General features: G+C 36.7%; 5 protein-coding genes across 6 annotated transcripts; 3 read left to right on the top strand and 2 right to left on the bottom strand.

The window, feature by feature from the left end:
- Nucleotides 1–24,149: 24,149 nt before the first annotated feature.
- On the top strand, nt 24,150–27,019 carry LOC111895365 (uncharacterized). The gene is made up of 4 exons (XM_023891449.1): nt 24,150–24,646; nt 24,753–25,478; nt 25,739–25,968; nt 26,076–27,019. Exons 1-4 carry the CDS (start codon nt 24,150–24,152, stop codon nt 27,017–27,019), a joined length of 2,397 nt encoding a protein of 798 aa, XP_023747217.1.
- A 2,845-nt stretch (nt 27,020–29,864) lies between these two features.
- On the top strand, nt 29,865–31,538 carry LOC111895340 (UDP-arabinopyranose mutase 1). Its single transcript, XM_023891419.3, has 2 exons — nt 29,865–30,473; nt 30,560–31,538. The coding sequence occupies exons 1-2, from the start codon at nt 30,150–30,152 to the stop codon at nt 31,334–31,336; spliced, it is 1,101 nt and encodes a 366-aa protein (XP_023747187.1). The 5' UTR covers nt 29,865–30,149; the 3' UTR covers nt 31,337–31,538.
- Nucleotides 31,511–34,270, bottom strand: LOC111895341 (SUMO-activating enzyme subunit 1B-1). The gene is made up of 10 exons (XM_023891421.3): nt 34,009–34,270; nt 33,846–33,897; nt 33,185–33,380; nt 33,000–33,079; nt 32,788–32,904; nt 32,621–32,671; nt 32,201–32,267; nt 31,990–32,093; nt 31,805–31,909; nt 31,511–31,709 (listed from the first exon to the last, which is right to left on the bottom strand). Exons 1-10 carry the CDS (start codon nt 34,089–34,091, stop codon nt 31,599–31,601), a joined length of 966 nt encoding a protein of 321 aa, XP_023747189.1. The 5' UTR covers nt 34,092–34,270; the 3' UTR covers nt 31,511–31,598.
- Nucleotides 34,271–39,892: 5,622 nt separating this feature from the next.
- LOC111895392 (squamosa promoter-binding-like protein 13A) lies at nt 39,893–41,181 on the top strand. 2 transcript variants are annotated; one of them, XM_023891473.3, is made up of 3 exons: nt 39,893–40,217; nt 40,308–40,559; nt 40,641–41,181. In XM_023891473.3, the coding sequence occupies exons 2-3, from the start codon at nt 40,348–40,350 to the stop codon at nt 41,029–41,031; spliced, it is 603 nt and encodes a 200-aa protein (XP_023747241.1). In that variant the 5' UTR covers nt 39,893–40,217; nt 40,308–40,347; the 3' UTR covers nt 41,032–41,181. The 2 variants fall into 2 exon arrangements, with proteins under 2 accessions (XP_023747241.1, XP_023747243.1); XM_023891475.2 differs by having other exon boundaries at nt 39,893–40,559.
- A 25,881-nt stretch (nt 41,182–67,062) lies between these two features.
- LOC111895344 (gamma carbonic anhydrase-like 2, mitochondrial) lies at nt 67,063–68,591 on the bottom strand. Its single transcript, XM_023891424.2, has 2 exons — nt 67,998–68,591; nt 67,063–67,634 (listed from the first exon to the last, which is right to left on the bottom strand). The coding sequence occupies exons 1-2, from the start codon at nt 68,392–68,394 to the stop codon at nt 67,258–67,260; spliced, it is 774 nt and encodes a 257-aa protein (XP_023747192.2). The 5' UTR covers nt 68,395–68,591; the 3' UTR covers nt 67,063–67,257.
- Nucleotides 68,592–72,089: the final 3,498 nt, after the last annotated feature.

The raw sequence follows: 72,089 nt of genomic DNA, 5'->3' as shown, positions 1-72,089 counted from the left end.
GTATGAACTCACTTGTGGTGAGTCGTTTGAATTGCAGTGTCGGCTACCGTGCTAGGTGGCAAACGGAGACCGGTTTACACGCACGAGCCTAGTTATCATATAATAAACATATATATAACTAATTAGGCATATAATAACTTAAATAAATAAGTTAAGACACTTAGAAAACATTTAAACACTTTTATGAGTGTTTAAGGTTCAAATGGTTGCATCTAAGTTGCTATGGGACAAGGCAAAAGGGTTTGAAACATCAAATAGCCTTGTATAGGAGTTCACCATCCAACAAACCCCACACCTTGGAGTTTACGGCCGTAAACTCATAGGTTTATGGCCGTGAACTCCTCAAATGGTGTTTTTGGGTGTTTTGTGGTGCTATCTTGATCCTAGAACACTCCTAGCTTTGTTGGAATAATGCATGAAGTAGTTTTAAGGCTCTAGAACACTCCATATGGGAGTTTACGGCCTAAGGTCCTTCACCTTAGAGTTTACGGCCGTAAACTCTAGGAATTTAATTGATTTGAGGCACTTAAACATCAAGAATGGCATCCATGAATTTATCTAAGGCTAATGGGGACAAGAGGCACACTTTGGTGCCTTCACTTGGAGTTTACGGCCCAAGTCATGTTCCTTGGCCGTAAACTCCTTTCAAGGAGTGATTTCTATGTGTTCTACTCTCCATTCTAGTCCCAAAGGTGCAAGGTAAATTGTCTAAAGGCTTAAGGGTTGCTTGGAATGATTTTTGTCCCACAAAAAGGGGTTTACGGCCCAAGGGAGTTCCTTGGCCGTAAACTCCTAGAAACTTATGGTTTTTATGGGCTTTTGATGTTCTAAACAAGCACAAGCACTAGTGGTTAAGTTCCTTAAGCATTTGGGGAAAGTTTTAGGGCATTTAAGCCCTTGAAAAGGGGTTTACGGCCCAAGGGAGTTCCTTGGCCGTAAACTCCTAGAACTTATGTTTCTTGGTTGCTTTTTGATCCATAAATGTCATACCCTATCTCCTAAACAAGTCTTCTAGCAAGGAATTGGGACTAGGAAGCCATAATGTTCTATTTTGGAGTTTACTCCCCAAGAGCGTTCTTGGGCGGTAAACTCCCGGATCTTGACATCTAGACATGTAATTGTTGTTAACAAGCATTAAACAAGTATTGAATCACATATAGAAAAGTAGACTCACAATCTGGGATGAAAACCCGAAGATCCGTCAGAGGGAATATGGCTTTTCTCTATTTGGAATTGTGAATAATGAATTAATTTAATTCAGAAAACTATTTATAGTCCTGGAATATTTTGGCAGAAAATCTTTTTATTCCTGATGTTGGACTTTAACAGTATGAAACTTGAAATGCCCAAGTTTCACAAAACCAGGAGTATCCACTCTCCTGATATCATCTAAAACATAATCCTAATGTACACAAACTTGTTCGGAAAAGCTTGAAAATCACTGAAACTGAACTAGTTTCTATTGAATAGATGAGGTTCGTACAATGGAAATTTCGGGTTGTCACATAAAGTTGGAAACTTTACGTGAAACCAAGGAGATAAAGGCCCAAAACACACTAGGGCTTGGGTTTTAGACAAAGGGGCTTCACCAACAACTCAATGACTGAAACTTTATGACATTATGGACCATCACAAGCCTAGATCTGGAGTATCAACCTCAGATCTAAACTCCAAACCCGAAATAGATCTCAGACAAGCTAAGGAACTCCCAAAACAACCACCAAGGATGAACCAAAAAGGAAATTAGCTTAAGATTATGGCTTCTTACCTCTGAAATGTTCCTAAACAGATGTAGATCCCAGATCTACACAACCCCTTAATGCTAGCCTCAAATTCCTCAAGCTCTTTCCACCAAATTCCTCTTCCAAGCTCTAATCTCCTCAATAATGAAGTCTCACACGAAATTAGGGTTTTCTGGAACTCTCTGGCGGATTAGGAGGCTGGGAGAAGGACATAAAGTCCTTTAAATAGGGTGCAAAACCTAAGATTAGGGTTTTCTCATTCCAGCACCAACTCAGCCACACCTGCTGACCCCTCCTCATGGGTAACGTCCTCCCACCAGTCTCGAGCTTGGTCCCTCAACATACAAGTTGCAAATCCCACCTTTTCCGCCTCAAGGAAAAAACTTGTGTGCTGGTCATTCTCCATGTCTACCACCCAACGTTGAATCGTTATAGGGTCCCTAACCCCAAAGAAGTCAGGCCCACCACACGCCTTAAACTCCTAGAACGAGGGAGCTCAGGCTCCAATCTGGCCTGCAGCAATCTCAACTCGAAAAGACCTGAGTCGTTCCTCCCGCATCTCCATAATACCCTCCTTGACGGTCCCGAAAATCATCGGGGTTGCATCAAGAATGCCACGTGCAACCTCGACTGTGCTAAGATCGTGCAGCCTCTCATCAATTGGCTCTGCAACGGAGCCCGACTTAGATCCCGATCCTGATCCTAAACCTCGAGTGATCATCAACATCCTCAACTGAAAATACCACAAAACAAAATGATAAAGATATTCTAAAAGGTAATCCCTCGTCTTCATCGGTCTCCTTAGAGCTTCTAGGTCTAACATTGGTTTGGGTACAGGTCATGTGCTTTCAGTAGTTTGGCCCCAATACGACCTTCCACACCTAGTTGTACCTTCCTTAAGGCTCTACCTAAAAACTCTAATTCTCCCTAAAACAATAACATGACCCACAGAATACCGCATAACTCGGATCCTAGGCTTCCCTAAGATCAAACCAGAACTCAAATCAGTCATAATGGGTTGCCTTATGCATGCAAGTTATACACAAATAGAATCACATAGACTTTCAAATAACCTTCTTCCCTAGACCACAATCCAGACAAGGAACAGTAATCAGGCAGAATTCATCATTCTAGGATTATGAAATCCTAAACGTATACAACTTTGAAAACATACACATAGAAAAATCCATCCAATTATCAATTTCCAAATACAACTATAACATGGCTAACACATTAGGGAAACACTTACTTGATATCGGCCGATTACACACATTGCACTCTCCCTTTTTCTTACAAAGAATCGGTTCCAAAGAGTTTTTTACTTTTGGTTTCTGAAAAAACAATTTTACCATTCCCTCAATTTGAGTTCTAACACACCTGAGAGTGTGCCTGAATCCCTCAAACCAAGGCTCTAATACCAATTTGTAACAGCCCAATTTTTCAAATAAAAATTTTCATTTAAAAAGAAGTCTATGTTCCTTAATTGTAAGTTCCAACCATGAAGTTTCTCCTAAAATCCATTACATCAATTAAATTATTCAAAAGATCAGAGTGTCCATAACAAATTGTTGGAGAGTGCGTACTGCGCCATCATGTCGGGCCCTTGCCCTTAGATTCCAAAGTACTTGAAAGAACCAACAAACTATAAGGTAATTCTTAGTGAGTTTTCCCCAAAATACCCAGCACATATATTCACATGAAACCAAACAACAAATATGCAAACATAAATTGCCATGGACTCCCTCCATGGTCTTTACTTGGAATGCCATGTGCTCCTCCCATGGTCTAATAACCAAGTGAAATGGGCTCCGCCCATGGTCTTTACCTGGAATGCCATAGGCTCCCCCAAAAGTCTGATAACCATGTGTCATGGGCTCCCCCTATGGTCTTCACACAAATCAATCAATAAAACTAAGCATCCAATGCATATCAACTACTCGCTACACACTAGGTGATGGGTCGGCATTGGTGCCTTCGACCCATTGGTATCATGAGAAGACTCACCTCAGTACGCTGAACACGATACAACTTGACTAGTAGCCCAAATCTCTAACTGTATAAATATACAAATTAACCTAATTGGATATTTGACACGAATTCAGCTAACGGTCCAGCATCATAAACTTTGGCCCACCCTTCAAGCCCAAAAGCCTACTTACAACAATGGGCCCAAAATCCAACTCCAAACAATAATGGGCCTCATGCCCCAAAGAGTCCTAATCCAAACACCAAAAACCCATTGTTGGAACCTGAAAGTGAACCTCTAGCAATCTCTAACCTTTTTGGAGTTCCAAAGTCAATCAGAGTTCCGAAATGGAAGATGTTATGGAATCAGTTTTGTGCCCAGACTTGAAGCCTTGCTCCGGATGAGAAGATCAGTTGAAGGCATTCTGGAATGAATAATGTGTCCAAAATGTTAACCTGTCCGAATCAGTACTTTATCCAGTTGTATTAATTGTATTTGTCACTTAGCTTGATTTAACTTGCCATAGGACTTAGTCTCTTTTTTCAAACACGGGTAATCAAAGTGTCAGAAGTAACTCTATTATCCAGTCCTATGTATGTAATCAGTCAGTACGATGTATCTTGTTCTCCTATTTATAAGAGCATTCAATGTTGATTCATGTGATGGATTAGTAAAACATATTTAGCAATATTTCAGTTGACTTCACTCTCTAAACCATTCTCTCAAATATTCTTCTTGTTCTTCATTTATTGTCTGTACTTTTGATCATTATCTTCACTTTTCATTTATATCTTGAATACTTTGTTGATTGTATTATCTCATACTTGACTGGTCTTGCCAGACTTGACTGGAACATTCCTTAGGAAGCAGACATTAATCTTAAGCATTAACTCAAGGTTTGAGTTCTCAAACCTTGTCCCTGCGCATCAGATTGTTTGTTCTCACAATTGGTATCAGAGCTTGAGTGGTTTTCCTTTGAATCCATAAGATAAGATTATAGTTGGTTTGAAATTACCTTGGTATTTCAACGATTTCTGTGTTCAGGATAAAAGTTCTTCTATATACCACTTTTGCTTGAAGATATCTTAACTTGAATGGCTGCTTCTAATCCTCAACAAATGTACTCAATGCAAATAGCAAATAGTGTGGGTTGCCCTACTCGTGCCCCGCTGCTAGTTGTTGAAGAATATGATCATTGAAAATTCAGAATGGAAAGATTTTTACTGCCTAAAGAGAAAGGTGAAGCTATCTGGAGATCCGTCAAAAAAGGTCCTCATGTTCCAGTTAGAACAATAGTTAGAGATGCTGCTGCTCAACTTATAGGTCAAGATGAACAACGCCCAACTCCTCTCACTGCTAACGATATTGAGAAGTTGTATGTTGATCAAGTGGCATTCTCTGAAATGGTGTTTGGTGCTCCACCATCTCTCTTTGAACACATCAAGTTGTGTAAATTTGTCAAAGAGATTTTGGACACACTTCAAGATTTGATTGAAGGTTTTTAAAATATGAAAGACAAGCGTCTGACATCTGTTGTAAACGACTTTGACACCTTTACAACAACTCCTGGTGTGTCAGTTGCCTCAGCCTCCAACCTATACCGAATCGTAGTCAACAATATGACTGTTCATGGGATCATCCGAAATGCTTTAGAGTACAATCTCAATTTCATAAATAGCCTTGGTAAAGGATGGGGAAACGTGAAGTCTTGTCTTCAAAGCAATGGATCTCTGAAGAAGTTGAAGCTTTATCAATTATTTGATGAACTACAAGGTCATGAATAGGGGTGTTCGTTTGGATGGATCGGTTTGATCCGATCCAATCAGGTGAATCTAAATCGATTTCGATTTTCAAACCATGGATCCGAATAGTCCAAACTAAATTCAAATCCGATCCGATCCAATCCAATTGCAATTCGAAACATTTTAAAACGACATATAATAATAATGTTACCCAACTTTACACAAGAACCGAAAACAAATTAGTTAGTTGTGATTTGAAATTTATAAACAATTACTAAGAAGATATATTATAGTTAAATATTTTATAAATAGAAAACTTTTGAGAGAAAATGAATATTAATGTTTTTTTATCGGGTGAAACGTTTTGAACCTATTTGAAAAAATAAATTACAAAATTAATAAATAACTATGGATATATATTATAAATAAATAAATAATAAATGTTTATTTTGTTTTTTTGGAAAATTCGGTTCTTATTTAATAAACCAAAACCAATCCGAAATCCAAAATAATAATTCGGTTTTCTTGAAAACCAATCCAAAAATCCGAATATCCGAACCAAATAGTCTAATCCAAATTGTCCAATTGGACAATTTGGTTTTATCCAAATAGTGAAAATCCCTAGTCATGAATCAAACGTTGCTCAGCCATTAAGAGAACTCTTTGGAGGTCCTCTTGCTCTTGTCAGTTCCTTTGAACCATCTATTCCAAACCCATCCATCCCAGACCCTCTCAAATCCGTTGTTCCACCTATTCAACCTTCCTTACCTATCCTATCCTCTCAAAGCTATCCTATTGATGGTACTCTTGATTCTGAAGCCATGGACTCTAAACTCCGTTTTCAGCAAGAGTTCGCACTACTCTCCATGAAATACAAACGTCCATTCAATCTATCACATAAACCTTATTACAATCATTTTCATGCTCCTCGTCAAAACAATCCTCAACCTTAATCCACCCCACAACAACAAACCACTCCAAAAAACCCACCAGCCTACAAACCCAACATCTCTAAACCAACTCTACTCCGGAACCTCAGCAAATTCTGAAATCAGACAAAACTAAAATTATGTGTCATAAGTGTGGACATGCAAACCATTTTGCAAAATATTGTCTGGCTGATATTCTACAAAAGCCAAAAATCAAGGATTCTGCTTACTACGCCCGAAAAGCATAAGAGATGGCTGAAAGTGAGAAGGCATTTGTCACAACTGTGTCTAGAGATGTGGAAGGATATTGGTCATTAGGAGATGATGATGATATGACTACTAGAAGAAACATGTGTTTGATGGCTAGAGAAACCATTGAGTGTGATGTAGGCTATTGGTCTTCAGGGTCAGAAGATGAAGATGATGAAAATGTTGCTGAACCAAACTATTGCTACATGGCCACCAACGATCCACCAGGTCGGAGCATCGTTCAGCAGGTAACATCTATGATTAAGTATAATAATTTTGATATGACTCTTTGTGAATCTTACCTGACCCAGGTCTAAGCATATATGAACACCATCTATAGAGCCTATGAGTCAGCCATAGAAGCCAATGATAAGGACTGTGAATTGAGTCGTCTTAGGTTACATTTCAAGGATAAGAAATTAAAAATAGAGTCTTTAGAGCGAGAACTTGTAATGTCACAAGATGAATGTATCATTATTAAAGACAAATGTGAAATCACTTATTCTAAAAGAAATGTTTTGATTTCGGATAACAAATGTCTTAATGCCAAAATTGATGCTTTGCATAATTCCATTGACTTGCTCAAAGCAAATCAAAGGATGACACATAATTTTCTTCATCCTTAGTCTAAAGCTCCTGGTCTCGGAAGCGAGTTTCCGAAACCAATAGTTAGTCCCTTGAAGGAGTTACAAAACCTGACTTTTATGGGAGATGTTACGAACCATAAACATTTGGATACTCCTGTTTCTCCCTTATCACCCCTTCCTGAGACTTCTGACCATTTTGTATCTTTGATTCCTGAGTTTAAACCTATAGTTGTCAAGTGTCCTAATTCCACGCCACTTCCGCCTCTGACAAACCTGGACCTGAATCGGACCACAGAATTCCACCATAGTGTTTCAAATTGTATAGATCATGTTCCAAAACACAATCCTCCTAACAACTTTGTTGTTGAGGAAATTCCTCTAGTGACAACTGAACCTGCTACTTCTGAGTTTGCATGGGCATTCTTAGATGATAACTTTGAAACAACAAGCAATGTCTCCACTGATTCTTATAAATCAAATTCCTTGGTAACCTCTAAAACAACCTTGGTGCCCATCAAGCCCAAGTTTGGCAATCCTTCAAATGGTCAGACTTCCAAGTCAAAATCTGACCAAAGAAAGAAACCCTACTTGAACCGAAAAGATGTCATTAGTCCTAAAAAAGAAGCCAAAAATGTTCTCAAAAAAGAAGTATATCAAGACAAAATTCTAGATTCCTTGAGAACTCCAAAAAGAGTATATCTCGGAATTGTCGTTCTACAACTCCCAGTCAAAACTCCTTCACACCCACTAAGATTCTCAAGAACCCTTCCAATACTCCCAGTCCTATAGAACAAAAGAAGGTGATCAGTCCCATTCCAAAAAGGTCAAGTGTGACCACCAAATTTGTCCAAAACAACTCACCTTGAACTTTTTCACCCGTTTTCATTACTAAAGCTGATGGCACAATTTTTAAACCTAAATCTACAAACCCAAACATGCCATCAATCAAAGCTAAAAGTGTTAAGAAAACAATTTTTCCAAAATCTTCAAAACAAAACCTTATTTGGAAAGTTAAAACGCACAATGTTGTGACAACTCCGAAAGATACAGTAGTTACCACTACTCCGAAAGTTCAAAGTCTGAAGAAAGTTGTTCCGAACTCTCATGTCATTGAGTATGACTACTGGATAGATGAAAGGACCATGACCTTCTATTTGTTTCCTAAGGAATCTAGGAACAAACCTTCCAAACCATCTGTTGCTTAAAAGTCGCTACCAAAACCCAAGACCCGTGCCTTTGTCCCTAAACCTAACTTGGAGCCTAAAAACTCTACTTCTCACTAATTTTTGTAGGCACTCTATGCTTCGGAGCAAGAGACAATATGGTATATTGATAGTGTTTTCTCCATGCACATGACAGGGTAGAAAGACTTTCTGCGAGATCTCAAACTTTCTCCAAATGTTGGTTACGTGATATATGGCAACAACTCAAATTCTCAAATTCGTGGTTATGGAATCCTCACCAATGGAAACTTCTCTATTTCAAATGTAGCCTACGTAGCTAATCTGAAGCACAACCTGATAAGTGTAGCTCAACTTACTGACTCAAATCGGCGTGTTGAGTTTTGCAAGAAACATAGCTACGTCATGACCGAAGACATAAAAGAATGCTTGATTAAGTCAAATCGCACCAAGAACATATATCCGCTTGACATAAACATGATCGTTGGCAAACCTCAACTGTGCCTTCTTTCCAAAGCTATTCCTGACGTCAGCTGGTTATCGAACCGAAGGCTTGCTCATCTGAACTTTTACTACATGAATGATCTTGTATCTGGTGAAATGGTAAGAGGACTAACGCTTCTCAAGTTCAAAAATGAACACTAGTGTGCTGCATGTGAGTGTGGTAAGTAGTCCAAGAAGGGTCATCCTGTCATCATTGAAAAATCAATCTCAAAACCATTGGAACTTCTTCACATTGACTTATGTGGACCCTCAACTGTAGAGAGTCTTCATCACAAGAAATACATCCTTGTGATTCTTGGCTTTACACAGTTCACTTGGGTCTTTTTCCTTAGGCTAAAGTCCGAAACAACCTTTGAACTCATCAATTTCATCAAAGGAATAAAAGTCCTCATCAAGATTTCGGTTAGAAGAATCTGAAGTGATAATGGTTCGGAATTCACCAATGGAACCATTGAAAATTTCCTCACTAAGAAAGGAATTGATCACAACTTCTCTACTCCTTACACTCCTCAACAGAACGGTGTTGTCGAAAGATGCAATAGAACACTTGTTGAAGCTTCTCGATCTATGCTCAACTTTGCAAATCTTCAACTCTATCTTTGGGTTGAAGCTGTCTCTACGGCATGTTTTACTCAGAATAGAAGCATCATAAATCGATGCCTCAACATGACACCGTATGAAGCCATGAATGGTTGAAAACCTAGCATCTCTTTTCTTCACGTCTTTGGATGTCGATGCTTCATAAAAAATAATCGTGATCAGCTTATAAAGTTTCAACCTAAAGCTGATGAAGCAATTTTTCTTGGTTACTCTACAAAATCAAAGCCATATCGAGTACTTAATCGACGTACTCGAGTTATAGAAGAAAGCTTTGATGTGACCTTTGATGACAATTTCATTCAGAATTCTGGCCCAACTCATGTTACAACTCACATCATGGAGTCCGATGCTCCAGCGCCAGAATGTCTGAACCAATAAACAATCTTTGAACTTGACTTTGAAACCCTCTTCGGACCTTCAGAAACAGCTCTTGATTCGGAATCTCAATCAAGACCAACCACATCCGAAGCTCCGGTTTCCGAAAACATCTCCGGTCCTACTCCTAGTCTTCCTCCATTTGATTCTGAACCATTTAAACCTTCTCGGGTTGAGGAGGAGAATGGTCACTCTTCCCTCGAATAAAATGTGGATGGATTTCAAGATGCAGCTGTTGATTTCGATGATTCCATCCTATCAACATCGATGTTGACGCAGACTTCTTTGAATTCCCACCTGAAGATGATGTCAACATATCCGGTTCAGAAGTTCATGGGGAGGATCATCCAAATGTTCAGACTATTCAGGGGGAGCAACACAACCCCATTGTTGATATTGGATCGTCTGCTGCACAAGAACTTTCAAGGTTACATGTTTGGACCAAGGATCATCCAATGAACCGAGTGATCGGAAACCCAAACGTTGGTGTACAAACTCGCTCTGCCACAAGTATTCAAAATGAATGTCATTTCTCGGAATTTATCTCAATGGTTGAACCCAAATCCATCAAAGAAGCACTTGAACATGTTGATTGGATTACAGCCATGCAAGAAGAATTGGCAGAATTTGATAGAAATGAAGTCTGGACTCTCGTCCCTCCTCCACAAAATCACCCGATTGTTGGTACAAGATGGGTATTCCAAAACAAAATAGATGACGCTGGAGTTATCATTCGAAACAAAGCAAGATTGGTTGCCAAAGGATTTACAAAAATCGAAGGTCTTGATTATGACGAGACCTTTACCCCTGTTTCACGTCTTGAAGCTATCAGAATCTTTCTTGCTTATGTTGCTCACAAAGGCTTCAAGGTTTACCAAATGGACGTTAAGAGTGCTTTTCTAAATGATGAACTTGATACCGAAGTATACCTTCAACAGCCTCCCGGTTTTGTCAATCCTTTTTTCCCAAATTATTGTTACAAGCTCTGGAAAGCTATTTACGGCCTCAAGTAAGCTCCTCGCGCCTGGTACGAGACTCTCACTGATTTTCTTAAGCGTTCCGGTTTTCAACGAGGTATTCTTGACCCCACCCTATTCAGAAAATCAAATGAAAAACATCTCATGCTTGTTCAAATATACGACGATGATATCATTTTTGGGTCTACGGATTCATTTATGGTAAACGAATTTGCTAAATTAATAATCAATCGATTTCAAATGAGCACGAACCGTGAATTGAGCTTTTTCCTTGGTCTCCAAGTCAAACAGACCAACCGAGGAATCTTTATTCATCAAGAGAAGTACATCTCAGAACTTCTAAAAAAGTACTCAATGGAAACCTGTGTCTCAGCCAAGGTACCCATGGGCTTCAAACACAAAATCTTTTCGGACCCATCCGGTGTTGCAGTCGATGAAAAGAAGTATAGAGGAATGAATGGATCCCAACTCTATCTCACAGCAAGTTGTTCGTACATCATGTTTTCAACATGTTTGTGTTCCAGATTTCAAGTCAATCTAAAGATGTCTCATCTTTTGGTTGTTAAGCAAATATTCAGATACCTCAAAGGCACAAAGAATCACGGAATTTGGTACCCAGCAAATCAGAGTTTTCTCCTTCAAGCTTACTCAGATTCAAACTATGGCAGTCTTCAATTAGATAGAAAAAGCACATCTGGTGGTTGTCAATTTTTAGATGGTTGATTGGTTAGTTGGTCATCCAAGAAGCAGAATTGCATTGCTCTATCAACAGTTGAAGCATAATATATTGTTGCTGCTAGCTGCACTTCACAAGTTCTCTGGATGAAATCTCAACTCTTGGATTATGGTTACCACTTTCAATGTATTCCAATCTATTGTGATTCTCAAAGTGCAATTGCAATTTCACCCAATCCAATTCAACACTCCATGACGAAGCACATTGATATACGGTACCATTTCATAAAATATCATGTTTTAAATGGCAATATTAAACTCATCTTTGTTCCATCTGACGATGAAATTGTTGATGTCTTTACTAAGGCATTAGATGAAACCAAGTCCAATGGTTTTCTAAAAAAAATGGGTATGATGATGCCTGATCCTCAATTCTTTCAAGAGGTATGTACTCTCTGATGGCAACATCAGAAAGTATAGTTGGTTATGAAGCAAAATTCTTTTACATTTCATAACTATCACCTCTCGGAACAATCAGGATCATATTATGTGTCTTTTTATCTAACATTTTATCTTAGTGTAAGTTGTACAGCTCCTAAGTCTTGAAGTTCAAAGATCAATATAGTCACATTGGTTAAAATTATATTTCAGAACCCACTTCATAAAATCATCCCAAAATTCAAATCTGGAACGGTAGTAAATTCTTTCTTTTTGCTCCAGAACACTCTAAACATTGCTGTGAAAATTGTCTGAAATTTTTATTGGAATTTTAAAGAATCTTGCTCCGGAATATTAAAGTTTTTTTATTTGGCTCCTGAAGAATTTCAAATCTGACTGGAACTTTCAAAAGGCACTCCGGACCCTTTTCAAATTCACTTCGGATTTTTCAACCCTTGTCTCCGGAAAGTTTCCCAAGTTTGCTCCGGAACTCTTTTTCTCAAATTCTATTTCCAGAATTCTCTATCTCAAAACCCTCTCCGGAATTTTCAAAATCTTTCTACTCCGGAATTTTTCAAAGAAAACATTGCTCCGGAACTTCAAAATCACTTTGTTCCGGAATACACTTCATAATCATCCGGAAGACCAAAGGTTTTTAAGGTGAAACATTTTTCAAATGGTTACTTTTCAAAGGATCCTTATCGTGTCTTCCTTGAAACCCGCACCTCGATTACACGTTCACAAAAGCAACCATCCCATCACCGTTCGTGGTTTCCATTTTAAGCTATCATCCATCCCACCCTTTCGCTATCCTAGGTCAATTCACCCCCCAAAACCGATAAACATTAAATGCAACCCATTTCCATTTCATATCCTCATCATTACCATTCCTGACCCGATCCATTTCGTTCACCTATATAAACACCCTTAAACCCTCATTTACCTCTTTACGCACTCAAAATCTCCAAAATTCCCAAACCTTTTCTATGTTCCTGTGTTCCTCAAGCTATCATACTCCTTCATCAATGGCATATTCGTCTCCGATCAAAACAGCTTCCAAGGTCACCAAATCCATCACGAAGAATAAACCATCCAAAGGATCATCATCATCAATGTCGACTTAACCCTTTCTCAGGGATACAGCTCATCTTTTCTCGCTAAACCGCATGGATTACGACGACTCCATCCGTGTAATGGTATAGTTCATGGCTAATCATCCCATCTCTATCCCCCTCACTAAAATCACAGAACCCCCACTTCCATCGAATCTGCTCTACACTGCCTATGAACGAGTCAAGATTGAAGATGACATGTTGGAGACCAAAATCACCGGTGACAGAATTGAGCCCATTAACAAATCGATGTTTCTCAGGACAATTGGCGTCAAAGAAAACCCCAAAGGTTTCAAGGTTCAAGAACCAACAACCGAGGGATTCCAGCAATTTCTGAATCACATTTGGGTACAATCAAGACTACAAAGCCAAGGAGTTCGAGAAATCATTAGTTTTCGGTCTCTGGACCGTGTTGATGCACTTCATCATCCGAGGGTTGTTCGGAAAGCATGGTGGTACAGACACCTTGAGCAATGACTAGTTGTATGTGGTATAAAGCATCTACTCCGGACGTGACAATGTTGTGGACCTTCCTGAAGTCTTGTGGCAAGATTTCCAGAAATTTGCAATCAAAAAGAAGAACAACGAAATCTCAAGCCCTAGGTTTCGGACACTGACGATTCAGGAGCTTTACAGAGAAAGATCTGAACCTATTCCAATTTCCACCATTCCGAAAGAGGTATATGTTTCCCTTAAAATTTTTAAGCATTACCGCATTCCAGACCAATCTTCCTTTGGACCTATAAGACGTCTTACGGAACATATGATGGCCTTAATACCTTCTGGATCATTTTATTTGAAACACCACCTGGAGACTTCGGTTGTGTTCGACCCAACACAACCTGCCCCTGTCTCCATTGAACCTATTTCGGAAGAAACCAATCTCACTGTGTCCGGAGGGAAGATCAAAAAGTATGCCAAAATGAAGACTTCTTCGTCGAAGTCAAAGCCTAAAAAGAGAGAAAAAGTCATCTCCTCCTCCCAAAAGGAAGGAGCTCATGACATTAAGGTTGATTCTGGCCATCCGAACACCCCACCAACCCACTCATCCGAGGTACCCCTCGATGTTTCAAAACCACTTGCACACACTCACGGGGAGTCTGCTCATAATCCACCCTCACCTTCCTAACAAGGTGATGTTGGTGTTGAAAAAAGTTCCTTACACCCCCTGGAACTCACCTACGAGTCACATTTGATATCCCATCTCCTTCTATACACACAATCCAGAACCCCTGTTCCGGACCCCAAACATTCTGAAGCTGGAGTTGTCCCTCCTACTTCTGGTGCCCCAACTGGTCTGATACCCGGTAAGGGTACAGGATGACTAGGTTCTAATGATCCCCTTTCGGAAGATTTTGTCAGCAGGGCACATTCAAGGCATTCGGAACTTACCAGGTCCCAAGTTGAAGCTAAACTCATCTTGATGCGGAATAGAGCCATTCAAAGCAACCAACCATTTGCTTCTCCCACCGATGATGAAACCGATCAGGAATTTGCTTCCGGAGAATCTCTAGCAACTCCTCACAACAATTTTATTTAGACAGATCTGGACGAAGAGCTTTCTGAAGAAGCGATGTTTAATGACGATGGTACAACTGTTGCTGACACTCACATTCTACCCACTGTGCGATTTCAATCCAAGCCCTCCTCATCAAAATCAGCTTTTGACTTCGGATCATCCTCATCCACTCATGCCAATGAAACTAAATCTCCTCAGAAACTTCAAGATGATGTTGCTACCAACAATCCTGGTCCTTCAGTCAACCCGGAACCTCACAAACACAAGCATCAGCACCTCCAACTCAGACACCGGATCCTCCGTAGGAGACTACATTGATCCGTTTGCTCTTCTTGACATCCAAACCAATGTGTCAGACACCATGAAGAATGCCGATTCCCTTGAAGCTTTTGTAGCTGGGCTCAACTCCAAGATTGATGAGAAAGTCTCCGGACTGGACTCAAAGTTAGATGTCATTCTAAAATCCTTGTCCGCATTCAACACATCCGGACCAACCATTATTGAACGTGAAGCCCAGCTAGACCATCTCATTTCTCTTCGTCTCAAACACACCATAGAAGAGGTTAAATACAAGTATGATGCCTCTGTTGATCATTACTTGGATACCATTACACATATGTTGAAGGTTCACGATGACCTGGTTGCTGCCACCAATGATCTGATCAAGAAAACTCTTGTCCGTCATGAGAAGCAAATTCAGAGACTATAGAAAGAGATCTAGAAGAAGGACGAAATGAACCTGATTATGCAGCAAGTCCTCCTCAAACTTCTCCTAGCTTGTTGGAACATTGTGCATGTTCCGAACAATAAGTTCGATGAAATGTTGTCAATTTTGCAGGACCTCTTCAATCATCTCAAAGCTCAAGCCCCCACTGATGAAGCTTATGACACCCTCACCCTTCAACTCAACACCAGCTTTCAGAAGGTGTTTGAAAAAAAATTCTGATCTAAAAGGGTCACTTATGCTTGCTCCGGTTGCCAGGTCCACCATTGCAAGAGGGGGAAAAGGTCCAAGTCAACCTTGGAAAACTGCCTGGGAATATCGGCTCCTAGATGAAGATGGAAATTCTTATGATGAAGTCCAAGTTCTTTCCGGGCTTCTAGGAAATGATGATGATGATGATGGAAGTGATGAAGAGGAAGTGGAGTGTGACAACCCGTTATTTTCGATATTGTAAAAGTCAACCAAAGTCAAACATGGGTCAACTAATGTCAAACTTATTGTTTTGATCTATCTTATTAAGTTAGAGATAGTAGATTCACCTCAAGATTCTAGTAGTCACTACAAAAATCCTTAGGGATTAGGTTGGACATGAGTACAACCTACCACCCACAAACTGATGGACAGAGTGAGAGACCTATACAAACATTGGAAGACATGTTGAGAGCTTGTGTGATTAACTTTGGTAAAGCATGGGATATCCATTTATCATTGGTCGAGTTTTCATACAACAACATTGGTGACCGCGTGCTATTGAAGGTCTCACCCTAGAAGGGCATGATACGCTTCGGAAAGCATGCCAAACTGAATCCAAGGTACATTGGGCCTTTCGAGATCATCGCTAGAATCGGTCCAGTAGCTTACAAACTCAAACTACCCCAAGAACTTAGCAACATACACCTTACCTTCCACATATCCAACCTAAAGAAGTGTCTATCTGATGAGACTCTTGTTATCCCACTCAATGAAATCGAGATCAATGAGAGCCTCAACTTTGTGTAAGAACCAGTAGAAATCATGGATAGGGAAGTCAAGCAAACCAAATAAAGACGTATACCCATAGTGAAGGTTCGCTGGAATGCCAAGCGGGGACCTGAATTCACTTGGAAGCAGGAAGATCAAATGAAACAAAAGTATCCACATCTTTTCCCTTAGTCCATGTGTATCACTTTAGATTTAATTTCGGGACGAAATTCCCTCTAACGGGGGGATGATGTGACAACCCATTATTTTCGATATTGTAAAAGTCAACCAAAGTCAAAAGTAGGTCAACTAATGTCAAACTTATTGTTTTGATGTATCTTATTAAGTTAGTTTTAAAATCTCTATGTTTTTAAACGTTTTATTAGAAGTGTTACAAAAATTGGAAAATGAATTGCATAAATCTGAGAAGTCTCGCTAGGACCGAAAACCCCCGCATAGGCTTCAAGTTTCGGACCGTAAACACCTCGCAATCGCAAACCATTTTCGACCCTAAATCCTCGGACCGCAAACAAGCTTGGACCACAAACGGTTTTCAATCGAGAACCCTTGGTCTTATCCTCTCGGTTTGCAAACCCATGCATGTGTCACGTCAAGCTTATCCTCCTATATGAGCATGGAACCAAAAACACTTCCTCACCTCTACACCTTCTAACCGAAAACACACTCTTTGCTCTCAGGATCTTCAACCGAAAACTCAACATTTTCTCTCAACTATCATCCGAAAAAGCCTTGAATCTCCTTAGGAACTTGCTAAGAACACCAAGTGTTCTTCATTTCAGTAAGCTATCACCTTCCTTTTCGTGATCTTCAACCGAAAACACTTGAATCATCTTGGTTTCACCAAGAACTCCAAGAACACACCCCTTTGAATCTTCATGTGGCCGAAAACCCAAGGTTGACCGTAAACGCATTGCAGCCTCACGAAAACACTTCTAACACTCCTTTTTGGAAGTGAATCTTACAAATTAGTCTATTTCCTTAACATACTTGTCATTATATTCACTAATTGTATGCATATATATTACGTGAAATGCTTTTAGGACTCGGTTTTGTTATTGGACTTAAATTGTGGAAATAACATCCTATATAGAACCTTCAATCGAATCACTCACATAAGGTGAGTTCATACCCCTACAATTTACCTTTTTCAATGTTTTTAGGGGTAGAGTACAAGAAAAACACAATATAATTGTGTTAACACTTACATGTAAAAGCAAACAAACAAAAGAATTTTTATGCTTATAAATATTGTTAAAACCATTTTCAAACTCTTTTTAAACTATTTTAGATTTCTGTTTATATCAGAATCATATTCATTTATATATTTATGTACAATTAGGCTTTAACATACTTAGGACTATTACTAATATCGTAACTCCTGTTCCTTGTTTGGTTGTGGGCTTAGGGTAGGATCACTAGTCCGACTGTCGGCTAAATCATAATTATACATGCTAAATATATACATGAGTATTAAAACTCATTTCAAAAACATACTTAACTCATTTGTATATGCTGAGCAAATGGGTCTTTTCTCCAAATCATTTACAGTTCAAACAAACATACTAGTAAACTATAATGGGTATAGTTTAGAGAATCAATTCATACTATTTTCTAGATCAGAGAAACATTACATGAATCAATACAAACATACTATTACTTTTCATTACAAAGTATACTATTCATTTACAAGAACAAGAAGGCACATACATACTATACATAAACAAGTTAACTAGAATGTGAAATACTACTTCATGGTACTTAGCAAAATCCTTGCTAAGTCATGTTTTATAATCATAGTCTCTTGGAGGGAGAGCGTGAATTTGTGTATAGATCTATACGGGACTGACAATCCCGCACTTTGGCTATTAGCTATAGTTGGGACCGGTAGGTCTACGGGTGACAAATGTCATATCTTTTTCGACGCCTGAAGAACGTCGTGTATATACTAGTCAATTAAGTATGGTTATAACCTCATTCACATTAAACATTAACTAAACAATTCGGTTTACAAGACAAACATTTCTTCAGTGTTTTAAACAAAACTACTAAAAGATATTATCTTCCATTACATACATACAGTAATGTTCTTACATGAACAAGTATACTATTTTTCTAGTAAAGATAGTCTACAATTAAGGAAAACTTACATTTACACTACTTCAAATACAAACTTACATTTTACAGTATTTCAAGAGAACAAAACATACAAACAGTTGGGTCTTGGGTAAAAGACTACTCTTCATTTTAAGTAGAAAATATAGGATTTTCTGGGAAGTATATTAACATTTTCATGAAACAAATACAAACATTAGACACTAAATACTTATAAACTCACCAACTTAAATGTTGATACTCTCTTTTCAAAATAACTTGTATTCTCAGGGAACCGGTAAATAGGTACACTAGCACAGGTTTTGAGAAGACGAAGCATGTTCAAGACTCGTCTTTTATTTTGCTATGCATTTGGTGTCATACAACTATACAAAGAACACAAATGTATTAACTATATTATTAATGCAATGGATGATGTTGCTTATTTTACTATTGTGCATTGTTATGATATTGTACATGACGTCCTCCACCCCCAAATGTGTCTGCCATCTCGGTTTGGGGGTGTGACATGGAGTATGTCACCAATGCCATAGTTATACTTCCAGCTCCAAAGAAATTTCCTGCCAAGGTGCTTAAAGAGGAAGAGCAAAGAATCTGGTCTGTAGTCTCATGGCCATCCACTATTTCGGATGTGTTCCAAAGAAGTATTCAAATGGCCAAAGCCAAAACCAAGTTAACGGTTGACGCTTTCCGGGCCACTCCATCCATGTTGCCTCCAATTCCTGCTCCAAGGATTGCTATGATAGATGAAGCTTCTCCCCTCCGGACTCCAGACGACATTCCGGAAGAGCCACTTCAATCTTCTCCTCTAAAATTCTCCATTGACGAGGATATAATGCATGTTATCTCAGTTCTCAACAAAGATAAGGGCAAGAAGCCCGTCATGGAAAGTCATCAAGCTCACCACTCCGGACCTTCACCAAAGAAAAAATTTGGATGGTCTCAGGAGTAGATCAACAAAGCCCTAGAGGATAGCATCTGGATCCAAGCGCTTAAAGATAATCCGGATCCAATGTGTGGTATTTCTCCTCTATGTCGAGAAAGTATTCTCTATGATGTCGATATAGTACCTTTCATGTACTATGATATTCCAACAAATGATTCGGAACAAATCGATCTGCCTCTCTCTCCATACAACAAATTCTACATCAAGTTTGCTCCTCTCCACCCAAATGACAATCCGGAGATGATCATCCGAACAGAGCTTGAAAGATTAAAAACATTCTACTCCAAGAATGCACTGCCTCAAAAGGAAGTGTGGATGAGGAAAAGGATAACAAAGATCTCAGGGTTTGGAAGGAAGATCCTGACAAAATTTGAACTCAACTGTGTACTATTCCGGTACCACATCTTCTGAAATAAGCCAACCTCTCACATCATTACTGATGTCGATTTCCCTGTAATCAATCTAAATGACATTCTGACCATTGTTGTGCACTTTCGGAGTCTTCAAAATGACGATATCAGCATGGGTGCTTATCATGTTGCCTTAAGCTTTCTCAAGGACTATGTCACGGAATTTTGTCGATGCGACTATGAGCTAGCACACTTGTTCGGAACCGAAGACTTTCTTGCCAAGATCGAATATGTGTTACTAGAAGCTCAACTGCTAGCTGAAGGACCTATTGATGAACCGGTTCTAGGGTTTGTTTACAGAACAAAGAAGACAAACAAGAAGGAATTATTCAGAGTCCTTGACAAACACCTAGTTCCTACAAGAGCCCTCAAGAAGTTTGTCAGTCGAGCATCCAGGTCCGAAGCTCTTGAACATGTCAAGGCAAAGTTTGTGATTCAGTTGCAGTGGTATATCGAAGTCAGGGATTGGTTGTTTAGAGCTTACGCGTTCATCAAGGAAGAAGCGAACTAAGTTGACTTGATTGCTAAGTTCACTTAGGGGGAGATTGTTGGAACCTGAAAGTGAACCTGTAGCAATCTATAACCTTTTTAGAGTTCCGAAGTCAGTTAGAGTTCTGAAATGGAAGATGTTACGGAATCAGTTTTGTGTCCCGACTTGAAGCCGTGCTCTGGATGAGAAGATCCATTGAAGGCATTTCGGAATGAATAATGTGTCTGGATTGTTAGCATGTTTGAATCAATACTTTATCTAGTTACATTAATTGTATTTGTCACTTAGCTTGATTTAACTTGTCATAGGACTTAGTCTCTTTTGTCAAACACGGATAATCAGAGTGTTAGTAGTAACTCTATTATCCAATCCTATGTATGTAATCAGTCATTACGATGTATCTTGTTCTCCTATTTATAGGAGCATTCAATGTTAAATCATGTGACAGATTATTCAAACATATCTAGCAATATTTCAGTTTACTTCACTCTCTAAACCATTCTCTCAAATATTCTTCTTGTTCTTCATTTATTGTCTTTACTTTTGATCATTATCTTCACTTTTCATTTATATCTTGAATACTTTGTTGATTGTATTAACTCAGACTTGACTGCTCTTGCCATATTTAACTGGAACATTCATTGGCAAGAAAACATTGATCTTAAGCACGAACTCAAGGTTTGAGTTCTCAAACCTTTTCCCTACACATCAGAACGTTTGTTCTCACACCCATAGAGATTACTAAGGCCCAATATCATCCTACGGTCCAGGCCCAAAGGCGAAGTGAACTCCAAATGGTCCACAAGTCCACCGAAGCCCAAATCTCACAGCTGAGCGTATGCCCGACGCTCCTCAAAGTACGCTCAGTGTACTGAGCTCTTGACTGTACGCGCAGCGTACAGGTTGGTACGCCCATCGTACAAACAGAATAAGCATGTTCTTCATTAAGTGCTTAATGCTTGAAGACCTTATGTTCCAAACTCAGATCTAGGTTGTTTGAAGAGTCCTAAGGCATAAAGTTGGCAACTTTATGCCTTTGCATGCCCTATAAGCTCCTACCAACCTTTTACAACCCATTAAGACCTTTCCAAGGGTCTTAACTCATGCATGGGGTTAATACAACCAACAAGTCTGCATTTTTATGACATGGACGAGCTAAACGACCTCAGATCTACCATCCATAATCCCTGGAGTTGCTTAAACTCCCAAGAAATGATTCATGAACTCAAAATGGGACTACATAGAAAACCCTAGCTCTAAAAATGACAATTTCTAAAGTTTGAGGTATTTGATGGACCAGCCGAATCTAAATATGCGGCAGCGGATCTCTGGAATTAATTTTGTTAAAATACAAAAACTATTTTCATTTTCTTTCTTCTGGTGGATTAATTGTTGATTTGACTGAGTCTCGATGGTCGATGGTGAATGGGCTTCCGTCCAAGGCAAGAAGCGTATGTCAGTATTCAAAAGACTTGGACAATTCAATAATCAAGATTCGAAGGATAAGCAGTTATCAAAGATATTGATTACGGTATATGTATCAAACTTATCGTCTCATCTTTATGTTCATGAGTTATGGAATATTTGTGGTTGTATGGGGGTAGTAGTTGATGTGTTTATTGCTAAGAAGAAGAATGAACTGGGACAAATGTTTGCATTTGTCATTTTTATTAGGGTGGGTAATCCGGAATCTTTGTTGAATTCTCTTAGTAATTCTCGAATTTGAAATCTTAGACTGCATACCAATTTGGCTAGGTTCTCTAGGGAGGATATTAAGACTCAGTATGTTCCTGGTTCTAATAATGGTGATGTGAATGATTTTAGTGGTAATCTGGTTGGGAAGACTTCTTATGCTCAGGTGTTGTCTGGTGACAAAATTACAGTGGATAAGGAGGTGAAACTAGAATCTAAATCTCATATGTCTAATGTTAATATTGCTTGTAATGTTGACCAAAGACCAAACTACCCCCTGACACTTATTGATTGTTATAAGGAATTTAGATCAATTGAAAGCACATGTAGTATTTGCCAAGGAGAAGGTTTTACGGATGTGGAGTTTTTGTATGTTAGTGTTCGTTGGGTGCTGCTTGATTTCAGTTCTGCTGAAATTAAAGATTAATTCTTGAATCATGATGGTATCAATTCGTGGTTCTCTACTTTGAAGCCTTGGGACGATAATTTTGTGTGTGATGAAAGAATTATACGTGTTCAAAAATAGAAGGTATTCCGCTTCTTGCTTGGTGTCACTCAACTTTTAAGAAAGTTATTAGTAAATGGGGAGAATTGTTGTCTTTGGAAAAACAGGATAATCACAATAGGTTCTCTATGAATGTCACCATGATCTCGAATCATTGCAGTCTCTTATATGAATCAATTTTTTTTTGAAGTGTTTGGTTTCGAATATCGTGTTCGAGTAAAAAAATTAGAATCTTGGATTCCTAATTTCTCTAAAGGCTTTAATTATGAGGAAGATAATGATTCATCGGTAAGGGGGATCGATGTTGTAGACTCTGATGATGTTGATTCCTTACATTCTGTTCCAGATTCGTTCAATATCGAAAAGGATAAGGATGTTGATTTTAATACAAATGATCATGGGCCTGAACCAAATAATGGTGATTCTCATAATAGTGATCCTTTATATTTAGAGCCTCTAATTGCCAATGAATTATCCAACAGGATGCCTAAGAATATGTTTAATGTTAACTCGGTTAAGAGTGACCATCTTAAGCATATTCATCAAAACTCGTTTTCTCAAGATTCAGATCCAGAGTTTACTCTAGGTTTTACGCCTCTATGGATTGATTTTGGTGCTAATTTGCGTGAAAATGTTGATGTTCAGGGGGGAGGAGAACAATTATAGCTCTGAAACAGAGCAAGTTCAAGATCGGGATGTCAATTTTGATCAATCTATCTTAGAAGATGTTAATTATGAACCTGATGTGGGGCTGATTAAGGATTCTAAAAAAATCGAAGTGAAGGGTAACTCATCTTTCAATTATATTACTTCTCCAGAAATTCCAAAAGGTTTTTCCATGATCGAGCAATTAGAAGCTACCATTGCTATTGGAACTGCTTTAGGATGGGACATGGCAGGTTGTGAAAAAAAATTGGAAAGTATTATTGCTGAAAATGGAGAATTTTTTGGTCATCAATAAATGTCCTCTCAATTAATATTCACAGGTTTGGTGGAGTAGAGAAGAGAAAATGGTTAAAAAATTTGTATCATGTTTATACGGTCAACTTTTTTGCTATTCAGGAGACCAAAGTTTTGCATTTTGATTTGTTGGTGATTAGACAATTGTGGGGTAATTCCTTTTTCGATTTTGCTTGCTCTTCTGCTAGAGGCTTTTCTAGTGGCATTTTATGTGTTTGGAATGGTTTTGTTTTCCAAAAATAAAAGTTTTTATTGATGATAACGTTGTTGTCGTCGAAGGGGTTTGGCATCCTATAAATACTTTGATTATGTTTGTGTCTGTTTATGCTCCGCAGTCGATAAGAGATAAACGCAACTTATGGTTAAAATTAATATTGATGATTAAAAAATGGAATAAGATTGTGGTGCTTATGAGAGATTTCAATGAGGTTTGTGAGGTGGCAGATAGGTTTGGTTCTGTTTTCAATTAGAAACATGTTGATTATATTAATGATTTTATTATGGATGCGGAGTTAATTGATATCAGCATGGGAGGATATTCTTTTACTTGGATGAATAGGACGGCACAAAAAATGAGCAAAATTGATAGATTCTTGGTCTCTGATTGTTTTATGGATAATTTTGTTGGGTCTCGGCAGTTGTGTTAGACAAGTTCATCCTAGATCATCGACCTATCTTGCTCAAGGAGAATGTTGTTGATTTTCCTTTCCGTTTCTGTAACTCTTGGCTTGATATGGATGGTTTTCATGAGCTTGTTGTTAATACTTTGAATAGTGTTGAATTCCTTGATGTTAACAGTATGGTGGCTTTTAAAAAGAAACTTCAGTTTCTCAAGTCGGCAATTCGAAAATGGAATCTTGATAATAGGTTGTTGTTCAAGACGGAAAAAGCTAATCTTAGTTTTGTTATTGCAGCTATGGATGCTCTGGTTGATAGTGGGGTTGCTTCGAAAGACGATTTGATTCTTAGACAGCATTCAGTAAAAAAGTTAACTGATATTCTTAATGATGAATCTAAAGACTTATCTCAAAAAGCTAAGATTAATTGGTCTGTGGAAGGAGATGAAAATTCTAAGTTTTTCCATGGTATTCTTAAGAAAAAGCGAAGACAAATGGCAATCAAAGGAATTATGAAAGATGGGAATTGGCTTGAAGACCCTAATTTAATAAAATCAGAATTTTTTGAACATTTTAGTCATCGTTTCTCTCCTATAGTATCTTCTCGGATGTGGTGTGATGCTCCCCTCCTTAATCGGTTGTCTCATGTTGATGCCGATTTTTTAGATTCTATGTTTTCCTGTGATGAGATATAAACGGGTTGTTTGGGATTGTGGCAGTGATCGTGCTCCAGGGCCCGATGGTTTTTCTTTCGTTTTCTTTAAGGCATTCTGGTCGATTATTGAGAAAGATGTTGTTCGTTTTGTTGAAGATTTCTTTATAACAAGTCATTTTCCAAAAGGGTGTAACTCTTCTTTTATTGCTTTGATCCCTAAAATTACTTCCCGAAAGTTTGTTTCTGGTTTTAGACCTATTAGTCCGATAGGTTGTCAATATAAAATTATCGGCAAGCTTTTAGCTAATCGATTAAGCTTGGTTATTGGCAGTTGTATTAGTCCTGAGCAATCTGCTTTTATTAAAGGCAGAAATATTTTGGATGGTCCTGTGATTCCTAATGAAATTATGGAGTGGTATCGAAAACGAAAATCAAAGTTGCTTGTGTTTAAAGTGGATTTTGAAAAAGCCTTTGATTCGTTAAGATGGGATTTTTTAGATCTTATGATGGAAGAAATGGGTTTTGGTTCTAAATGGAGAAGATGGATTGAAGGTTGCCTTATGAATGCTCGTCCTTCCATTTTGGTTGATGGTTCTCCCACGGCCGAATTTGATATTTGCAGAGGTCTTCGTAAAGGTTATCCTTTATCCCCTTTTCTATTTATTATTGCAATGGAAGGCTTACATGCAGTAATTCGAAAGGCGATGTTTATTGATCTCTTCAAAGGTGCTCCGATTAGTGGTATTTCTCATCTTATGTACGCAGATGATGTGATTTTTTTGGGGGAATGGTCTATTCGGAATGCTACTAATTTAATTAGTATCTTATGATGTTTTTTTCTGTCTTCGGGGTTGAAAATAAATGTTCAGAAAAGTAAGTTGTTTGGTATTTTCGTGTCTGAAGATGATATTAATGACATGGTTGCGGTGTTAGGTTGTGGGGCCTCAGTTTTTCCTTTTACTTATCTTCCGGTTGGTTGCAATATGTCGCGTATTGTCAATTGGAATGGGGGTTTTGAAAAGTTTAAAAAAAAAAAAAACTTTCTGGTAGGAAGGCTCGCACCCTTTCTATTAGAGGCCGAATGGTGCTGCTTGAAGTTGTCCTTGGGAATCTCCCTACTTATTATATGTCCATTTACAGGATGTCGGTAGATGTAGAAACAAGATTGGAATCTATTCGCAATAGTTTTTTTGTGGGTGGTGACTTGGAAGATATGAAGATGACTTGGATTGCTTGGAAAAAGTGTTTGGATAGTAAAGAACTCGAGGGTTTAGGCATTGGTAGTATTTATGCACTCAATATCTCTCTTTTATTCAAATGGATTTGGAGATTTAGAATGAAGCCTAATGACTATGGGTTATTGTCATAAAAAATATTCATGGGGTAGATAGGGGTATTGATAAAGCTTGCATTAATAGTTCTTTGATGTCTCCATGGAAGATGACGATCAATGCAGTCATATCCCTTTCAAAAAAAGGTTTAGATCTTTTATCCTTGTGTGTTCGAAACATTGGGAAAGGGAATTCTACTTTATTTTGGGAGGACGTTTGGTGTGGTGATATCCCTTTAAAAACTCAGTTCCCTAGGGTTTTTGCGCTTGATTTGGAGAAAAATTGTACAGTGACTTACAGATTAAAGTTGTGTGATTGGTTTTCAATTTTTAGACGCCATCCTAGAGGAGGTGAGGAGTTGGTTCAATTTACTGCCTTAAAGTCTTTTGTTGGCCTCGTGGTTCTTGGTGAGAATCAAGACTATTGGTTGTGGTCTCCTAATGCTTTTGTGGGTTACACAATTGCTTCTGCTAGGACTACGATTGATTCCCAATTTTTAGAGATCTCTTCTCAATCTACTAGATGGAATCGCTTCCTGCCTTCCAAAGTTAATATTTTGTTTTGGAGACTGCGCTTGAATAAAGTTAATACCATAGTGAATTTAGATAGACATGGAATTGACATTGGTTCTGTGTTTTGTCCTATTTGTGGCAATGATGTTGATACCGTCAATCATCTTTTATTTACTTGTGGTCAGGCAATGGATTTATGGAGTCTTGTTTCTAGATGGTGGGAGGTGGATATGCCTTTATTTTCCTCTATCTCGGTATGGCTTTCTTGGTTAGATTCAACTCGTTTGTCTATCCAGATCAAGAGATGTCTAGATGCGGTAGTTAACACCATGTTTTGGGCGTTATGGTCTTTTCAAAATAGTTTTCTATTTGCGAAAGACAAACCTCGTAAGACGGTCATTTGGGATTCGATTCAATCTCAATCTTTTTTTGGATTGATTCTAGATGTTCTAAGTTTAGAATTAACAGGGTTGATGGGTGAAAACTGAAAAGCCGGTCTTTCGTAATCACTTAATGAACTTTTTTTTCTAGCTTTTGCTAGTTTTATATATTGCCGTTGTTCTAAAAAAAATACAAAAACTATTTAAAGTGACTTTTTCCGCTACAAAGTCAAGTGCCTATAAGACATTCTCTTTTTATAATTTTGGAACAAAACAATTAATATTTCGAAAGGTTTGTCATGTTATCCAGAGATTATACTTTGAGAATTTACGTTTATTCTTAAGTTTGATTTATTAAAAAAAATCTGAGTTTGCCGTCACATTTTTATGTCGTGTTGATGCTTATGTTAGTATTATAATTTATCTATTTTTATGTGTTGTTACACCTTGTTTTACTTTAGTCTTGTTCGTCTCATTTACATGTTATCGTTTAAACATATGGGAGATTATCTATATAACACACTCATTCTAAGCTATGAAGGCATGATTGTCTCCACCTACCTTGACAATGAACAGGTAAGATTGAGAAAGATATCTTGAGTATTGAGATAATGAACAATCAATGACTGGTGATTGAGTAAGATATCAAATTATCATAGGCGTTTAAGAGAAATCAGATTAGTAGTTAAGTTTAATCGAGAAAGTGAGAAAGAATTTAGATTACTAGAGATGTTTAATCGATGAATCATAAATCTTGAGTATTGAGATAGTGAACACTCAATGACTGGTGATTGGATTTGGGCCATTTAACAGATCAAGGCTAAAAAGAATTTGGCCTTCAACTCCTAACCCAATACAACATCTCTAAAATATGGGCCCTTAAACATTTGGAAGGCCCTGGCCCTATGAACAAATTATGTTATATTTGATGCTACAGTAAACGCCACATAGGATTCGGTGTCAGTAAATCCACCTTAAGGATATAATAGAAACCCAAAAAAAATGTTGGGTAATTATTCCATCGAATAACACGATGACCTTTGTATCGTAAGACATTTGAAGAATTAAGACTTCGGGTAGACCTTTGCAACTTGATGGGTAACCGAGGATGGACATATGAAGACAAATATAATAATAACTAGATATGTTGCCCATGCTCCGTATGGGCCGTATGCGTCTCATTTGAGTGTTGTTTTTGTTAAAAGATGCAGGTGGGATAATTTGATCCCTAATTTTTACAGACGGAGACGGACAGATAGAGACAGGAAAAAAACAAAATATATATATATATATATATATATATATATATATATATATATATATATATATATATATATATATATATATATATATATATATATATATATATATATATATATATATATATATATGCGGGCCAATATATAAAAAATATACCAAAAGAAGAAAATGACAGACGGCAGAAAGTGTAACAAACAGTAAAAAACAAAAAAAAATGTAAATTAGAGGACAAACCCGGACTTTGCCCTCAGGCCGTTTTTTGTGTTTTTTATAAAAAAAATATAAAAGTTTAGACTATAAGGATCAAAAATGTCAAAATGACTATAGAATTAAAGGGTTGAAATTACCAAGTTTTTAAAAAAATGGCCAAAGTTGTCAATTCCTTAAAGTTTTGTGGTCAAACTTTGAATTTTAAAAAGTTTCTAAAAAATAAAGGACAAAAGGTGTCAAAATGACTAAAGAATATGGGACAAAATTGACAAAAAACATGTATATATAAAGGATATACCGTTTTTGTCAAATTTTTAGCAAAGTTACTGTAACTAAGATACATATATATATATATATATATATATATATATATATATATATATATATATATATATATATATATATATATATATATATATAATAGAAACAAACCACTATAATGTTTTTAATACACATATCATTCGTATTTGTAGCACAAACCCAATGATCAATATGACATAAACATACCATTTAGGTTTTATGTTTTGGAAATTTGGCAACTTTTCGTCATTATTGCCTATTGGGCCTCAAATGCAAGAAAAGCGTGGGCTTAAACAATACAGCTAATACCTACTATTGTACAAAAGCAATTTTGATTTGTTGCTAACATATAAATGTGGGGTTTTTTTTTACATAATGTGAACTAAAATAATTAAATTCGATCAAGATAATATATTGTTATAAGTACTGTAAAGATAAAAAAAGATTTTAACTGTTTGTATTTTTTAAACAAACTCAAACCTTTGTTATACACAATTTCCAAGGACAATAAATTTTGGTTCCAGTTTTTTCTCTAGTACGACTACCGACACATCCCATTAAAATCTTAACACTGTAGCATGTCCTTTTATTTGAAAAAAATAAAAAATGTCACGAATAAACATTAGTATTACTCAAGAAAAGTACTTTAGAACAAACAAATAATTATTTTAGGAAATTACTTATCATTACTTTTTATGTAACATTACATGCGTATTTCACCTCCAAATACTTATGTGACTCGAGCATTTCGAGGTAAAAATCCAATCACGAGAGTGCTAAGGTTAAGATTTTAATGGCACGAAATCTTCTCTACATACTCAAAACTATTATTTACATTTATTATTTTTATTTTATTCTTACTTTTCTAACCTGAATTCACGTAACAAAAGTCGGCCTAACTTAACGTTGCATAACGAGATTCAGTGTTACAGAGACGCACCTTTATATTTATTTCTCACATGTCCCATGTTATAAATTTTGTACTAACCAAAGCAAAGTAAAATTAAACTATTTATTTCGTAACCCTTACGCCATTTACTTCTCGAAATTCACACCCATTTATGTCACTCATAACTCAAAACTACTTACCTATCATATAATTATTTCCAATTTTATGATATACATTTAACAAATTATCATGGAATCTAAATTTGAAAACACATTCATCTCATTCTCAACTGCTCTATATGTATTTTTTTGACAGCTGGTTTAATTATTATTATTATCATGAGTAAAATATTTATAAAAAGAATAAAAGAAGAGAGATGAACACATTTCACCCTTCTTCTTAACGTGGCTAACCCCCCTCCCCCATGTGACACCACTCGGCAACTCACTTCTTCCTTTCTTCTTTCTCCTTTTATAAATAATCTCCTCTGACTTCCACCAAAACCCCACAACTCCCTCCACGTCTTTCCCTCTAACTTTCTCTTTCTCTCTCAGTGTTTGATTCCGGGAAGTCTTCGCGATGTCTGTGCCGGCGACCACCGTGGTACCACCGTTGACTGATGAACTCGACATCGTCATTCCCACGATCAGGAACCTCGACTTTCTGGAACAGTGGAGATCCTTCTTCCAGCCTTACCATTTGATCATCGTTCAAGACGGAGATCCGACCAAAAAAATTCACGTTCCTGAAGGCTTCGATTACGAGCTCTACAACCGAAACGACATCAATCGGATCTTAGGTCCGAAAGCCAGTTGCATTTCCTTCAAGGATTCCGCTTGTCGCTGCTTCGGATTTCTCGTCTCCAAGAAGAAATACATCTTCACCATTGACGACGACTGCTTCGTAAGATCCAACTCTCAACTCTCAACTCTTTAACACTAATTCAATTCTGTATAATAACTCTGACACGTGTATGTTGATTGACGAAGGTTGCGAAGGATCCATCGGGGCAAGAGATCAACGCATTGGCACAGCACATTCACAACCTGTTATCGCCATCAACGCCGTTCTTCTTCAACACATTGTACGATCCATACAGAGAAGGTGCAGATTTCGTGAGGGGATACCCGTTCAGTTTACGTGAAGGCGTAACCACCGCGATCTCCCATGGACTCTGGCTCAACATCCCGGACTACGACGCGCCAACACAGCTCGTGAAGCCACGCGAGCGTAACACCAGGTACGTCGACGCTGTGTTAACCATCCCTAAAGGAACTCTGTTCCCGATGTGCGGAATGAACCTAGGGTTCCACCGGGAGCTCATCGGACCGGCGATGTACTTCGGACTCATGGGCGATGGTCAGCCGATTGGGAGGTACGACGATATGTGGGCCGGGTGGTGTGCGAAGGTGATTTGTGATCATTTAGGGCTCGGAGTGAAAACGGGATTACCTTATATCTGGCACAGTAAAGCGAGTAATCCTTTTGTTAACTTGAAGAAGGAATACAAGGGGATTTATTGGCAAGAAGAGATTATTCCGTTTTTTCAATCTGTTGTTTTGCCTAAAGAGTGTACAACTCCACAGAAATGTTATTTGGAGCTTTCGAAGCTTGTGAAGGAGAAGCTTTCACCTGTTGATCCTTATTTCGAGAAGCTTGCAGGTGAAATGGTGACATGGATTGAAGCTTGGAATGAGCTTAATCCATCCACTGATGCAACACCAACAGCAACAACAACAGCAGATGCAGTTCCTAAAAAGAAGTAATCTTTTTCGTTGCTAATGAATCATCGATCTACTTTTAGTTATTATTATTGTGGGAATAATGTTTCTTTAGAAACTGTTTGGATGACGGGATTTGTTAAAGTATTGAGGTCTAATTTATACTTTTTTTTTTTTTTTTGTAATTTTCGATGTTATAAAGCAATCTATTTGGAGTAATTTAATGAGATACAAGAGTCTTTTCCTAGATTAAATGCAGCATTCAATTCGTTAATAATCAGAATCTACCTGACAAGAAAGTAAAAGTTCAAGGGGTAGAAGTAGAAATATCCTCTATGACGCCTTTTCCGTCAACCGCGTCAAAAAAGAAGAAATTCTTTAACGGATCGCCTTTTCCTGATATTGCTTTGATTACTTCCTGTTGATTTAAATTAAAATGAGTAAAAAATAGTAAAAAGTTATATTTAAAATTTAAATTAAATTATAATTAGATTTAGATTAAATTAATTTTACCTGACCAAGGATTCCCCCAAGTACAGCAGAAACAGGAGGAAATTCTTTAGTCGACACGACCAATCTTTCTAGAAGAGTGTCTGGAATCTGGGATTCATTTAGCGACTGTAATAAAATTTAAAAAGTTATAATTTTATTTAAATAAATAAATAAATAATATGATTTAGCGTATATTATATCTATACATGTGCAAGGCAAAGTTCATTTCTGAGTTTTAACACGTTTGCCATGTCAGCAATTGAAGTTTCTCCAGGTTTGCGCTTTTCCACCTCTTCAAACCTTTCTACCACTGTAACAAAATTAAAAAAAAAAAAAAAAAAAAAAAAAAAAGTTAAATTTAATTAAGAAATTGATTAATAAATAAATTAGAGAATTAAGATTGTGTTAAAGGTGTACCTCTCATAGCAAAGTAAAGCTTTGACATACGCTTAGGAAGAGATCTCCATGGTATTGCAATTGCTTCCTGTAAAATAAATAATCATACACGAATTTTTATTTTTTATACATTTGACAAAGTAAAAGTTGATTTGAGGATTCAAGTAACAATGTAACGCAAATATAGAAAATAAAACAAGCTTTGTTGTGTATAAAAGCAAAAGGGCATGTTTGTCTATAAGTGGATAGTAGGTACTTAAATAATACAAACATAAAACAATATTTTCTTTAAGTAGTTGATTATTTCTTTATTTTTTTCTTTGGATTGTTGACAATTGCCAAATCTTGTTGAGCAAATATGTGTCACATGTGAGAATTAAAATTAAATCATCAAAATATAATTCTAACAAAATTTTATTTTAAAACATGATTAAGTCATACCTCAAATGATGGATACTGCAACTGGCATTCAACTGTCTCATCAATCTTTTTCTGCAAAGAAAAAAAAAATCAAAACATTAATCATACAAGAGTGAAGAGACTTTGTGTTTTAATTACCATTTGAGTTTTTATAAAGTAATAAGAAGTTAAAGAATCAAAATCATCACCTTAGCGTAACAATACTTCTGCAAATCAACAAATATTTCACCACAAGAATCTCTACAATCCACACTGTAAAACGCAACTCGTTTTGATAACTTCCTGCATTTTTCATTCACTGATTTCTGCAGTATCAAGGAATAAGAAAAAGATTAGTTTTATATGGATTCAAATAAGATAGAATTAAATTAAATCATTAATATGAAAGAGAATAATATACTTTGGCTGCAAGTAAGCAGCAATTGATAACCACAACATCAAACTTTTCAAAGAAATCTACACCAAAGCTTGACAAATCTCCTGTAGAAGAAAAAAAAAAGCATTATAAGGTCTTAGTAAGAATCAACTTAAACAGATTACAAGATTCAGATTAAAGGATTGGGTCATCTTCTCTAAAAGGGATACCTTTTTCTACAGAAACATGAACCATAGGATTGAAATCTTTCAGTGAGTCACAGCAAAGCTCTGCAAGAGAACCTCCACCACCCATGTTTTCATCAAAAGGAATCAGAAAGTTAGCAGCTAGTGCTTCTGCTGTGACTGGATTATCATCATTCAATGTCAAACTTCCTACACCAGCAAGAACAATGTTCTTGCAGAACTGCATTCATAAACACAGATGAATTGAAAATCTTGTGGTATATTGTGTTAATGTTTAGATAATACAACAGAATATAATGGAAGTCATCACTTGGTTCAAATAATCAAATTCACCAGTTCAAAAGTAGGTAGATCTATTTATAATCAATGGTGAAGTTGAATATATGAGAATTGAAACAGAACACGATTTGAAGAAGATTTTTCTGTGTTATATTAACAATATCATTTCTCATCTAAGTTTCTAAGCACTTCCAATGGTTGATCTAATGTTAGATTATGAAAGTATAGTCTCGGAGAAAGAGTTTGATAATATATCAGAGTATTAGACTTCAATGCAGTTACTAACAAACGCAAAAATGGTGTTTAACTAAATACGAAATCCTTAATTATCCAGATATTGAGAAGTAATCGGCTAGTTATATGCAAACGAGAGTGTAAAAAAGTAAGGAGTTGGACAAAGCTTAACCTCTACGGCGGTGCCTTTGAGTCCACTGACAAATATATGAGATTTGCTGAGCCTGTAACGAATCAACAAATTACAGTTCAACATTTGTATGAAAATTAGTCATATTGTGGAATTAAAGCTAGGAAAAATACAAAGGAGAGATGAATACTGATCAAGTGTGTACCTTCTTTGCGCATCAACGCCCCAAACCCTAATTTGGCGATCATACAAAGCGGTTTCCTGCTCAGTCAACTCCTCGCCGTTCATCTCAAAATTCGATCAAATAACACTGTAAAATTCGATCAAGGAGAGACAGGTAAGACTCTGAAGCGAAGGAAGCAAGCGTCAAGCTTGGTGGACAGTATCTATGGCGGAAATTTGCGACTTAGAAACCAGAAATCGGAAAATTGACGAGTTTCAATTTTCAAATCTTTGAGCTTTTGGGGCTTTACATTAGAAAATATCTATTAAAGCCCAATAATAAACATAGGCCCAGGCGCCCAGCGTATTTGTTTGTTTTAATAAATTACATGAATGGTCCTGTAGTTTGGAAAAAGTTATGTGTTTAGTCCTTCATTTTTATTTGAGATTGAACCGCCCATATGATTAGGTTTTGTTTCAGGTTCAGCCCTTACGAGACTTGAAAAATGACTTTTATACATTTATTTATCTATTTTATAATTAACTTATTATTTTATTACTTATTTATTATCTGGTTTTTATTATTTAGATATTAAAAGTCACCCTGATCTTACACACACCCTCATCCATAACACTTTATCGATACACGGTTATCCCTTTTCAAAGCTTCGATGACTTTCACTTAGGGATGAGTATCGGAACTGACCAAAACTGGAACCGGTCTGGGAACCGAACTTGGTGGAAAATAGGAACCGAACCAGACCGCTAGTTCTACCGATTCCTGGTCCTATCGATTCTTGTTGTCTCTTTAATGTTGGAATCGGTACTCAAGAAATAACAATATATGGTTTCGGTTTTTGTTAGTTCAACCAGTTTTTGTCGGTTCTACCGGTTCCAGTCTCTGGTTCCAAAAATCCACAAGAATATCGTCTCGGTCTCAGTCCGATCAGTTCTATTCGGTTTCGGTTCCGATTCCCCGGTCCAAATGCTCATCCCTACTTTCACTATCTTCACATTTTCAGTAACATCCACTGTCTTCACCGGATGGAAGTCAAAAGCAAAATCTCTCAAGAACCAAACCGGATGGAATCAAATTAATCGATAAATCTTTCACCCCTAAACAACAAAATAGAAAGGAAAATAAAGAATACAAATAAAAACGAAAAAAGGCAATTGTACACCAAAACTAGAGATCAATAACTCATAAAGCAATTCCCAAACTTTAAGAACCTGGAGTTTAAACAGATTTGACTTTTAGTCAAATATTAACCAAAAGGGCAAAATATTCATTAATAAGAATTTGATAAGTTTATGAAGTTGTCACTTCATGCAAATGGCCAAGATAAGTCTAAGTCGCTCATAAGAGGTTAGATAAGTAAGTTCCAGAGAAGAAATGTATGAGAATATGCATTTTGTTTAAAAGGGTAAAATAAGAAATTTTATGATTTTTGGGCCAAGTTTGTGACTTAATAGATTAAGACTCATATTAATTCATTAATAAATGACTTAATACAGTTATAGAGTATGTTCCCACATTCGTGTGGAAGTAAAGATCATTGAAACGGGTAAAGAATGAAGGTGTTATGAAGGTTTGAATTTGGGATAAAAGTTGTCCCTAAAGCTGGAATGGAATCAACAATGCACTTTAATAGAGTTGTAGAGTATGTTCCCACATTTCCAAGACACGGTGTGTAATTTGGCTTCCATTGACCGAATTCAAATGGTCATCACAGCGGCGGTTTTGAGGCCAAAACGTAGGTTATAACCTGTTAAGAGCTCATTTCGATCCATTTGAAGGGAGGATCGATTGGTAGCTCAAATGTGGAAATTTTGATGCCAAATTCATGCCATGAGAAGTTAGAGATGGTGGGTTGTTATGATTTTCAACCTCTCCCTACACGACGTTGTAGATTAATAATTTCCCTGCACGCCGCTTCATTGGACGTCGAATAGTTTCTGAATAATAAAGAAAGCTATCTTGCTCGAATTGTAGCTAGCAATCAGAGGCGGGGGTCTCAATCCCCGTATAGATTCATACATATCTTTCTAGCTCTCGCAAGATTAACGATTACAGGTTCGGGGTAGCCGAATGTAATCGGGCTAAGGATGAATAATAACAACTCACTAACGCATTAGCGTTATGTATTTTATCTTTTATATTTCATTCTTAGTGATTTCTTTTAACTATCCCAATATAAATCTTTTACTTTATATTTTATAATTAAAACTTTTTGATCTCATAATTATCTTGTGTGTGTGTGTGTATATATATATATATATATATATATATATATACATTTGAACCTAACTCTATATATATAATGAAAACATTTGAACCTAACTATATATATATATATATATATATATATATATATATATATATATATATATATATATATATATATATACACCCTAATTATGGTTAATTTAAAACAATATATTTGGGCAGAGTAACGATTAGGTACATGCATATCCCTATTGTTGACCAACATTACTTCTAGGTCCTATGTTATCCTAGAGAACCGGCCATCATAACATCTAGGTAATATCTATTCCTAGACTATCATACATCATAACTATTAGGCATAATATCATAGCTTACAACTAGGTATAGTATCTATGGCTACATTATCCTAATGTTTTCATGCTTTATATAACGATTGATATTTATAAATATAAATACATTTTGATAAAGCAGTTTGATAAGCATGTATTCCCTCCGTAAAACTTGTAAAATTGTGAAAAGAGGCCATGAACTCACCTTAGTAGCGAGATCAGGGATGTCCTTGCTACTGAATCTGAAATGTCGGCCATTGGGAGGATTCCTTATATAGATCAAGAGAGAGAGAGAGAGATTTGGGTCTGAAGAATTCAAAAGTGAGCACTTTTATTTGTAGTGCTTATGCGAACGGCGTCATGCACTCGACTCGTGGCTTTATCCAGAGTTTGTCACGTGTCACACTTCTAATAGTCCATGTCTCTCCAATCTCGACGAATCTGGGTGTCAGACATACACATCGAGCATGGTGTACACTTGGTGTGCAACTCTAAATCTTTTATAAAAATTCATATCTTACTTATATAATTCTTATTTACCTCCTTATATATTTTTGTAGCTCTCTGCTAGTACCACAACTTTCTTTAAGGCTACGTTGCCAAATTTGAACTTTTATTTTTAACCCCTATTTTATATTTTTCTAAAAATCGTATCTTCTTTATACGAACTCTATTTTTGACATTTTTTCTTTTAAAGTTCTTATCTCTCGGAGTGCTATGGTTTTTTTTTAGTGACGTTAGCCAAAACTCAACCAATTTATGTAGGGGTGAAAGCGGTGCGGTTCAGTGCGATTATTAGCAAAAACCTCACCACAGTTTAGAGCTCAAATGGTTTTAAGAGTTCAAATATATTAGTTGTAATAATAATAAAAAACCATAATGTATAAGACAATTAACTTAAATCACAAACAATTAATATCTTAAAAACGTTAAATCGATAGTAATTAACAATAAATTTCTTAAAATTGTCTAATTTCACCATTTTCAATGTTAAACATAACAAAAAACCATACTTTTGTCTTCTAGTATTTTATTCATCTTTCATTTATGAAACTTGTCTTATTTTTAATATTTAATATATTAGTAATTAATAAAAAAAAGTTGTATATATTATATGCGGTGCGGTGCGGTTTTTTTGCAGTTTTTGAAAACTAATAACCGCACCGCACCGCACCGCAAATTTGCAGTTTTAAAAAACAGAAAATCTCACCACCGGTTTTTATTGCGGTTACGGTTTATGATGTTTTTGCGATTAATTTTAGTTGTTGTGCTGTTTTTGCTCACCTCTAAATTTATGTATACTATTTTGATGTTGATAGGTTTATTAACGCGGTTGATTTTTACTTTTTATAAAATTATAACTCCTCTCGTTGGAGTCAGATTTTTACAACTTTTATATCTTAGGGACCACTTTGTTGTTCACTTTCCAAGTACATTAACTCTTATTTAATAGTGGTACCAGTTTTGGTCACTCACTTTTGATCCTATTAACCTTATTTATAAATCATAACGCATCTAATCATATTTTCCCGAAAAATGAAAAAGTCTATTATTGTCATTTGTCGATGCTAATCTCTAGTGATGGTTGATGACGAGAATTTCCTAATTGTCACAAGATTCGAAATTCGTAAAAAGGAGGGAAGAAAAAGATACAGAAAGCTATAATGGAACCTCTAGGATGGCTTTTGTTTTCAGATTTTATAGGTCTAATGGAACATTTGGAAAGGAAGGAAGATACAGAAAGATACACCGAATTTCAATTCCTATATCTGAATTACGGAAACGTAAGCAACCGAATCAAACTCTGATTCTTATTCGAATGAACACCGGTGTTGTTGTAAGCTCTGATAGTCGGTCCTACCTATTACGTTTGATTTCGTTATTTCCCGTCCAAATCGTTTTCGATTATATGTTCAATTGTTCATAGATGAACATGATGAACGCAAACAAACCTATAGATGGATTTTTTTTGGTTTTGTTAGGGCTGGAAAATGTTGAATTAGGGTTGGAAAGTGGTGATTTTAGAGCCGGAAAACATCATCATGGCAGATTTGTACAAACATTAATTTTTGATCATGATCTTGCTTATGTTTGATCTGAAATGGATGTGATACTGATTAAAGTTTTATGGGAACTAAACTGGAATGGATCTTATCTATTAAAACAAACACATTCATATACACATAGGAGGGAGGGAGAGAGAGAGAGAGAGAGAGAGAGAGAGAGAGAGAGAGATGTTATTTCCTTTATAATAAACAAATAAATAATTAGACCAGTTAAGTGAGCTGGTATAATAGGTAACCAGGTTACCCCTTCGTTTTGTAAAAAACGGCATATTCGATCTGACAAAACCAACTTTGTTCTCTTAAAAGACACGGAAATAACTTAAGAAACTGAATGAGCAAATATACAAAACATCGTAGGACTACGATATCATTTTCCCTACATTAAATATCGTCCGATTGCAATTGTACGGGTATGCAACCCCTAATTCATAACATTAACCAGTTTAACGTCCCGTTTGTTAGTTTTTGTCTGGGAAAATGTTGTCTGGTAAAGTGCTGTTTGGGAAAGTTTTCTGACTGGGAAAGAAATAATGTTGTTTGATTGTACATCTGATTGACTGTGCTGAATGATGAAAAAATGTAATAGAAAATAAAAAATAAATTTAAAAAAAGTTATTAAAAAAATTAATAATCCAATAAAGAAAGAAAGAGGCGAGGTTTAGTGTATAATTGTCTTTCCAACTCATTCAGCCAGAAAGATATGATTTTGGGGCTTTTTGGGAAAGATATATCTTACCGGGAAAGACCTTTTTTTTTGTGCAAATCAAACTGTTTTTCCGATCCATTCAGCCAGAAAGATCTATTTGGACTTGAAAAGATGCGTATCAAACGAGACCTAACTTTGTAAATAATAAGTGTAAGCTACATGGATGTCTTTATCCTAACTTTTGTTTCTTTTCATATAAAAACCCAAAGAGAACACGGTATTTTATACCTACAAAACAATAATGCCAATAAAGTAACAAATAAAGAGATTTAATGTTATTGCTGTTAATTATACCAAAAATGCATTAACATTATCTTATATAAACTCTAAGAGAACACATTATTTTACTTATACCTACACGACAAAAATGCCCATAAAGAAACAAATATAGAGATTTAATATCATTTTGTTAATTATACCAAAAATGCATCAACATTATCTTATTAACTCTAAGAGAACACATTATTTTACCTATACCTACAAGTCTACAACTCTACAAGACAATAATGCAGATAAAGAATTAAATATAGAGATTTAATGTCATTCTTGTTAATTATACCAAAAATGCATTAACATTATCTTATACACATCCAACTCCTTGTCTTTATCGTCTCTCTTTACAAAGTTATACACAAAACCCCAATAAAGAAACTCTACATATTACCATAAGTAGGAACTTCCCCACTACCATCGATTTGGAACTCTGTCCTCTCTGGTTTCGATGCATTATTCTTGATGAATTGCCATCTGCATAGTCCAAAATGTGCCCATGATGTGTTCGATGAAAGGTCCCAGAGAAGGGGACACAGCTTCACATGTTGCACCAACTTCAACTTCTTGGCTCTTTGTCTTTAACTACTACTCTCTTTATCCATCATAACCTTGTCAAGCTCAAAAACAAGACACTCTCGAATCATTTTCTACGTAAGTTCTTTAATCTTTATACATACATAATATCTCTTGATTTTGTAAATCCCCATCGGTCAATTTCAGTGTTTTCAAATTGGATTTTAGTGAATCAAGTCATTTACAGAGGCAACGAGTTAGATCATAGATGGCATTGTCAACTTCAGGATCATCGAAAAGGGTATGTTCGGAGATCAATAACTCAGTTCAGGCAGCCACCTGCGTCGTCGACGGGTGCACGGCGGACCTTAGAAACTGCAGAAAGTATCACCAGCGTCATAAGGTTTGCGAAGTCCATTCCAAGAGCCCAGAGGTTTCAATCAAAACCGAAAAGCTTCGATTCTGCCAGCAGTGTAGTCGGTATGCTTTTTCACTTCCCAATTTAGGGTTTTTGAGAGGTTGACGAATCAAACAATTTGTGATTACTGATTCCATTCACAGGTTCCATCCGCTAGATGAATTTGACGAAGGAAAACGGAGTTGCAGAAAGCGACTTGACGGGCATAATCGGAGAAGAAGAAAGCCTCGACCATATCTTTTTCCGGCGAATCATCATGGCACCGGTGTGGTACAGCCGAGTGGTCCACCGGTGCACACAGCCATGGCTTCCATGACCACGAGCTCTGTGTGGAGCCACTTGGACCATGCTCCCTCTCTTCTGTCATCTTCAGAGGCATCTTTTAGCCATGTGGTGCACCCTCCATCTGGTTCCTTCTCTGCAACAATAAGTTTGGAGAATGATTCTGATGCGGGGTGGGGTGGTATGATTGATACGACGTCGAATTATAATCAAGATCCTCAAGAGTTTCCTTTCTATTGGCGATATAAGTAATTGTTGGTTTTTGTTGCACAAGGTTTATGTTTGTACTTTAAGTTATTTAATAGTAAGTAAGTAGGTTTTAGATTTGTTCCGTACATGTAATTTCCTAGGATTTTAAGTTGTTAAAACAAGAATTTAAGCAATATTTTTTTGTTTTTGTCATACACTTACACAACCATACTCCATGGTTTGTGCAGCCCCTACATATATATACACACACATAGACATTCACATGCACAACGATACTTAGAAATAATAATGTGTTTTCTGTTTTTATTATACACATACACAACCATACTCCACAGCTTGTGTAGGCCCCGATAACAAAGTCACACATATATACACAGACATAGTCACATGAACAACCATACTAGAAATAATAACATATTTTCTATTTTTGTCGCACATACGAGTATACAACCATCTTGTTCATGCCTCCCACAACAAAGTCACATATAAACAAGTAAGATATTATAAACGTCGAAAAAAAACTATCCGTTTTACAAATTTACGATCAACATAAAAGAAATTCCAAATCACATTAGGCAGATGACTAATCAACTATTATATTATATCAACCAAAAAGTTTTTAGCGCGTGCTATGATGTATTGTCATCATCATTCATGACTTGAGGCCTATGATTCAAGCCTCGTTTAAAACATGTGTGAAATTATTAGTTTAGGAGTAACTTAGATTCGTTATTTACCTGTCAATTAAACTATTATTCTCAAATTTAAAAGGTTGCCCGATTAATATTACTACATGGAAAAGTGACATGCTAAATATGCTTATGTGGACCTATTACATGGACGACTGACGTGTCAAAGAAGCTGAAGTAGACCAACTACCTAAATAAATGAAACCCTCATTTGGACTGGTTTGTGTGTACAACAATCAACCATTCATCTTCCTCCAACCCCCAATCCATCTTCCTATAAACCAACTCCCACCATCACCATAATCCACCTTCCACCTCTTACCTCCCACCACCACCACCATCATCATCTACCACCCACCCTATATCCACTTCTTATCACTACCACCATTCATCTTCCTCCAATGAACACACCCAAATGAACACTAAATCTAAACAAAATCCAGAAAAAAAAAGAACATCAAATGATTTGAATTAAAAAAAAACAGAAAATGAAGAACAACGAAAAATTATAGCATATGCATATTCTTCCTTGAATACGTATATAGTTATACTCCTAAAACCAAACACCAAAAGCAAAATCAAAGAACCTAAATCGAACATCCAAATCAGAATAAAAAACATTGAAGAAGAACAATGGGAAATTAACGATATACATGAAGAAGAACAACAAAAAATCGAACCAAAAATTGATCTTGGAAGTCCACATGAGAAGAAAACTTATATATAGAAAGATTTGGTTGATTGCACGTATCACACCCCCTTTTTCCTTATACAAATCTTTTTAGAGATTTTTTTCTTTTAAAATATTACCAACTCCTCTGTTTGAGTTTAGTCACACCCGAGAGTGTGCCCAAATCCCTCAAACCAAGGCTTTGATACCAACTTGTAACGTCCCAAAAATTGATAGTAAAATTTTCATTTTAAAAACAATAAACCATACAAACGATTTGTTCCAAAACCGATCAAAGTAAATATATTATTTAAACATCAGAGTAAATATTGAAAATTGTCAATGCGGAAAACTCTGGTGGATGTAGTGCAGTCACGCCAAGCCCTTCCCTTTCGTACCGGAAGTACCTGAAATCATAAACATAAAACCATAAGCACAAATCTTAGCGAGTTCCCCAAACTACCTCATACCATACATACAATGGGCCTTTCCCGACAACCATCAAGCCCCTCCTGGCATCGTGACATACCCGAAACAGATATGTCAGTAACATGCGACAAGCCCCGCCCGTTATACATACACATACAATACATGCAAGAGTCACAAAGACATCTAGCATACTATAACATAATCCAATGGGCCGCCATTAGTGCCTTCAACCCGTAAGTACTATGAGAAGACTCACCTCCCAATCTGAAAGATCGTTGAACTGGACACTACTCCTTATGTCATCTCTATTGGTCGCCTATTCATTAGAATATGACCAAACTTAACTTATAATCAACATACCTAAAAGACCCCTAGTTTAACTTGGTCAAACTCCTGGTCAGAGTCAAAGTCAACCGGGTCAACTCGGTGAGTACACTGGACGCACTCAACAGGTACGCAGGGCATACTATGTGTTTGACCAGAGCCAAGGGGTTGACCACGTACGCACAACGTACCCTTTGGTACGCCTAGCGTACACGGCTGCCTCCCATTTTTCCCATTAAGAGCTTAATCCTTAAGCTCTTTCATCCAAAATCCAGATCTAGCCCTTAAATGATGTTCTTAATCATAAAGTTTACAACTTTATGATCTTGCATGGCTATTAAGTGCTCAATACCAAAAATCCTAACTTCTTAACTCTTTAAGACATCCTAGCTCATGCATGGAAAGAAACTAAGGCCCAAGATTATATTTTTATGGTTCCTAATAACTCCATAATGGATAAAGTTTCCAACTTTATCCATTAGAATGGTACAAACAACCAAGTTCTAGTATTTAAGTCTCAAAGGGACCAAAGTGTATCTTTTTCAACTTAATCCATTAAGTCCAAGCCTCCAACATTTAGATTTGAATCATTATGATGTTTAGATGGATAAAGTTTCCAAATTTATCCATAACAAGGTCACAAACTTTCAAGATCTAAAATTTATGCACTAAAGTGATCAAAAGGTCATAACATCCAAAACTAGCTAGATCTAACAAATACATCATCAAGATTCAAGCTTTATACTTCTAGAAGAAAGATCAAGGTGAACAAAGTCTAGATCTATAAGTTCCAATGCAGCCAACACTTCTAACGAGCTCCTTATTCTCCAAGATGCACCAATAACACTCCAAAGTACTCTAGAACACCTTTTTTTTCTCAAAAAAACTTAAACTGGGATTAGGGTTTTCAAAGGAGGGTGATGGAGAGGTGGAGAATGAGAGTGGAATGAGTTTGGGGGAGTTAAGGAGCTTAAATAGGGCTCAAACCACGAAAATAGGTTATGGGTTCTTATCGCGTACGCCCAACGTACTAGGGATGCCCAATACGCCTATCATACTTCCTATATGCCTAACATACTAGACTAAGCCCAAAACCTTCCTATCTTCTAACAGTCATAACTTCTTCGTTGAAACTCCATTTTCGACGATTTTTATATCCACAAAAAGGTATTGAGGAGCTCTACAACCCTATCTAATTACTTTTGACTTAAAACACATCAAACTAGAATCCTTAATTCATAAAAGCAATCTGAAACACCAATTTTCCCATTTTACCCTTTGACTCCAAAACACAAACCAAGGGATTGGATCACATAACCAATATTATCAACATCCAATAGTGTCTAAAACTTAGTCCCTTGAAGTCCAAGGCCTTTACTTGATCTATTTATTGTCCACAATCCTGAAATAAGAAACTTCACAAAACAAGATGTTACATATTGTAATGGTAATACTATTATGTAATGGTTAAGTTGTTTAAGATTAATGAAAAGGGTATTTTGTGTTTATTGTAATGGTAATAATAATATGTAATGGTTAAGTTGTTTAAGATCAATGAAAAGGGTATTTTTTTGTATTTGATTGTGTTTTATAGTGATGTATGAATCATGAAATACAAACCGACATATTTGTGACAAAGTGCATATAAGTCATCATAAGTGAGTAGTTATAGAGTTCCCAAACAATGCCAAATACAAGTGGGCCACTATCAAATTAAAGTGGCAAAATTTAAGAGTATTGACAAATTACAAGTGACAAAACTGCATATAAGGCATCATATGAAGCAAACATTCCATTCATATAAAAAGTGCCAACATATTGGCCAAAAGAAGTGGCAAATTACTAGTGACAAAATACAAAATAGATCATTCAAAAGTGCCAACATATTAGCCAAAAGGAGGAAAAATTACCAGTGACAAAATACAAAGTACTTTATTCAAAGGTACCAACATATTAGCCAAAATAAGTGGCAAAATACCAACCAATCATATCTAAAGTACCAACAGAACAAGAAATTTTTTTACTATAATCAAATTCAAGTTGTTAACTTCCTTTTCCCTTTCCCTTTTGCTTTTGATTTTCCACCACTACCACCAACACTTGGTCTTTTCCCTTTTTAGGTCTGTGCATTATGACCAACATTGTTACATTTGTTACATATAACTGATCTATAGGCTCTCAATGTAGTGTTACCTCTAACAAAGTCCTCCTTTTTCCACAGCTGATCTTTTTCTATTTATTAGCCTTCCTATTGTGATGGTATTTTGGAGGCAACAAAGTTGTTGGTATAATTGACTTCTCACATATGGACCTTCCGTTTATTGGACCAACTTTATAAGAGTACATATCTTTCCATGTCGATAACCAATAACATGGATGGACAAATGTTTATGGAATACCTACATCCTTATTATTCTCCTCATGTCCCAAATAGAAGCAACACCATGTTTGCATGGTATTCCTGTCAACTCCTACTTCTTGCACGTGAAACTTTGTTGACCCACATCCACAACACACTAGTCCTACCAAGGTCCAACAACTTAATACTTTCCATCTCCATAAAAAGTTGCAATATATTATCTTGCCTCATTCTTGATCTTTTCCAATGTTTTTGTTGATGTAGGAGTCAAAGGACCTATAACTTTCTGAATCTCCTTTTCAACATTGAAAATCTTCTTCATAATGTACGCTCTAATGTACTCAAGGAAATTAATGATTGGTGCATCACGACCTTCTTCTATCTTACTGTTGAAAGCCTCACATATATTGTTATGTGGAGCATCACAATGTGCTCCCCCTGAACATAAACAAAGTAATATGTCAACCTTTAAAATCTAATATTATTAGATAAAAATGACTACAATTAATCTTTTATACCTGTAAAATGGGAATGGGCCCAATATTGAGGAGGTATCTCTTTCAACCACCCGTAAGTGTCCTTGTTAAGCAGCTTCAGTTGTTCGATTAATTGGGAAACTATAGTACATTACACGTTGTGGCACATTCCCAAAGAAGATCTTTAAACACCTTTCCTTTCCATCTCAATATCATGTTTTCGTGAATGTGATGAAGATAGTGTTGGTTCTCTGCACAAGGAAATGGCTTTGCAATCGCAAGAAACACATCCTAGCAATAAAAACATGTATGTTAGAAAAACTTAATCACCACCCAAATTAATATAAAACCCGATGTTAAGCAGATTTGAATACCTTTTGCCTATCAGTTATAAAAGTGAAATCGGATTGAGTTTTCAAACCTAAATCATCACCCAAATTACTTAAAAAAACAAGTCCAAGAGTAAAATGTTTCTTATTCAACCACAACATAGGCCAAACGATATATCCATTTATTTCCATGCAATATCTATGATTACAAACAAAGTTACCGAATAACATAGGTTAGCTAGAAATACTTTCAATAAATAACAGATAATACAAAAAGAAATAAAGCTAGAAATAAAGATCTTACCATAGCAGACAAGATTTGGCCTGGATAAGGACCTTTCATGAAGGCTCCATCAAGTCCAAGAAAGTATGTTCTTCCTGCTGCAAAACCCCTCTTCAAAGCTCTGATGCAAACATAGATATGTATGAATGTTCTTGTCTCAATGGATGGATTTGCTTCACTTTCAACATCAATTTTAACTATAGTATTTGGGTTACGTGTGTCGCACCCCTGGACTAGAGCGGTGGAAACGCCCGGAGGCGGGTGACGTCATTGTGCAGTATCATAACAATTGGATATAAATGAAACATAGCAATCCAAACATCATACATTGATAAAAAAAAAAACTTACATTTTTTTTACATATTGTTCATGTTCTTGTAAATACGCAAAAGAGACAACATTGAAGAAAGTTCCAAATTTCAACAAATGATCTTGAATCCCCATGTCACTGACCTGCTTATCGATTTCTTGAGAATACAAGTCATTTGAAAAGCGTCAACATAAAATATGTTGGTGAGTTCATAATCATTTTGTATAAAAATCTTTGGTAGTTGGTGAAACCAGAAAATCCCATATTTTCTTATCAAATGGTTGTGAGTCCTGTTTCTAATCAAGTATAATTGCATGTGTGTTTTGGTTTATCGTTTTTCGAACTCGTATAAAATTGTTTTTCCCCATAAAATCCGATATTTTCTGCTGTATAAGATGGTGGTCATAAAACTCTAAGACGGGTGTGATAAAAGCTTCGTTTATAGTACTCAAAACAATAGTTGTCTATAATTGAAAAGTGTAACTTGAGAAATTTTCTAAAAACATATTGTTATATTCTTAGTGAGTCGTTATAACCATACTAATATGACGGAGTGCCTGTTCTGACGTTCTTCAGGCTTCGGTTTTGTTTGAGACATTTGTCACCCTAGACTGGCCGATCTAGCTGTAGCAAACAACAAAGGTGCGGGGTGTCCACCCGTATAGATCTATACACAAATTCCCGCTCCCCCTCCAAGAGACTTTGGTTATAACTCTTACAGGATTTTAAGCATACATTACTATGTATATATATAGGTGATGGGTTTTGGTCCTAAGAACATCCTATGTGCTCATACAAACCCTAATGCTGGGATCTAGGTTTCTCTATTGTACATGCAAGTTATCCAAGACTATAAACCCTAATTCTACCATTCAAGGAATCATATTAACATGAGAATAGGTTTAAGATGTTACCTTGATTGTTATGTAGCAATAACAATCCCAAATCTCCTTGTATTGACTTTAGAAAGCTTAGAGTCACAATTGTCACTCCTTTAATGGTTCACAAACACCATAAGCAAGAGGATGAAGAGGAGAGAGGATGGAGGCTGCCCAAAAACGTCTACAAACCCTAGAGGAGTCTTGTCCACGTTTTTGGTCCTTTAGGGATCTATATATAGTGAGGCTATTAGGGTTATCTAACAAGGAAACCCTAATTTGGATGCTTAAGCCCTAAGCAACCCATAGACTCCTTTAATTAAGGCCTTGGACGATTTCCTTATGGGTTTCCCCATAGAATTCGTCCACCCCTTAATACAAGGCAATCCATTGTAACGCCCGTAGATCAGGGCTAGTCAATTTAGAGACAATAAGAGTCAAAAATGACTTTTTGATAGAAGATTATTTAGGATGAATAATCCTAACTAAGTTGTAGTATATGTTACAAGGTTTCCGTACATATAAGGAATGCCGAAATCCGAGTTATAACGAAGAAGTTATGACCTGTCGAAGTTTTACGGCAAAACCGGCACGGCACCGGGAAGCGTAAATAGTGAATTTACGATAGAGCGAGATTTAGCCTTATCAATCTAAACAAAAGTTATAGATTATGTTAAAGATAAGAGCGTCAATAAAAAGAACGCCCAAATCTGACTTCGTATGAGGAAGTTATGATTTTTCTAAGATTCGGCTTAGCAGTGCACGACCCGAAACTCGAATTTTAGTTCGAGTGGTTTTTGGCTTACGCGACCTAAATGAGAGTTGAAGGTCTCATTAATAGGAACTCAACGGTAAAAATATGGACGAAAACGGAGTTCGTATGAAGGAGTTACGAATTCTTCGCGGTCGTTTAACAGTCTAAACGCCTCCTACTGTTAAATTTGAGATCGGTCAAGATTTAGCCGACGGAGTCTAAACGAAAGTTGTAGATCTTGATTTTACCTACGCGTGGATATAAAGAACGTCAAAAACGGAGCTCGTATGCGAAAGTTATGATTTTTCTAAGTTCGAAGGCTAACACGCGATAGGGGTGACGTGGCACCACCCAGAGTTTGACACGTGGCACCAGCAGAAAGCCGCCACATGGGCCAACTCGGCGAGTAGGTGTTCCCTACTCGGCGAGTATGGGCCAACTCGGCGAGTAGGTGTCCCCTACTCGGCGAGTCCATCAGATATTTTCACTATAAATAGGATGCGAGGGTTCAGGGTTAAATTGCTCATTTCTTCTCATCTTTGCGCCGAAGCTCTGCATTTTTACACCCCGAAGCCCCGGTATCATACTCTAGCCCCGAGACAAGTCCCGAGATCCCGAAGATCCCGAGAAGCGCGGTTCCCGAGTCGAAGCTCTGCCCGCGAAAAGTCGATTTTTGTGAAGATCTTCCAGATCTGCTGAGGATTACTACTCCTATAAGCCGTAGTGCTGTCCGATCATCTTCTGATCAAGTGAGTGTGTAGTTATTTCTTCTAATACAATAATACGAAGTATTTTATATAAAAATACGTGCTATGTGTATATATTTGGTTGTGTTATGTGTGAATGAGTATTCACTCTCTTCTATCTTACAGATCTGCTTATTTCTTTATGAGATATGTGTTACGTGTGTGTGCCTCATCTGTTATGTGATATATGTGTTGATTAAAGCATGCTATACAGGTTTTCTTTAAACTATGTATACAAATGTATATTTTTGTCTACTAATATTGTTGGGTAGAACATGGGTAGATGGGTTAGTTGGTGACTATGGAGTTAGCGCCTGCTGTTAGATAAACCTTGGTGACTATGGAGTTAGCGCCTGCTGTTAGATAAACCTTGGTGACTATGGAGTTAGCGCCTGCTGTTAGATAAACCTTGGTGACTATGGAGTTAGCGCCTTTTGTATAAACCTTGGTGACTATGGAGTTAGCGCCTTTTGTATAAACCTTGGTGACTATGGAGTTAGCGCCTATTGCATAAACCTTGGCGACGATGTGACTTCGTGCCTATTTGATGAACCTTGGCGACTATGGAGTTAGCGCTTGTTAAGTAAACCTTGGCGACTATGGAGTTAGCGCTTGTTAAGTGTACCTTGGTGACTATGGAGTTAGCGCCGCTTGAGTAAACCCCGACGACTATGGAGTTAGCGTCTTATAACTATGGATTTAGTACTCGATAGATAAACTTTGGCAGCAATGGATTTCGTGCCGATTCCTTAGGAATAAGTGAATGAAGGATAGTTGGTTCTTAGGGGGAAACCTTAAGAAGATGATGGAGATGGGTATTTGAGTTGATTGTTTGATAATTGAATATAATAAATGTATTATTGTGGGTTGAAAACCCTATATGCTCACCAGGCTCCCAAGCCTGACCCACTCAGTTTTCTTTTCATTACAGGTAATGACACAAGAGTATAAGTCGGCGGACTTGACGAGAGATTTTGGATTATAGATCAGTAGTTGAATAACTATTGTAAGGTCTATTTTATGTTGTTTATGCTTTTGGTCTGTAACGAACATGACATCCCGAGGTTTTATTATTTAATAAAAATACATTCTTTTTGAGAAATGTTTTGATAAAATGGTTATCATATTTTATTTTGGGGACAAATTCCGCAACCGTTTTCTTTAAACGATCACTCTGATTTTGAAAACAAAGCATAAACAAATCGGTCTTTTCTGGCCGTGAAATTGGGGATGTCACAGTTGGTATCAGAGCATTAGTTTAAGCGAACTAGGAATTTGTAGGATTTCTAGACTTAAACTTAGAATGCTAAGCAATGATTGCGAGTTGAGTGTGTCCATTATATTTTAGGTAGTACACCTAAATTGACACAGGCACTATTTTATTTTAGGAAAGTTGCCTAAAATGCTTTTGCGTGCTAAACGTTTTGTGTGATAGCTATATTGATGCTATTATTTGTTCGGATCTATGGTCTGTTGCCGACCGGATCTGGAAACCTTATGTGTATAGGATTCTAAGCGTACGTCTACGATATTAGAACTAGCATATAAACGTTTCGGAGTGATAAGGATGATTTGAATATCTATCGTGATTAAGGATCTAATTTCACCATATTCGGTGTATAGGTCAAAAATGGTGAGAACGAGGAGTGGAGTTGGAAATGCTGATGAGAACAGGAATCAAGTACCAGTAATTGAACAAATACCTGTTGTGGCAGCAGCGCCTGAACCAATGACAATGGCCGGAGTTCAAGTGATGATCCAGGCAATGTTGAATAATCAGATGGAAGAAACTAGACGTCTGATCAGACAAAATCGTGAGGAATTGTCAATTCGAGTAGAAGAGCCCGAAGTAAATGGAGGGCATTCTGAAGGAGGAAACTATAGTGGGACCGTCGGTCAAGCCAACCCACCAATAGTTCGCCAAAACAACCAGGATAGAGGAAATGATGGACGTGGATGCAAGTACAAGGATTTCATGGCATCCAAACCACCGTGTCTTTCTGGGAGCCCGACACCGGTGCAAATCATGGACTGGATCTCCGAGATGGAGACAATGTTTGAAAGTTGCGAGTGTAGCAACAGACAGAAGACCGCTCTTGCAATCCCTCTGCTAAAATCTGGAGTATTGAGCTGGTGGAAGTTACTGGCTGGTTCAATGCCTAAGGGGGAAGCTAGCAAGATGTCTTGGGAAGAGTTCGTGGGGCAAATGAAAATGCAATACTGCTCTGAGCAGGATCTTCTGGAAATCAACAATGAGTTTCAGAATCTGAAGAAAGGAAAATTGAGCGTTACTGAATACGCTACGAGCTTTACGGAGAAGATGAAGCTTATTCCATACCTAATTCCGACTGAACTTTCCAAGGTCAACAAGTTTGCCAATGGATTACCAGCGGACTTTGGTCCGATAGTCAAACAAGCAACCACTCTGAAAGCCGCCATCTGGGCAGCCAAAAATGTTGAGACCCAAATAAAAGAAAAGGGTCTGGAAAGGGCTGAAGTTGGAGAGAAAAGGAAGCGTGAGGGATCTTCAATAATCGATAAAGAAAGTAAATTCTCGAAAACTGGAGGAAGAGATGAGGCTAAGTGGTGTGAGAAGTGTAAGAAGAGACACTTCGGGAAATGTAGCGAGGAGATGACTTGCTACAAATGTGGGAAGACAGGGCACTATACCAACAAGTGCGCACCTAACAAGAAGATGTGCTATAGGTGTAATGGAGAAGGTCATATTTCTAAAGACTGCCCACAGAAAAACACACCTCCACAACCAAGGGCATTCAACATGTTCCTCAACGAAGCAGAAAGAGATGGGAGGATTAAAGGATGAAGACTTCATATTAATATATAAAGTCGGTAAAGTCTGTATCAGGAAGCATAGCCTGTTAGAGGCATAGTATAGGGTGAACTTGAACTTTTGTGTAATAGTTTCAAGAATTAATATAAATCCTAGTTTTGTTATCTGATGTGTTGGATGATTATATGATTTATGTATGGTGACTTGGTTAACTGCGAGACAATACTTGGGACGAGTATGAGTAGGTGTGAATGGTAGTAGAGATCTATACTACCGGAAGCACAGGACTCACGCTTGGATCAGGGGAAGTCACAAGGTTATCAAGAAGCTAGTAATTGATTCTGATTTATTCAAGTATGTCATTACCATTGTTTCGGTAATGTCTAGAAAGATAGTTGTTATTCCGACCCTAGGGGTCATATCAATTGAGTCCGACTATGATGAGAGGTCATCGGGACACGACCCATCAGGGTTATTACTTAGAATGGAGAGATAACTTATGGAGTCAGTATGCGAATCCTATTTCGTTGATGATTCCGGGACGTAATCATCCTAAGGGGGAGATAATTGTAACGCCCGTAGATCAGGGCTAGTCAATTTAGAGACAATAAGAGTCAAAAATGACTTTTTGATAGAAGATTATTTAGGATGAATAATCCTAACTAAGTTGTAGTATATGTTACAAGGTTTCCGTACATATAAGGAATGCCGAAATCCGAGTTATAACGAAGAAGTTATGACCTGTCGAAGTTTTACGGCAAAACCGGCACGGCACCGGGAAGCGTAAATAGTGAATTTACGATAGAGCGAGATTTAGCCTTATCAATCTAAACAAAAGTTATAGATTATGTTAAAGATAAGAGCGTCAATAAAAAGAACGCCCAAATCTGACTTCGTATGAGGAAGTTATGATTTTTCTAAGATTCGGCTTAGCAGTGCACGACCCGAAACTCGAATTTTAGTTCGAGTGGTTTTTGGCTTACGCGACCTAAATGAGAGTTGAAGGTCTCATTAATAGGAACTCAACGGTAAAAATATGGACGAAAACGGAGTTCGTATGAAGGAGTTACGAATTCTTCGCGGTCGTTTAACAGTCTAAACGCCTCCTACTGTTAAATTTGAGATCGGTCAAGATTTAGCCGACGGAGTCTAAACGAAAGTTGTAGATCTTGATTTTACCTACGCGTGGATATAAAGAACGTCAAAAACGGAGCTCGTATGCGAAAGTTATGATTTTTCTAAGTTCGAAGGCTAACACGCGATAGGGGTGACGTGGCACCACCCAGAGTTTGACACGTGGCACCAGCAGAAAGCCGCCACATGGGCCAACTCGGCGAGTAGGTGTTCCCTACTCGGCGAGTATGGGCCAACTCGGCGAGTAGGTGTCCCCTACTCGGCGAGTCCATCAGATATTTTCACTATAAATAGGATGCGAGGGTTCAGGGTTAAATTGCTCATTTCTTCTCATCTTTGCGCCGAAGCTCTGCATTTTTACACCCCGAAGCCCCGGTATCATACTCTAGCCCCGAGACAAGTCCCGAGATCCCGAAGATCCCGAGAAGCGCGGTTCCCGAGTCGAAGCTCTGCCCGCGAAAAGTCGATTTTTGTGAAGATCTTCCAGATCTGCTGAGGATTACTACTCCTATAAGCCGTAGTGCTGTCCGATCATCTTCTGATCAAGTGAGTGTGTAGTTATTTCTTCTAATACAATAATACGAAGTATTTTATATAAAAATACGTGCTATGTGTATATATTTGGTTGTGTTATGTGTGAATGAGTATTCACTCTCTTCTATCTTACAGATCTGCTTATTTCTTTATGAGATATGTGTTACGTGTGTGTGCCTCATCTGTTATGTGATATATGTGTTGATTAAAGCATGCTATACAGGTTTTCTTTAAACTATGTATACAAATGTATATTTTTGTCTACTAATATTGTTGGGTAGAACATGGGTAGATGGGTTAGTTGGTGACTATGGAGTTAGCGCCTGCTGTTAGATAAACCTTGGTGACTATGGAGTTAGCGCCTGCTGTTAGATAAACCTTGGTGACTATGGAGTTAGCGCCTGCTGTTAGATAAACCTTGGTGACTATGGAGTTAGCGCCTTTTGTATAAACCTTGGTGACTATGGAGTTAGCGCCTTTTGTATAAACCTTGGTGACTATGGAGTTAGCGCCTATTGCATAAACCTTGGCGACGATGTGACTTCGTGCCTATTTGATGAACCTTGGCGACTATGGAGTTAGCGCTTGTTAAGTAAACCTTGGCGACTATGGAGTTAGCGCTTGTTAAGTGTACCTTGGTGACTATGGAGTTAGCGCCGCTTGAGTAAACCCCGACGACTATGGAGTTAGCGTCTTATAACTATGGATTTAGTACTCGATAGATAAACTTTGGCAGCAATGGATTTCGTGCCGATTCCTTAGGAATAAGTGAATGAAGGATAGTTGGTTCTTAGGGGGAAACCTTAAGAAGATGATGGAGATGGGTATTTGAGTTGATTGTTTGATAATTGAATATAATAAATGTATTATTGTGGGTTGAAAACCCTATATGCTCACCAGGCTCCCAAGCCTGACCCACTCAGTTTTCTTTTCATTACAGGTAATGACACAAGAGTATAAGTCGGCGGACTTGACGAGAGATTTTGGATTATAGATCAGTAGTTGAATAACTATTGTAAGGTCTATTTTATGTTGTTTATGCTTTTGGTCTGTAACGAACATGACATCCCGAGGTTTTATTATTTAATAAAAATACATTCTTTTTGAGAAATGTTTTGATAAAATGGTTATCATATTTTATTTTGGGGACAAATTCCGCAACCGTTTTCTTTAAACGATCACTCTGATTTTGAAAACAAAGCATAAACAAATCGGTCTTTTCTGGCCGTGAAATTGGGGATGTCACATCCATGGCCCAAATTGCAATTATCTTATAATTACAATTCCAGTCCCTTAAGTTTAATTAATCTCTTATAGTCACAAAACTAATTACCAATTAATTATTGACTAATATTAATTAAACAATATGATTTCTCCTTTAATATATTATTCCCATAATATATTAATAAATCATATTTAATCCTTTCTCTCCATAATTCATCTTATCAAGTTGCTTTGCTGAAGGCAACCCAAAAGGACCATGCACCATTGGGTCAAGTACACCATCGGGTAATCAACTTCTTACTTGAATTATTACACTTGTCCCATGCTCCTAGCATGCACACAGTGTTTACCTATGGTTCTTACTTTGTGAAATAGACCAAATTGAGCACATTTCCAATCATTCTCATTTCACAACTCCAAATCCTTTTTCATAAGTGAAAGAATATCAAATTCTTGCTACTTATAGAATATGCTAGATTCTAACATTTTATGCAATTGTCCTTTCATAAATTCACTGCACCAAAGTCACAAAGACTATTGCCAATGATATTACAAAGTCCTCTATCGGAGATTGTTACAAGACAATTCCTTAGATATGATGTCTCTCACTCAAAGTACATTCCTTTGAACATCCTTTTGCATAAAGGTTTCTAATCTAGACATAGATTTTCAATAATCAATTCCCAATATGGACACGTTTCCATATTTTCCATATGACAACTCATTCTCATCTACTCATAATAATGTCGATATGATCCATCCAATATGGAAACATTTCCATATTTTCCAATACTATACTTCCAACTACTCACAAGCGACCAATCCTCGGCTAACTTTGGATTGTCCTTTGATAGTTGTTTAATTATTTTAGTCAAAACCGATTCTTGTCCTTTTTCCCTCTAAATGCGCTAGACATTTGGAAAATTTTAGAATGGTCAAATATCATAGCATTTGCAATCGATCCAATACCCAAAGCGTATGGGACACGATGCATAAAGATTTGATACTTTATCAATCTTTTGCCATAATATTTTATTTGCTATGTTCTCAAAATTCGAATTGTGAAGAGGAATGCCGTAATCATAATCGAAATTTTAAGAACACACTATGTACCCTTGACTAAATTTATTAACATTTCTCAACCTAATCCTTTAGATTTGAAATGAAGCATAATATTCTCTCCCTTAATTATAGCAAAACAACTTTACAACCCTTACGACTTTGCAAGGTATAACTCTTGTTTTCTATAATTAATATTGCCAACTTGCAATACGTGCCTTAATAATCATACAATCATAACTTTTATGTTCCCACTATCATGATGATTATTATAAACATAACACTTATGCTCCAACTAGCTTCGACATGTATTCAGAAACAGCTAACTTCCAGAAAAACAATGCTTATTGAATTTCTTAAGTTCATGTTTCTAATACTTAGTGCTTTGATAATCTTTTATCAAGGCTTCTTGAACTTATACACCTTTGCCTTAGATAGTTCATATGTGTGTCTAAACAATTAAGACTAATTGCCAAACCTCACAATTCAAATCATGGAAAGGGATACTGTAACCATAATTGAATTCGAGAATGCAATTTTACAATCACTATCTTCTTAAAATCTTTCTTAGTGAAAGCATTTCCTCACAATCATTTTCATGAAGGAGGAAATCTTATGACACTTAGATTTAAATGGTGTATTTGTTCCTATCCATGTGAATTTGTCAAAACCAAAGTTTACGACAAATTCAAACTCATATGGATCAAACTTTCTTAATCTCGATTTCTTGCCTTATGGTAGCACAGCTGCCCACCACGTCTTCCAAGTAGTTAAGCATCTCACCTTTTCTTATCAATGTACTTTTCATTGATCAAGGTCCTTGCCTTTTATGCATTCAAATGAGAACTCATAGGACTCACATGCATAATTAACTCGATTGGATTGGAACAGAAACAAAATAATGTCAACACGATGGGTTGTAAACCTCAACTCGTGTGCTAGTGATGACCGATAAGGTCTATTTGATTTGTTCTTGAAACCTTTCAAGACCAATAAGACTCCCACTGACTCCTTGACATATAAGATTCTCTTGTCAACAACCATTTCTTGACAAACAAATATTCAAGAGTTAGTGTAGCTTTTATCAAAACACTTCATAAATTGGTCCTAGTTGGTCTTTGTCTTATCCAAGACATCACAACTTTCCACATTTGATGAATGTTATAAACCTTCTTAATACTAATCACTCAATGTCACAATCTTAACTTTAAGACTTGTTTTGGAACGAAGTATGATTGACTTCTTGATTTAACCATTTCTTCAATCCTTGATTCCTCTTCTTAAACATACAATTGTACTAAGACTCACTTAGAGGATCAATTGATATATGGTTCTTAATCATTAATACCTATCATAAAGCATAAAAGCTACTCTCCCTTCTTTTTAGAATGGAGAAACTTTTATCTTTCTGCCTACTTGATTCTTCTTATTCGTTCTGCTATTGATTTAAACCTTTTCAATCAATTCAGAATTACACTTAATCTTGTAAGTATAATCATATTTACTAAACCTTTAGTAAATCATGACGAATATTTTTGTTATTCTTATGGTGGACTTGATCAACACGCAACTTTGTGTACTCGATCTCCTAGTCCTTCACTTGAAACTTTGTCAATGAATTAGTCTAATTTCCAAATATGAAATTTATCATTCATCGTGCAACCAAGTTGCATGATTCCAAGTTTCTTTCCAATTGAAACTTGGGTGATGAGAAACTTTCCTTATTCGGTAAATTCTTCGACATTTCCACAAATAACATAATAAGAACCAAATCCATTATTGCTAATAATAGAAACATTCAAACATCAATTTTTCATATACGCCATTGCAAGGATAAATAAATAAATAAAATCAAAATTTATTTTATTGCGGAAAAATCTGTCCTTACAATGCAATTCATTGAAAGACTATGCTAATACAATATTTCTTAGCAATTCAATTCTAACTCTAAGTAGTAGCTCAAGAATCTAATCTTCGAGAAATGCAATCGAAATCCATTCCTTCACGGTTAGATTCTGCTCACTTCTTCCCTTAAGCTTCCTTTCTTTTCTTCGATCCTACAAAACATCAATTGTAATCTTATCACATTATGTATTAAGAATCTAGAATAGAAGCTTAAAAGAGCTAGTTAATGGATTTTACCTAAAGCAGAGCCATACGTTTCGACTCTCCCATCTCTTAGATCTCTTAGGTAAATAGGGCAGCTTCATCTCCAATGCCCCTTCTCTTGGCAATAAAAGCAAATTGACTCTTTTGGAACATGACATGGAACTACTTCAGACATTGCCTTTCTCTTATGATCAAACTTTTCGATCATAGCATGTCTTTCGTTGCCATTGTCTATATCCATAGAGGTCTTAAAGGCAGATTCACCAATCAACTTTGCGTTTCCATTGCGCCAAACCATTGCTGATTCAGCAGCAATAAGCATATAGGTGAGATCTATAAGGTTCACGTCGCGGTTCATCATATAGTACTCTCTTACGAACTCACTATATGAGTTAGGAAGTGACTGAAGAACCCAATCAACAGCCATCTCCTCACAGACAATGAATCCCAACATTCTTAACCTATCAATGTGTGACTTCATCCCTAGGACGTGTGCACACACCGGCTTTCCTTCTTTATGTTTACTTGCCAAAAGGGCTTGAGTGATCTTGAACTTTTCAAGCCTTCGAACTTGTGGGTTAGGGAGAATAATTGGAGGAGGTGGACGAAGTGAAGCATGATTTCTTGTTCCTCGATTGAATCGTGGAATATCATCTTCATGTGGAAAGCTTGTTCCACGGGATTTGGGAAGACCATAGTTGTCGAACTTTGACATCTACAAAACGGGAGAAAACAAATTCAAGTTAGTTGATTGATTGAGTCCTTAGTAAATCACCAAAATGAGATACTAAGGCTAGGACCCAACACAATATTCTATAACTCGTGAGAGGGATGCCGTAACCCAAATTGCAGAACATTTGAAGGTAAGTGAATGACGATTCACTAATTTCCACCATGAAAAACGAAAAAGAAATTTAAGTTTTAAATCTATGAAAACTCCTAGATCCTTTGAGATTCATTGAACATTTCAATGGCATGTTTAAATCTCGATATGCCCCTCTTGTTTGTGACTGGGATGCCGAGGATCACAAAGCGGGTGTGAATAACCATGCAAACTTACATGGTGCCCTCACATGTTACAGTCACCTATTCGATGTGCCGGTAAACCACACACGCTCCACCGAACTATGACAAACATTGAGTCACCCTTTGCTACCTTTTCTTAGAACCATTTAGTGTTCCGGTAAACCACACACGCTCCACTAACGTCTTCGCAAGGGCACAAAGTGTAATTTCATGGAATTGCATCAATTCACTTTTGCCTAAGTAACTAAGATTGGGAATTTGTAAAACATTTAGTTACTTTTGTATATCATTATACTTATAATGGAAGGTTTCGTCCTATCCTACCCGTTCGGCTAATGACCCTCCACTAGTCAAGAGTGCGGTGGGTAAGAGTGGATACCCATTCAATCGCCATTTTATAGGCAATTTCCTTAAACACCCCTTATAGACCAGCTTCGTGAATGAGGCCTACTAACGGTAAGACTGACTTTTACTCATACATATATATATATATATATATATATATATATATATATATATATATATATATATATATATAATGTTAGACTTTTAATGTTATATATAGTATAGGGTGTATTTTACACTTTTAAAATACTAGGTGGTCTAATTTAACAATTATACTTTTAATTCAATTAAATTGTAAACCTAAACTTTTATGGATTTATTAAAACTCTTTTAATTATACACCTTAATTAATTAATAAAACCATAAGGGTGTGATATGAACTTTTCAATACAATACTAGGGTTTTAGAATTTAACATTCCTAAATTAAACTTTTAATCAACTTTTAAATTCCAAAACTTGAGGGAAAGTTTTGAAACATTTCAAAACATTAGGGTTTAGAATTTAAACATACATCAAAATTAAACAATTAATCAAAATTTAAATTCCAAAACTTGAGGGCGAGTTTTGAAACCTTTTTCAAAACATTAGGGTTTCAACTATTTAAATTTCAAAACAACAAAACTTTTTGGGTTCAAATTTAAACTATAAAACCTAAAGGGGAAAACATGAAACTTTTCATAACAACAAGGATCAAATAACAAATAATCTAAATTAACATTTAATCACATAATTATCCATATTTGATTTATTTAATGATTTCTTGCAAAACAATTTACCAATTTAATCAAAATAATTAATCAATTATCACATAAGGAAACAAATATTTTATTAATTGATAAATATCTTCAATTAGATCATGAATATAGTCATATATATCATAAAATCGGATTTATATTGATCTAATATGATAAAGGCAAGTATTTCAAAGATAAACAGCAAGAAATCCCGAAAATAGCTCCATCTGATGCTTGAACTCGCCGAGTACCACACTATACTCGCCGAGTTGAGGCCTACTCGCCGAGTACACTGTGGTACTCGCCGAGTTCATCAGCCAGGGAGCCCAAAAATCGATTTTGCAACTTGAATAAACACACAAGGCATCAATACAATAGAAACCAATCAAGGCTCTGATACCACTGATGGGTTTTGGTCCTAAGAACATCCTATGTGCTCATACAAACCCTAATGCTTGGATCTAGGTTTCTCTATTGTACATGCAAGTTATCCAAGACTATAAACCCTAATTCTAACATTCAAGGAATCATATTAATATGAGAATAGGTTTAAGATGTTACCTTGATTGTTATGTAGCAATAACAATCCCAAATCTCCTTGTATTGACTTTAGAAAGCTTAGAGTCACAATTGTCACTCCTCTAATGGTTCACAAACACCATAAGCAAGAGGATGAAGAGGAGAGAGGATGGAGGCTGCCCAAAAACGTCTACAAACCCTAGAGGAGTCTTGTCCACGTTTTTGGTCCTTTAGGGATCTATATATAGTGAGGCTATTAGGGTTATCTAACAAGGAAACCCTAATTTGGATGCTTAAGCCCTAAGCAACCCATAGACTCCTTTAATTAAGGCCTTGGACGATTTCCTTATGGGTTTCCCCATAGAATTCGTCCACCCCTTAATACAAGGCAATCCATGGCCCAAATTGCAATTATCTTATAATTACAATTCCAGTCCCTTAAGTTTAATTAATCTCTTATAGTCACAAAACTAATTACCAATTAATTATTGACTAATATTAATTAAACAATATGATTTCTCCTTTAATATATTATTCCCATAATATATTAATAAATCATATTTAATCCTTTCTCTCCATAATTCATCCTATCAAGTTGCTTTGGTGAAGGCAACCCAAAAGGACCATGCACCATCGGGTCAAGTACATACCAAAATAGTTGTGGACTTAGACACTAATCCAACAATAGCACTGTGAAGATTCGTCTGACTAGGATACTAACAGATTTTTGAGCAAATCGTTGTAATCCCTTATTTATTACATAAATAACAATGGTGTACTTGTTGACTAGATATTTCGTTTTCGTTTATAGAAAATATTCCTTTGTAAATCAGGCTTGTCAAAATGACTCAATATTCTTGATGTTGGAAAAATGGTCCTTCAATTTATAATTTATCAAAATAACTCATATTTGTCAAAAAGTGGCTCAAAGCAATGTGGTTTGTTGAAAGTGGTCCATTTTCTCCAAAATACTTGTTTAAGCAATTTTGACGTAAATACTTAGGATTTTTGTTCTAAAAATTCGTAACTTGTATTTTTGTAACCTTCTAGTTCTTATTTCTTATACATAAGTTGTGATATAAGCTTCAAACTCTTAAGACTTGCTCAAGTTTTCGAGTTCTGGGAGCCTTCAAAATTTTAGTACATAACACTTAGTATAAAAGCATAAAAGCAATTAAATCAAGGTTTAAAACAAGGTTTTGACTTGCATTCTCCCCCAAAAACAATAAAAATCTCGAAAAAAAAAGTAGGGGTATGAAGCTCACCTTGAGTTGGTTGGAGTGATGGGATGAAGATCTCAAGCCTAAGTTCTTGGATGAGTTGAGGAACTTCCTGGGAAGGAATGTTGTCCTAAGGGTTTTTATCACATATTATTATGAATAAAATAATATGACTTTTTCTTGCAAAAGATGTAAATTACTAGATTAATGGAATATCTTACCTAATACCTTAAGGAGCATTGGAAGAGTTGAGCCTTAACAAAATCCTTGCTTTTGCTCTTGAATGAAGTGTTTGAGAGAATATGAGTGAAGTGGGAGATGTGGAGAAGTTTATAATCCCCCCTGTTGTTGCTTAAGAGGATAAGGAAAAGGGAGAAGGGATAGGTGCATGAAAATCTATTGGTTCAAACATTGTTATTTGGTGGTTCTTGCATGGGTTACTGTGAATTGCATGGGAAATGGGAATTACATCCCATCATAAAGTCAAACCTTCTTCCCTAACTTAGGATTCCTTTATAGATTTTGGATTTTATTTTATGTAATTATGTTTAAAATAATTAAATTTGGTATAAAATAGGGGTTTAAGGGGGTCTAAGTTATGAAAATTATGAGTTTGGTGGGATTCTCGACGTCAAAATTTCCTAAAATGAAGAGAAATTCCGAAATGGACAAAAAAAATCTGGAGCCAAATAGTGAATTCCGGAGTCAAGGCATGAGTTCCAGAGTCAAACCCATTGTTCTGAAGCTCTTTCAGATTCCGGAATAGCTAGCATCTTCTGGATTCGAGGGTTGTGAGCATTCCGAAGTGTACGAGGCATTCCGGAGGGGATAGCCTTCCGAGAGAGCTGGTATAGATCATGCGAGATTGTCCAACTGAGGAATTCTAGAGTCAAATCTGAAGGTTCCGAAGTGGGGGTCCGAATTGGCTCATCACATTCCGGAGTCAATAGAGGGTTCCGAAGTAGGTGAAGTTCCGAACTAGGGGGGTTCCGGATTGAGAAAGAAGACTCTGAAATGAAAAGTGTGTTCCAAAATGGGCTCGATATTTCAAGTTTTCTCCTTTCATTTTGAGTTGTTTTCGACTAAAGGAGATACTTAGAGACATTTGGGAGAGATTTGAGATACATAGAGAGATTTAGGAGAGATTTGAGATACATAGAGAGATTTGAGATACCTAGAGAGATTCGGGAGATATTGAGAGATGTAAATGCTTTGCATTATAACAATACATGGTTCATTAGGAACCTTAATGTAAACTTGAATTTGTTAGCACAAGTCTTACAATAGTTGATGTTTACATGAGGACATGATTTCCTAGTTAAAAACACTAGTTGCGACAACGTGCCTGCACCTCTAAAACATAATCTCACAACAAATTATAATGAATGGCGTAATCTCATCGCATATTTTGTAAAGCTTCTTGCTTTTCCATAAATGTTTTCATTTGTGAAATGTCCATGTGGTACTCACGTTGGATGTGCTCTCGCAAAGCCCTAATAGGAATTTTTAGGCTTGTTTCAATAAATTATGCTATATGCTGTGAAAGGAACTTCTATTCACATGCTTTGAATTTTTGTTTTTGAAGACATCAATGCTCATTTGTATATGTTTTAACCATCCAGTTTATGTCACACTTCCATTTACTACAGTAAACAACACATGGACATTTTGCTTCTTCATTATTGCCTAGATTCAGAATAGTACATTTACACACAAACCTAACCATGTTTTTATCCTTTTTCTCCATTTCAATTTCCCTTCTTGTCTTTATGGCATGTAGTCTCACTTGTTTCAAGGCCTTAGCTGAACAGAAAGTTTGAAAAACATAGAAGGGCTCACTAACCAAAGTTGCATCATTTATATGAGCCCTTTGTATGGCTCTAATACTTGTCCTTCGCTTACCATCATTCCTATCGTTTGATGAAGACCCTGACAACAAAACTTCTGTGTTGATCACTTCCATGTCAACATTACTCTTAGAAGAACCTCTAACCCATTCTACGTCATTGTCATGTTCAAGTGGAAATATTTCATATCTACATCTACATCATCTATGAGATTGTCCTCATCAACAAGAAAAACATTATCTTCACTATCACTATCATCATCATACTCATGACCACTATTATTGTTATCTCCATGTAACTCGTTATCCAAATTCATTTCTAAATCAACTTTTTCTGTAAAATTATCATGGTCAACCAATGGTTCTTTATCCACAGATGGTTCTTTTTCAGGTGACTATCATGCTCTGTCTGTACAACTCTCATGCCTGTCAACATGATCAATTTGTTTTGGGTCTAGAAAACTCTCATGCTCATGATCAAGTTGAAATAGGACTTGGTTTGTTTCAATTGGGGAGTCATGTCACTCTAAGAACAACCTTTTGGAGCAAGCTGGAGGTTCTTCAATTTCAATAATTCTAACCTTATAAGGATTGGGGGACATATAATAAGTATGTAAATTTGTTTTCCCATGCTCAATATATACATCTATTAGCTCAGGGTTACTAACATACGTACCCAAATGGTGAACATCCTGATCAGAACCCAAAGCAAATTACCCAAAATCCAAATCGCCAAATTGTCTCGGAAAATGATAGTAAAGCAGCGTATCGTCTGAATCTATATGCCCAAATTCCTCCATCATCCTGTCGATGTCATGAATGGAAAATGTGTCGATGTCTACTAAATCAACGTAATTTTGTTTGCCTTTGATGTACCTTCTTCCAGAGAACTCTATAAACTGTCCACCATGATGTAATCGGATAGAGAATATCGTAGGATGTCCAGATGTAAAGTGAGGGGAAAGATTCAGTCATTTAAATAACTAACAAATTGATGGAAATTATGAACACTTACCATATCTTAGAGCAATGTCAATCTCCTCCATGGTAGCACGTATCCTCCAAGGCCCCATCGTCGTCTTCAAGTGTAGGGTTTTCTCGATCAAGGGTTTTCAATCTGGCTTTGTGTGAAGGTTTGTGTCCGATATAGCTATAGCGTGAATGTTATAAGCGTTTCATCTTATTTCTTGGTGGTAGAACGTTGCTGATGTAACATGACGAATATACCCCCAATGTACGAGGTACGTAGGGTGTTTAACAACTTAAATTGATGGAATGTTATAATAGGGATTGGACGTGTTACAAAATAAAAATGTGAGGATAGTCCGAGTTAAAAATAATAACTTAGGGACCAAACGTGCAATTTATCCTAACCGTAGAGACCATTCACCTAGGGTACGTTTGGTTGGCAGGAAAGGAATGGAATTCGAGGGAAAAGGATTCCAATTCCCTAGAATTCATGCGTTTGGTTGGACTTAGAGGGGGGAAAAGGATTCCTAAATGAAATAAACTTTCCAACATATTGAGGAAAGTGAATTCCTTCCAAAGTTGGATGGAAAACATTCCCTCTCATCAAGGAAAGTGGTAGATTACAAAAATATCCCTTGTACTTATCAGAAAACCCACCACCACTACCACCATTATCACTGACCACCACCACCACCACTGCTACCACCGCCACTATTACCACCATCACCGTCATCGCCGCTACCACCGCCACCACTACCACCACCGATGTCACCCCACCGCTGCCGCCACAACCACTACCACCGTCGTCGTTGCCGCCACCGCCTCCCCTGCCACCGACCACCACTACCACCGCCACCACCACCAACCGCTGCCGCTGTTACCCACCGCCACTGCCGGTGATGCCACCACCAACTACCATCATAGTCGTTACCATCGTTGCTACCGCCGCCACCACCACCACCACTAATAACACTACCACCACCACTGCCACCAGCCCCCGCTGCTACCACCAGCACCATCATCGCCATCGTTGTCGCCACCAGCTGACACTGCCACTATCACCACCCCTTCCACCACCATAATTAATGCCACCGCCACCATCACCACCACCATCACAACCACCCACCACTTTCACCGCCACTGCCCCCACCACCACTGCCACCACCATCGAAATTCTATTGGTTTTATAATTTTCATAATGTATTTTTACATATAAGTTAGAAAACAAGGTAAAATTAAGCAAAACAGACAAAAAGGGTAATTATGTAATTTTACATGAATTCCAATTTCATTTCCTGCGAACCAAACAAATTTTGGAATTAATTCTAATTTCATTTCCTACCAACCAAACAACATATGAATATTGGATTCAAATTCTTGACAGATTCATTTTTCAATTCCAATTCCAATTCCTTCAGCAACATTCTGCGAACCAATCAGCACCCTAGTTTCTCTTTACCCCCAAAAAAAAAAAAAAAAAAGTCATGTACACTAATGGCCTCTGAAACACTACGAATCTTATATCATTTTTGCTAGTGATCATACGGGGGACTAAAGTAAAAGCATGTTTTAAGTCGAAGGACATTAACATCCGAATCGTTCGTGATTACTTATTTCATGCAATTTCTATCAAATATTAAATGACAAATAATTTTAACTCAAAGAATATTAAACCTTTTTTTAATTAACTCGTTTGATTGTATTAGTTAATTGGTATTGTATTTTTATGTTAATCATTAATCGGTATTATAGTAATTGTTTGTGTTAATTGAACTAAATAGTTTATGTTTTGATGTCTATTTCTTTATTAGTATTAATAATTAATTTATAATAATATATATTATATAAATAATTACTATAGTTATAATCTTTTTAATGTTTTTGATATAAAGTTTAGTGAAAATATTGTTATACATAATAAAAAAAAAAGGAAAACGTTATATATAAATTACAAATAAATCATTTCACATGTATAAACATAACTATATTATACATATTAAATAGGGACTCGGTTTTGGAATTAACTCAAAACATATAAACTCAAACTTGAAACAACTAAAATAAACCAAATGTGTGTAAAGTCAAACTTAAAGAGTCACAAATGAAACATGAAACATTAATAACTTCAAATTTAGTGCATTTGCTTTAACATCATTTTAAAACCAAACATGGTGTTGTATTGGAAGTAATATCAAACAGGTTTCCTATTTAGTGACACTTCCCATATTCTTTATTCAAAGTTTTTGGCATTTCTTGTTTAAAATTTCAAACAAATGTTTGGTATTTGATAATACTCTAAAAATGCATCAAGACAATTGTTAAAAAAGTACAACTATAGAGCTGAATGCTTGATTTCATGCCATTTCTCATGAAAGGCAATAAGTGAAGTCTAACCAAAAGCCACAACATACAAAAACAAAAACAAGTAAAAAACTCAAAAGAGTCCCCTTCAACTTCAAGAGTTTATTATTTCTCCCTTTTCAACCAAAAACAAACACTTTATTATCCTTTCAAATGGAAATCCCATGGGATTTGACCAACTTCTCCACCTCCAAATACACAGTCGAATAAGGCAAGAACTCATTAAAATACTCTTTGCTCAAATCATTAATGGCAACTGCAAGTTTAGGGATTTCTAGGGTTTCTTCATGAGTTAGTTTCCTAACAAACTTTGCAGGATTTCCAGCCCATAATTCCCCTGTTGGAATCCTTCTTCCTGGAGGGAGTACAGATCCAGCTTCAAGTATAGACTGTGTTTCAACCAAAGATCCTTCCATAAGAATCGAATTCTGTCCAATTATGCACTCTGGCTCAATTGTACATGACCTTAATAAGCAGTAAGCCCCAACTGTTACAAATCTTTCAATCATAGTTTCTGCTGGTAAACCTGTAATAAATCAATCAAACCACAAACTAAGAATGTGTTTTTGGTGCTTCTAAAAGGTTCGAGAAACTATAAGAATCATAAGATTTAGTTGGATTGGGATTTCGATCATATTCTCACATAAAGGTTTGCAAATTAGGGATTTCTCACAGTTATTACATCCTGAATCACTAAGCTAACTTGGTTCTAATTAGAATTTCTATAAGGTTCACAGTTCGAAATTCAATAGATCCTTGCAGAGGTTTCCTAATTTACCATGTTTTCAGGAAGCATCTATAGAAAATACCAATTTTTTCGAAATTCTGTGAAGAATCCATGGAAAACCTAAAAATTAGATCAAAAACAAAATCAGATTCTGATAAAAACCTGTGGGAGATGACCAAGCGGCATGAACAACACACTTTTCCTGAACATTGGAGCAGAACCCAACAGTGATCTTGTTAAGGTCTCCTCGGAGAACAGCGCCGTTCCAGACGGACGATCCGTCAAGAACGTTGACCTGTCCGGCTAATACAACGTTGGGGGCAACATAAGCGTCAACAGCGATCTTCGGAAGCCATTGACCTAAAGGGATGATCTGTCTCTGCCCTCTATAGTCCCACTTCACTCGATCTGGACATTCGGTTATGCTTTGTGCCGGCGGCGGCGATGATTTGGTTACCTTCACCGCCGCTTCGGTGGCGAGAGCGCGGCTGAGCAGGTGGCGGTGGGAGCTGAGTGAGGATGTTAAGGCTTTTCTGGACAACCGTGCTAGTGACGCCATTTCACGATCTTCGTTTAACAAAGACGATGAGAAATGCGTTGAGTGGCGTTCCTGTGACTGAGGAAGTTAACGGCGAAACCCTTCTTCCTAACATCTGATCCTTCTTTTTCTTTAGTTTGAATTTTCAATTTTGCACCTAATGTTTGTGAAGATTTCACATAGGTCCCTTGTAAAACCTTGTTTACTTGTTTTCTTGTTTTCTTGTTTTTTTTTCCTCAAAATTTCACACTTCGTGATTACCTATTTGTTATAAGAGTTCTCTATACAAAAGAACCAACATTTTAGCCTTTTTTATAAAACTTAACTTTTTTTTTTTTTTTGAAAACAGGGGATCATATATTAATATATTTAAAAGAGAAAAATAAATTAGCAAGACCATTAAGAAAACCAATTATAATGAATTCATAGGGTTTTGCAACCAAATAAACCCAAAAAAGAACATTTTATATTCCTATTCCAATACCAAAAAAAAGAAAATTCTCCTATGCAGTCAACAATTCTATTTTGTCTCAATTTTCCTTCTGCAGCAACTTTATCATCTGTGAACCTACAAATATACCAAATAGCAATCTCCAAATGTATCAAATAGTGGTACACAATCACATCCACCATAGTTTTCTTTTTCGAATGTAGAGACAAATTAACCACTGTTACAAACAACCCATGAACCGATTCGAAATTTATCTACGTATCTCCAGACATATTAATATCGCGCTCCAAGTTCTAACTGCCACTTCATATTTTATGAACATATGATCTCGTTGTTCCACTTATAACACACAAATAAGGGATAATAAAGAAGGAACATCCATTCCTCGATCCACCAAGTCGGTTCTAGTAGGAATCATATCCAACAGAACTCTCTATATGATAATGTTAACTTTATGTGTGACATCAGATAGACGTGCGACTGTCTAGTGTATTTCTACCATGACCGTGTTAACCTTTCTTCCCCCAAACTTAAGTGTTAAATGTGATCTAAGCATTTAAATTATTCTTTGTGAGCATCTTGGATCAATGGAGCATTTGGAAGAAAATGTGAACATCAAGGATCAATGGAGCACTTAGATGCACGTGTGAGCATCAGGGATCATGCGCGAGCATCAGGAAGGGGGATGACACATCATCTGATATGCCATGAAGCAAGATGTGCCACTCCTAAAAATGGTGTGCCATCTTAGGGCTTGATGCACCACTTTCATCTTAATGCACCATTATAGTTGCGCCAGTCATGATGGGAGGATGATTATAAGTTGAATATGCCCAATGAGGATGCTCATAAGTTGAATATGCCCAATGAGGATGCTCATAAGTTGAAGATGATTAAGGATGATGTTCATAAGTTGAAGATGTTCAAGGAGGATGCTCATAAGTTGAAGATGTTCAAGGAGGATGCTCATAAATTGAAGATGCTCATAAGTTGCATGATGTGCCACCATGATGGATGATGCTCCATCATGTGTGTGGCTGATGCTCAAGTAATGCATCTCACGAATGAAGATTCTAAAAGCACTTACATGGTAGATTATGATCGGTTGACACCTTTCACGGGCTTATGGATTAATGGGCTTGACTTATTAGGGTTTTGGGTCTGATCTTTAGTCTATAAATATGGATGCACGCTTGCATTTTAGATGTGTCTTTAGTGTCTTGAATTCTAGTGAGTAGGCGAATCTTTGTGAAATTTTAATTGTAATATTTTTTTTGAGAACTCTTGAATAAAGAATACTCATATCCTGCCTGTAGACATAGGTCATATTAACTAAAACACGCAAATGTTATTTCTTCGTGTGCTTGTAGTTTTGTGTGCTATCCGCATTACTTCTTAACAAGGGTCATCAAAGCTTGGCAAGTGGCATCAGATCTGTTCTGATTCTTGACAAGTTCCATCTGATTTCCTAACACTAAGTTCTCCTATTTTTTAATTAGTGACTATTTGTTTGTATTCGATGCTTCCTTTAGGATATTATAAGAGTGTTTATGAGATATTTGACTTTTATCTAAGTTATAAGTATGTAACATCTTGTTTTCGGGCCTAGAAGTTTCAGACCTTTGGTAAAATAAATTTTAAAAAATATATAATAAAATAAAATTAAATAAATAATAATTTTAAATATTATAATAATAATAGATCTTGATCTAGTGGACAACTAAAATAAAAGGGAGTTTTAGCATCAAACGAGTGCTATTTCGGTTAGAAAGGCCATTTGTGTCATATTAGTGAAACATGCAGTTGACTAGGGGCTTGACTAATAATGTGACTAGGATTAGTTTTGTCAAAAATTATGAGGGAAAGGATCATGTGTGAATAAATCCAAAGTTTAAGTTAGTTAGGGAGCTTTATTGAAAGAATTCAAGAAAATAAGGGACCATATGTATAAAGGACCAAAGTTGTGTTAATTGATGCTACATTCTTCACTATTTCTTCCCGGTCACAAAATCAACCCTATCCTCCTTCCCCATTGACGTTTTCTTACCTCAAATCCATGGAGTTGTGATGTTTGAAGTTCATGTTTGAAGCCTTAGTCAAATCCCATCAAGTTCAAGCATATAGAGGTACTTTCTCCCTTTTTCTATTCTAATTTTTGTTCTAGAACATCATGGATGTAGTGAATCTGAATCTGAATTTCAAATACTAGGTTGGCTTCGTTATTCGGGATTGGATTATATTTAATCAGTTTGTTTCTCTATGCCCAAATCTCATCGTACATGTACTCTAATTTACAATCTCAAGATTTGAAAAAGAAGCAAGACATTTGGCAAAGGAAATGAGACTAGAACGTGGTCAACCTTCCCACGCTAATGTGGATCCAAAAGTTGAAACCGATTCTTCTAGTGACACCGAAACCGAAGTGGAACCTGAATCAATTCTCGATCCCCACCAAGAAATTCCAGAAACACCACCTACTGATCTAATTCCAAACAACCCATATATAACATCCCTCGTAACATCCATAAAATTCATGAAAATTTAAAACTTTTTCAAGCATTCAAAAACCATTATTTATTACAAAATGTTTTCAAAATAATTTCATATCAGAGTATCCCGGAAATCAAAATCTTAAAATGCGAGGAGGTTCACGATCAAGCCTTCGCCTTCCTGCGGTCATCTGAAATACTTGAAAAAAAATCCAAAACTGTAAGCCTGAAGCTTTGTGAGTTCCTCCAAAATACCAACGCCATACAAACCATAACCATATTATAACAAACATCATGCATATAGAGTCCATAGTATGACTGGATCGCCCTTACTAGGCCTTCAGTTTATCTGGCCCACTCTCAGAAGTCAGAACCTTCAGCATGTCTGGTCCGCGCTACCGGGCCTTCAACCTGTCAGGACCGTTCTCCAGGCCTTTAGCCTGACTGGTATGCCCCATTGGGCCTTGTCACACCCCGAACCGATGAAACGGCGGAAACGTCTGAGGATGGACGATGTCATGTACAGTATCATAACAATTGCATAATAGAGATCAAAGCATTACAAACATTGTATTGATAATTGAATATTTACATTGAGTCCAAATCATTGTCTGTTTAGCTCCAAAAACATGTAGCAAAATATAAGACGTAACAATTCTAAGCTCTGTCTTCACAAAACCTGAGTGGGTACCTGTCTACAGATTTCCTGAGAATACAAATGGTTTTGAAAAGAGTATCAACATTTAAGTTGGTGAGTTCATAAGTATTTTGTATGA

This window comes from Lactuca sativa, chromosome 4, assembly GCF_002870075.4.
Source record: "Lactuca sativa cultivar Salinas chromosome 4, Lsat_Salinas_v11, whole genome shotgun sequence".
NCBI classification, from domain to species: domain Eukaryota; kingdom Viridiplantae; phylum Streptophyta; class Magnoliopsida; order Asterales; family Asteraceae; genus Lactuca; species Lactuca sativa.
Note: the sequence above shows the minus strand (reverse complement) of the source record. Positions and strands in the feature narration are given on the sequence as shown.

Bases quoted from the DNA above. Each gene is read 5' to 3' on its own strand.
- LOC111895365 (XM_023891449.1), top strand. From the start codon at position 24,150: ATGGATGGTTTTCATGAGCTTGTTGTTAATACTTTGAATAGTGTTGAA. The intron at 24,647-24,752 runs GTGTGATGCTCC...GGATTGTGGCAG, and splicing joins ATAGTATCTTCTCGGATGTG to TGATCGTGCTCCAGGGCCCG. The intron at 25,479-25,738 runs GTCTATTCGGAA...ACTTTCTGGTAG, and splicing joins GTGATTTTTTTGGGGGAATG to GAAGGCTCGCACCCTTTCTA.
- LOC111895341 (XM_023891421.3), bottom strand. From the start codon at position 34,091: ATGAACGGCGAGGAGTTGACTGAGCAGGAAACCGCTTTGTATGATCGC. The intron at 33,080-33,184 runs GTATCCCTTTTA...TTTCTTCTACAG, and splicing joins TCATGTTTCTGTAGAAAAAG to GAGATTTGTCAAGCTTTGGT. The intron at 31,910-31,989 runs GTATAGATATAA...ATTTTATTACAG, and splicing joins ATGAACTTTGCCTTGCACAT to TCGCTAAATGAATCCCAGAT.
- LOC111895344 (XM_023891424.2), bottom strand. From the start codon at position 68,394: ATGGCGTCACTAGCACGGTTGTCCAGAAAAGCCTTAACATCCTCACTC. The intron at 67,635-67,997 runs GTTTTTATCAGA...GATTTATTACAG, and splicing joins CGCTTGGTCATCTCCCACAG to GTTTACCAGCAGAAACTATG.
- LOC111895392 (XM_023891473.3), top strand. From the start codon at position 40,348: ATGGCATTGTCAACTTCAGGATCATCGAAAAGGGTATGTTCGGAGATC. The intron at 40,560-40,640 runs GTATGCTTTTTC...TTCCATTCACAG, and splicing joins TTCTGCCAGCAGTGTAGTCG to GTTCCATCCGCTAGATGAAT.
- LOC111895340 (XM_023891419.3), top strand. From the start codon at position 30,150: ATGTCTGTGCCGGCGACCACCGTGGTACCACCGTTGACTGATGAACTC. The intron at 30,474-30,559 runs GTAAGATCCAAC...TGATTGACGAAG, and splicing joins CCATTGACGACGACTGCTTC to GTTGCGAAGGATCCATCGGG.